This window comes from Aquila chrysaetos (genome assembly GCF_900496995.4).
Source record: "Aquila chrysaetos chrysaetos chromosome W unlocalized genomic scaffold, bAquChr1.4 W_unloc_2, whole genome shotgun sequence".
Lineage (NCBI taxonomy): Eukaryota > Metazoa > Chordata > Aves > Accipitriformes > Accipitridae > Aquila > Aquila chrysaetos.
In genome coordinates, this window is record NW_024470322.1 from 3,497,338 (window position 1) to 3,554,178 (window position 56,841).

The 56,841-nt window shown below is 46.7% G+C and overlaps 2 protein-coding genes and 1 long non-coding RNA gene across 4 annotated transcripts in view; all 3 read right to left on the reverse strand.

The window, feature by feature from the left end:
• Positions 1 to 4,489: 4,489 nt before the first annotated feature.
• LOC121232932 (histidine triad nucleotide-binding protein 1-like) lies at positions 4,490 to 21,422 on the reverse strand. Its single transcript, XM_041121429.1, is given in 5 exon segments — positions 4,490 to 4,801; positions 12,849 to 12,953; positions 14,386 to 14,415; positions 14,417 to 14,679; positions 21,419 to 21,422. Coding segments are annotated over 5 exon segments (567 nt in total). The 3' UTR covers positions 4,490 to 4,636.
• A 2,598-nt stretch (positions 21,423 to 24,020) lies between these two features.
• On the reverse strand, positions 24,021 to 45,712 carry LOC121232955 (dnaJ homolog subfamily A member 1-like). Of its 2 annotated transcripts, none has more exons than XM_041121518.1 (9): positions 45,658 to 45,712; positions 44,893 to 45,034; positions 44,275 to 44,452; positions 42,905 to 43,009; positions 42,567 to 42,794; positions 41,004 to 41,118; positions 34,783 to 34,898; positions 33,539 to 33,639; positions 24,021 to 24,770 (listed from the first exon to the last, which is right to left on the reverse strand). In XM_041121518.1, exons 2-9 carry the CDS (start codon positions 45,022 to 45,024, stop codon positions 24,552 to 24,554), a joined length of 1,194 nt encoding a protein of 397 aa, XP_040977452.1. In that variant the 5' UTR covers positions 45,025 to 45,034; positions 45,658 to 45,712; the 3' UTR covers positions 24,021 to 24,551. The 2 variants fall into 2 exon arrangements, with proteins under 2 accessions (XP_040977452.1, XP_040977451.1); XM_041121517.1 differs by lacking the exon at positions 45,658 to 45,712 and adding an exon at positions 45,133 to 45,264.
• Positions 45,713 to 54,690: 8,978 nt separating this feature from the next.
• The window catches only part of LOC121232989, a 16,567-nt gene continuing 14,416 nt past the window's right edge, over positions 54,691 to 56,841 (reverse strand). Inside the window, exon 3 of the long non-coding RNA XR_005931795.1 lies at positions 54,691 to 54,701. This is a non-coding gene — a long non-coding RNA (uncharacterized LOC121232989). The remainder of the gene's footprint in view (positions 54,702 to 56,841) is intronic.

Genomic DNA, 56,841 nt, shown 5'->3' on the forward strand with positions numbered 1-56,841 from the left:
ATGTTTTCTCCAGTAGCCCAAAGTACCTAGCAGCTGCTGTAATTCCGTTTTATTGCCCGGAGTCTGTCCCTTTTCAAAAGCTGATAAGAGTGTCGTCGGGTACCGCAACTGCTCCAGCTATCCACCATGCCCCCCAGGAATTTAATTTCTTGTCCAGGACCTTGACATTTAGAAGATGGAATGTCTAGCCCATTCTTGACTAACAGATTCCAGGTGGCCTCAGCCACTTGCCCTACCTGTTCCTTGTTATCCCCACCGACTAGGATATCATCTATATATTGATATATGTGAACACCTGATGGCACTTCCACAGCATCAAGAAGCTTGGCTAAAGCATTGTGGGCAATAGTGGGGGAATGCCTCTATCCCTGGGGAGGCCGATTAAAGGTGTATTGTGTCCCCTCCCAAGTGAAGGCAAACTGGGGTTTGTCCTCTTCCCTTAGGGGAATCATAAAAACCATATCCTTGACACCTAAAGCAGCCATCCATGGGTGGGCCGCGGCCTGTATTGCCGTTACTATTGAGGTTATGCTCGGAACAGCAGCAGTTAATGGTGGGGTATTACTGTTCAATCTCCTATAATCAATTGTTAGTCGCCACCTCCCATCCGGTTTACGGACTGGCCAAACAGGAGAATTATAAGGGGAATGTATGCGACTTGTGTCCTGGTTTCGGCTGGGATGGAGTTGATTGTCTTCCTAGTAGCTGGTGCAGTGCTATGTCTTGAGTTCAGTATGAGAAGAATGTTGATAACACTGATGTTTTCAGTTGTTGCTAAGTAGTGTTTAGGCTAAAGTCAAGGATTTTTCAGCTTCTCATGCCCAGACAGCGAGAAGGCTGGAGGGGCACAAGAAGTTGGGACGGGACACAGCCAGGGCAGCTGACCCGAAGTGGCCAACGGGGTATTCCATACCATGTGACGTCCCATCTAGTATATAAACTGGGGGGGGTGGGGGCAGGGGATCGCTGCTCAGGGATTAACTGGGCGTCGATCGGCGGGTGGTGAGCAATTGCACTGTGCTTCATTTGTATATTCCAATCCTTTTATTATTACTGCTGTCATTGTATTAGTGTTATCATTATTAGTTTCTTCTCTTCTGTTCTATTAAACCGTTCTTATCTCAACCCACGAGTTTTACTTCTTTTCCCGATTCTCTCCCCCATCCCACTGGGTGTGGGGGGGGAGTGAGTGAGCGGCCGCGTGGTGCTTAGTTGCTGGCTGGGGTTAAAGCACGACAACTTGTGCTCTGTCTCTTCTCAAGATCGGTAATTGCTTCCGAAATACCCCGCTTGGCAGCGGCTGGCAGCGGGTATTGAGAGACACGGGTTACCTTAGATTGCGGTAGTGCAGGAGCAACCTGCAACGTTTTCACGTGGGTAGCCCCTGCCCCTCTGCCCCCAAAGCTCCACACCCTGCCATTGGGTAGGTACCACTGTTTGCCCGCCAGCACATCGAATCCCAGTATATTTCCCTCATAGGGGCTCAAAGCCACTTCCACAGCAGTCATTCTCTTTTCCCCAGGTAGCCAAAGTTGAGTTCGAGCTATGGGACATTTTTCTGCTGCTCCTGTCACTCCCATTATGTTTATAGTCTTTCTCGATGGTTTAATCCCTAGCTCATTAGCTTGTCGTTTGTTTAAAACACTAATTTGGGCTCCCGTATCAATTAAAAATTCTAAACTTATCCGCCTTGGACCCACAGGAATGTGTATATAAGGCTCCTTATCAGCAGACCATTGGCAAGAATTCACCACGCGCATTGGGCGGCCTGAACCCCAGACCGCAACTTCTAGTTTTTTAGCCCTTCCAACTCCCCTCGCAGTGCCGCGAAAGGGTTCAGTTTCTCTTCCCGAGGGGGCGGGGTTGCTGGCGCTTCCCTTTGGTCTCTAGTTTTCCCCTCCAGCAACTCCACCAGCTTCCGGATGCCGTCAGCGGCCTGCCCGTGCAGCACGGCTCGGGGCGCCCCCAGTGCCAGTGCCTTCCGCCAGAGATCATTCCTTCCGGGATCGTAGTTCCGACCCGGCCGACCCCGGGAAGGAGGCTCAGGCTCCCGGGGGGGAGGCCGTTCGGGGCGGCGTTTACGACTGGCTTGCCGGACCCTCCTGTTACCCTCCGCGCCACCGCTCGGCTCCGCCCATCCCATCTCGCGCCCGTGAACTACTATGCTGTGCAGTACTTCCGCCCAGGTCATCCCGTGCGCGGGCGGGTTCTGCTGATTACGCTCAATGGCCCCCTGAATTCTTTCTCTGAGGGACTGGACGTGTATTTTTAAAGCATCCGGCAGCCCTCTAATAAGGGGTCTAAGGGGTGGCGGGGGGCCACCGGTACAGCCATCGCTATCCCTTGCTGCCCTCTGTCGTACATGGCCTGAACACAGGCCGCCTCTTGCGCTCCCTCCGTTACCTCCGACAATCCCTTTACCCGGATAGTAACAGGTTCTCCTCTCTCCTTGGGGTCCACACCCCCAGCCCAATAGGCTACTCGGGACGTTATCGACTGATCACCCGCCGGTCCGTCACTCAAAAACACTCCCGGTCCCCAGAAACCCCTCGCTTTGTCATCACTCAATAGTATCCGATCTCCCCCAGTTCAAGAAACTCTCCACAAATACTCAGTTTTGGTTTCGCCCGGCTTGTGTGAAAACTTAGCTTGTAATTCACTGAGTTTGGGTCCCGTCCACCGTCCAAGGGGTCGTGCGGACAGCGGCTCGGGGGTTCCCACCGTGCGGACCCGTGTGCCTTTCTGTTTTAATAAGGGGTCGCACGTCCCTTTCCTCCAATTCCTCTACCCCTTCAGAGCTGTTTTCATCAGAGTCTCCCCAAATGTCCCCATCCCAATCCTCAGGGTCCGTGCCCGTAATTAACTTTCAGATTTGGGTAACACTGGGGGGCTTTTTTGCTTGCGCGAGCATAATTTCAATCTTTCGTTCTAATAGACGCGTCCGCTCCTTTTCTCGTTTCAATTCCGCCTTCGAACAACCTATTTCCCGTTGCTTTTTAGAATTATCCTTTGCCAGTCTGTCAGAATCATTATTTTGGTTTTGCGCTTGAATCAAGCAGGCGCCTAGGATGGCACACATACTGCCTTCGCCTTTGCCATCTCGACTATTTCCGCGGCATCGTTCTATTCTCTCCACGACCGCTGCCGGGTCGGACCACTTCTCCTTCGCCCATTCCATACCTGGGGGAGAAGGGCTACAGCCGTGCCTCCGTAATAATTCCTCTATTAACATCATCCTGCCGACTACGCCAATTTAATGTTACGGAGGCTCACACCATCAAATCCAACAGGTGTTAAAAATCAGATCTATTCTTCAGTAAAAAAAGTTAGTTAGAACCACAGGCTCAGTGATGTAAGGGGAATTAGTACTACACAGCCGACTTAAGAATTCTTAAGGTCTAAAAATGATGACTCAAAATGCGCATATCGCTCACCTAAAAGATGAGGGCTCTCAACCTCGAGGAGTTACCTAGGGCGGCATCCCGACCCGAGGGGAGAGTCCCTGACTGCAGACCCGCCGCTCCGAGGAGGACTGACTCAAAATGTCCTCCGGCGGGGCCCCATTTATACCCTTGTCGAATCTGATCTGTGGTTGTTTTATTCCCCATTGGCCAAAAGGTCAACACTTCCACGTACTGACGCGTGTCGGATTGGTCAGTTCGGCTTTCAACCTGCGGCCTCTAGGGTTTGGGGTTTTTTTTTCCTCTCCTCCCTGTCCAGAGAAGTTTCGTTTCCTGTCGGGGTGGGCGTACCTGCCACACTGGGATGGAGGTAACTTTCCCCATAGCAGCCCTCATAGTGCTGTGCTTTGTAGTTGTAGCTAGAAGGGTGTTGATAGCACACCAATGTTTTGGCTACTGCTGAGCAGTGCTCCCACAGCACGGAGGCTGTCTCTCCAACCACCCCCACCCCCAAAGTCCAGTAAGCTGGGGGTGGGCAAGAGGTTGGGAGGGGACAGAGCCAGGACAGCTGACCCAAACTGACACAAGAGATATTCCACTGTGCTATGGAAGCACCACAGCTGCCGTTCGGACCGACTCTTTTCTCCTACCATATCCCTCCGCACCAGAAAAGGGATATCAACGGGGCCTTAGCACACAGCCATCGATAAAGCGCTCCAACAGGAGTTGGATGCTTCCACCGCATCGCACTGTGCCGAAACCACCCTTGTACGGCATGCCTGTAGCGTCACATACAGTATTTTCTAAAGTTTTAGCAGCAGCCTACGCTGGCTTTACGTACATTTGCGTACCACTTCCAAAAGCTAAGAGTTTGCTTCCTGCACGACGCACGAGACGGCTAAGCGGTTCCAGCATCACGCTTCCAATGACTGGGCAAATCATTATCTGTCTATAGAACACTGTTAACAGACTGAAACGTTCCACATACTTACACTCCGGGGAGACACCATTTTAACTTGCAGAACTATTTCCCTCAGTAAGACGCACAAGACAGAGGTGATATCCCCACGCTAAATCTTTATTGTGCAACTGCTGCTCAAAGCTTTTATTACTTTCCACAGACACACGTCACAAAAAATTAGACGTCAACAGCGGCTACTAGACTGACGGGCAACAGACGAAATCCATTCAGTGGCGATTTGTACAGGTGCAGCAACTCTTGCGGTGCAAAAATCTTAGCCAGGCGGCCAGCCCAACTGACGGCCACCCAGAATATGTAGATGTACGTGACAGACAGACTGCCCGCCCTCGGGCCCTTCATCCACAACCATCCGGAATCCATTGGTCAGGCCCAGGTGAGCAGCACGCTTCTTGCCAACAATCATGAAATGCCCAAGAAGCTGGAGAAGGAAGCACAAACCCACAAATAAATAAAATAAAAAGCCACACACAAAGAGGGGAGAGGGCAGGAAGGGAAGGACTGAGAGCAGAGAACCACCCAGAGGAACCAGGTAGCCAATTCCTAGCAATTCAACCGTTGCGCTTCAAATTACCGTCTGTCCGCCCGCCTGCAACTGACATTTTCCAAGCAAAGCTACAAAGACCGATTATGCACACTGTGTGTGTGGGGGGGGGGGGGGGGGGAGGGAAGAGCCACGCAATTTTTTTCAAGCTGGACAGTAACGGACTACAAAACGGCCACAGAAGCTAAGTTTGTCTCCGGGTTAAAGCCCCCATTATATCTTCAGGCAACATAAGCAATTCTGGTGGAAAAGAAACTTTAGGCTGCCTTTTGCGTGGGTTTACAAAGTCTTTGAACTTGACTTTCACAGCCAAGAGCGAAGCATCCAGCTTCAGCTATCCTAGTTTCAGCTGGGATAGAGTTAACTGTCTTCCTAGTAGCTGGTACGGTGCTATGTTTTGAGTTCAGTATGAGAAGAATGTTGATAACACTGATGTTTTCAGTTGCTGCTAGTAGTGTTTAGACTAATGTCAAGGATTTTTCAGCTTCTCATGCCCAGCCAGCGAGAAAGCTGGAGGGGCACAAGAAGTTGGCACAGGACACAGCCAGGGCACCTGACCCAAACTGGCCAACAGGGTATTCCATACCATATGACGTCCCATCTAGTATAGGAACTGGGAAGTGGGGGCGGGGAATCGCCGCTCGGGGACTAGCTGGGTGCCGGTCGGCGGGTGGTGAGCAATTGCACTGCGCATCATTTGTACATTCCAATCCTTTCATTATTGCTGTTGTCATTTTATTAGTGTTATCATTATCATTATCCGTTTCTTCTTTTCTGTTCTATTAAACTGTTCTTATCTCAACCCGTGGGTTTTGCTTCTTTTTCCCGATTTTCTCCCCCATCCCACTGGGTGGGGGGGGAGTGAGTGAGCGGCTGCGTGGTGCTTAGTTGCTGGCTGGGGTTAAACCACGACAGTCCATTTTGGCGCCCAACGTGGGGCCCGAAGGGTTGAGATAACGACAAACCTGACCAGAGCTCGTTAAAACAAATTTGTTATAAGCATTCATTATATTGGTCTTATAGTCGCTGGTCATTATGTTGATTTATGTGTTCTTAGAGTTGTTGCTCTGGTTTTTAAAGTTCTGTTATGTATCACCTCGCTTGCTGTATGTAGTCCCTCTTCTGCTGCTTATCATCCGTGGGAGGTGGATTAAGGTTTTTGCTTTGATGTATTGTATAACACTGGTTTATGGTATGATAAAGTCATCAGTTGTGGAATTAATCCGGTATTTGCACTCAGCATTGTCACCTTTATACTGCGGGAGCCATCTGTGGGAAACTATTAATAATTATACCATTTACCTTTCCTCCTTGGAAAACCAGTCTATGAGTGGGATACCTTTTTTCCCCTCTCCTTTCCCCTTCAGTCCAGTTACAATGGTGTTTGGGAATTTTGAAAAATTTGAATACTCTTGGGATGTTGACACCAGCACGGTCCTAGCTCTACTGCTGGGAATTAGCATGCTTCTGAATGTGGTTCAGCTCTTGTTTAAGGTTAAACAACTATTTAAGAAGATCACCCAGAGGTCTGCCCCGAGGCTGGATAATTATGAGTGGCAGGGTGTGTGGGGTAGTATGGGCAAGTACCTAGAAAAGTGGGCACCTCCAGTGTTTTGGAAATTCACCCCTGAACAAATGCAGAATCCAGAAGAACTAGTAAAATATTTGGAAAAGGTATGCTGTCACCCCGGCAGCTCCAGAGAGATACAAATCACTGCAACGTGCTGGGGCCTGGCCCATGCCTATCGAGCCCTGTTCGACACAACTCAGCACCCCCAAGGGGAAGAGAAGGTCTCTGGACCTAACAACAAAGCAATGAGCACTGCGGTCACCCAAACCCCGGCAATGGGCGCTGCGGCCCCTCCAGCCCCGGCGACGAGCATTGCGGCCACCCAGACCTTGGTGACAGGTACCGTGACCCCTCCAGCCCTGGCAATGAGAACTGTGGCTACCCAAACCTCAGCAACAGGCACTGCAGCCCCTCCAGCCGCAGCAACGAGCACAGCAGCTACCCAAACCCTGGCAACAGGCACTGCGGTCCCTCCAGCCCCAGCGACGAGCACTGCTGCTACCCAAACCTTGGCGACAGATGCTGCTACCCAAACCTTGGTGACAGACGCTGCGGATATCCAAAACCCGGCGAGTGATACTGCAACTGAACCAGCGGATCAACCTGCACCAGTATCAGTTGCCCCCGTACAGAAAAAGAAATATAAAAAATCAGCTCGCTTAGCAAAGGATGAAGGTGAACCAGGGCCATCACGGGAACAGGAGGAAGAGGCAGAACCAGAGGTAATAACCCGGTCCCTATCCTTGAGTGAGCTGCGAGATATGCGAAAAGATTTTGGCCGCCGTATAGGTGAGCATATTATCACCTGGCTTCTCCGATGCTGGGACAATGGGGCTAATAGCTTGGAATTAGAAGGTAGGGAAGCCAAGCAGCTGGGATCGCTTGCCAGGGAAGGTGGCATTGACAAGGCAATTGGAAGAGGAACACAAGCCATCAGCCTCTGGAGGCGACTCTTGTCAAGTGTGAAGGAAAGGTACCCCTTTAAGGAAGATGTTATATGTCAATCAAGCAAGTGGACCACCATGGAAAAAGGTATCCAATATCTGAGGGAATTAGCTGTGCTAGAGACGATTCATCATGACCCGGACAACCCACAATTACCCAAAGATCCAGACGAAGTCCAATGCACACGACCCATGTGGCGGAAATTTGTACGGAGCGCACCATCGTCCTATGCCAACTCACTGGCAATAATGACCTGGAAAGACGAAGAGGCACCGACAGTGGATGAAGTGGCTCGCCAACTCCGTCAATACGAAGAAAATCTCTCCTCCTCCCTACAAGCCTGCATTTCGGCTGTGGAGAAGCTGTCCGAGGATTTCCAACAATTCAAAGAGGATATGTCCTATTGCCCACCTGTAAGGACCAATGTCTCAGCTATTAGGAGTGAGCGCTCCTCTGCCCAAGAGAGAGAATATAGAAGGTACACACCGCGAGGTGCCCTGTGGTTTTACCTATGTGATCATGGAGAGGACATGAGGAAATGGGATGGAAAACCTACCTCGGTCCTAAATGCACGGGTACGTGAGCTGCGAGGAAAAACCACCACAAAAGGGGATTCTACTAGGAAAAATGCCGCTCCAGTTTCCAAACAGAGCAGAAGGGCTGATCTTATTTCTGATCCTCTTGAAGGGACTTCTGAGCCAATTTTACGAGAAGTGAATACCGGATACTCTGGCCAGAATTAGAGGGGCCCTGCCTCCAGCCAGGTGGAGGAAAGGGATAACCGGGTCTATTGGACTGTGTGGATTCGATGGCCTGGCACGTTAGACCCACAGGAGTATAAGGCTCTAGTAGACACCGGCGCACAGTGCACTCTAATGCCATCAAGTTATAAAGGGGCAGAACCCATCTGTATTTCTGGTGTGACAGGGGGATCCCAAGAGTTAACTGTATTGGAAGCTGAAGTAAGCCTAACTGGGAATGAATGGCAGAAACACCCCATTGTGACTGGTCCGGAGGCTCCGTGTATCCTTGGCATAGACTATCTCAGGAGAGGGTATTTTAAGGATCCGAAGGGGTATCGATGGGCTTTTGGTATAGCTGCCTTGGAGACGGAGGGCACTGAACAGCTGTCTACCCTGCCTGGTCTCTCTCAAGACCCTTCGATTGTGGGGTTGCTGAGGGTTGAAGAACAACAAGTGCCAATTGCTACCACGACGGTGCACCGGCGGCAATATCGCACCAACCGAGACTCTCTGATTCCCATCCACAAGTTGATTCGCCAACTGGAGAGCCAAGGAGTAATCAGCAAAACTCGCTCACCCTTTAATAGTCCCATATGGCCAGTGCGAAAGTCTAATGGGGAGTGGAGACTAACAGTTGACTATCGTGGCCTGAATGAAGTTACGCCACCGCTGAGTGCTGCCGTTCCAGATATGCTAGAACTTCAATACGAACTAGAGTCAAAGGCAGCCAAGTGGTATGCTACAATTGACATTGCTAATGCGTTTTTCTCAATCCCTCTGGCAGCAGAGTGTCGTCCACAGTTTGCCTTTACTTGGAGGGGTGTCCAGTACACTTGGAATCGATTGCCCCAGGGGTGGAAACACAGCCCCACCATTTGCCATGGACTAATCCAGACTGCACTGGAAAAAGGTGAAGCTCCGGAACACCTGCAATACATTGATGACATCATTGTATGGGGCAACACGGCAGAAGAAGTCTTTGAGAAAGGGAAGAAGATAATCCAAATCCTTCTGAAAGCCGGTTTTGCCATAAAAGAAAGTAAGGTCAAGGGACCTGCACAGGAGATCCAGTTTTTAGGAATAAAATGGCAAGATGGACGTCGTCAGATCCCAATGGATGTGATCAACAAAATAGCAGCTATGTCTCCACCGACTAATAAAAAGGAAACACAGGCTTTCTTAGGTGTTGTGGGTTTTTGGAGAATGCATATTCCAAATTACAGTCTGATTGTAAGCCCTCTCTATCAAGTGACCCGGAAGAAGAATGATTTTAAATGGGGCCCTGAGCAACAGCAAGCCTTTGAACAAATTAAACGGGAGATTGTTCATGCAGTAGCCCTTGGACCAGTCCGGGCAGGACAAGATGTTAAAAATGTGCTTTATACTGCAGCCGGGGAGAATGGCCCTACCTGGAGCCTCTGGCAGAAAGCACCCGGGGAGACCCGAGGTCGACCCCTGGGGTTTTGGAGTCGAGGATATCGAGGATCCGAGGCTCGCTATACTCCAACTGAAAAAGAGATATTGGCAGCATATGAAGGAGTTCGAGCTGCCTCAGAAGTGGTTGGTACTGAAACACAGCTCCTCTTAGCACCCCGACTGCCAGTGCTGGGCTGGATGTTCAAAGGGAGGGTCTCCTCTACACATCACGCGACTGATGCCACGTGGAGTAAGTGGATTGCACTGATCACACAACGGGCTCGCATAGGAAACCCCAGTCGCCCAGGAATTTTAGAAGTGATCACGGACTGGCCAGAAGGCAAAGATTTTGGAATGTCGCCAGAGGAGGAGGTAACGCGTGCTGAAGAAGCCCCGCTGTATAATAAACTGCCAGAAAATGAGAAGCAATATGCTCTGTTCACTGATGGGTCCTGTCGCATTGTGGGAAAGCATCGGAGGTGGAAGGCTGCTGTATGGAGTCCTACACGACAAGTCGCAGAAACTGCTGAAGGAGAAGGTGAATCGAGTCAGTTTGCAGAGGTGAAAGCCATCCAGCTAGCGTTAGACATTGCTGAAAGAGAAAAGTGGCCAGTGCTCTATCTCTATACTGACTCATGGATGGTGGCAAATGCCCTGTGGGGGTGGTTACAGCAGTGGAAGCAGAGCAACTGGCAGCGCAGAGGTAAACCCATTTGGGCTGCCGCACTGTGGCAAGATATCGCATCCCGGCTAGAGAATCTGGTTGTAAAAGTACGTCACGTAGATGCTCACGTACCCAAGAGTCGGGCCACTGAAGAACATCAAAATAACCAACAGGTGGATCAGGCTGCCAAGATTGAAGTGGCTCAGGTGGACTTGGACTGGCAACATAAGGGTGAGCTATTTATGGCTCGATGGGCCCATGATGCTTCAGGCCATCAGGGAAGAGATGCAACATATAGATGGGCTCGTGACCGAGGGGTGGACTTGAGCATGGACACTATTGCACAGGTTATCCATGAATGTGAAACATGTGCTGCAATTAAGCAAGCCAAACGGTTAAAACCCCTGTGGTATGGAGGACGATGGCTGAAATATAAATTTGGGGAAGCCTGGCAGATTGACTATATCACACTTCCACAAACTCGCCAAGGCAAGCGCTATGTGCTCACAATGGTGGAAACAACCACCGGATGGCTGGAAACATATTCTGTACCCCATGCCACTGCCCGGAACACTATCCTGGGCCTTGAAAAGCAGGTCTTGTGGCGACATGGCACCCCAGAGAGAATTGAGTCTAGACAACGGGACTCATTTCCGAAACAACCTCATAGACACCTGGGCCAAAGAGCATGGCATTGAGTGGGTGTATCACATCCCCTATCATGCACCAGCCTCTGGGAAAATTGAGCGATACAATGGACTGTTAAAGACTACATTGAGAGCAATGGGGGGTGGAACTTTCAAACATTGGGATACACATTTAGCAAAAGCCACCTGGTTAGTCAACACCAGAGGATCTGCCAATCGGGGTGGCCCTGCCCAGTCAGAATTTTTACGTACTGTAGAAGGGGATAAAGTCCCTGTAGTGCACACAAAAAATATGTTAGGGAAGACAGTCTGGGTTACTCCTGCCTCAGGCAAAGGTAAACCCATTCGTGGAATTGCTTTTGCTCAAGGGCCTGGGTGCACTTGGTGGGTGATGCGAAAAGATGGGGAAGTCCGATGTGTGCCTCAAGGGGATTTAATTTTAGGTGAGAATAGCCAGAATTAAACTGTATGATACTAGTTGCTATATAACCCTGCTACTGTATGTTATCATTACTATAATTGTTATATGCTATATCCATAGTACTATAGTAAGAATCACTTAGATCAAGCAAGAAAAACTGTGATAAAACTGAGCGAAGCGCAGTAGTGATGGAACCAGAACTGACTCCAGCATGCAACAATCCAACGGTGCACACCATCCTCCTGCTGCGTCCAATGTCAACTGCTCGTCATACTGCACTGAAGCCCAACTCTGCTCTACCGACTGAGAGGACTTTGCACCATCCCTCCTGCCCAGAAAGACTGGTATGACGGATGGAGCCCAGAGTCAGGAACTAAATGAACTCAATGAACATAACCCATAAACTAAAGGAATGATATCTCTGTGTATGTATATATATATATATATATATCATTGTTCATATGTCTCAAAGTGATAGATAAGGTGTTGATGATTGACCAGGATGTAACTAAAGGTATGGGAACTGAGCATGACGTCAATGGTATAGAATAAGGGGTGGATACTGTCCTAGTTTCAGCTGGGATAGAGTTAACTGTCTTCCTAGTAGCTGGTACGGTGCTATGTTTTGAGTTCAGTATGAGAAGAATGTTGATAACACTGATGTTTTCAGTTGCTGCTAGTAGTGTTTAGACTAATGTCAAGGATTTTTCAGCTTCTCATGCCCAGCCAGCGAGAAAGCTGGAGGGGCACAAGAAGTTGGCACAGGACACAGCCAGGGCACCTGACCCAAACTGGCCAACAGGGTATTCCATACCATATGACGTCCCATCTAGTATAGGAACTGGGAAGTGGGGGCGGGGAATCGCCGCTCGGGGACTAGCTGGGTGCCGGTCGGCGGGTGGTGAGCAATTGCACTGCGCATCATTTGTACATTCCAATCCTTTCATTATTGCTGTTGTCATTTTATTAGTGTTATCATTATCATTATCCGTTTCTTCTTTTCTGTTCTATTAAACTGTTCTTATCTCAACCCGTGGGTTTTGCTTCTTTTTCCCGATTTTCTCCCCCATCCCACTGGGTGGGGGGGGAGTGAGTGAGCGGCTGCGTGGTGCTTAGTTGCTGGCTGGGGTTAAACCACGACAACCTCTCAACCAGCTTTGCCCTTCCTCACCCCTGACCTGCCAAAAACCCCAAGCCCTCTTCTCCGTATTAGAGGAAGTACTACTACTCTTACTCTAAACCACGACGACAGGCATCAGACTGCGCTCCAAAACAACGCTGCATTTTGCACCAGAAGTACATACCCAGGGAGGAGCGTTGCTTTATATCGCTACTTTTAGTCAAAAAGCTCAACTCCGTTACAAGCTAGAGGCAAAAGATTATAGCGCCAGAAAACCCACAATAGCCTACTGCGTGTGCCCTATCAAGAGGAAAAGGGGGGATGGGAGAGAGAGTCTAGTAAATTAGGAACTAATTACAGGTACAGTTTAGCCCACAGAAAGCTTCCGCAGTACTTACAGATTCACCAGAACCTTCTGCGTCAGATAACCCGATAATTGGCTCCTCCGGCGTGACTAGGAAAAGCGTCGGAGCTTGGGGCGAAAGATCATGGAACGCGAGGCGCTGGAGGAAGAGTAAACAGTTAAAACGCAATTGGCTTCAGAGAAAGGCAATAGCTTAAGCAAATCAATACGCCCCACTGAACTCGTACAGAAGCAGATTGCCAGATACCCCAAACGCAAGCCGAAACGTTGATTTTTCTTACGCGATATTAATACTTTCTATACACAAAATACAACATATTTACAGAGCCCCCTCCAGAAGTGCACGCAAGATGATGGGGGCAAGGAGACGGGCCAGTACTTCAGATTAGCGACCTCCAGTATGTTTCAATTTGGGCTGATCGTTTCCTAAGCAGTTTTTCTATTCGATGTGGTCCACCACAGAGGCAGGAGACAAACGGCTTAACTGAACCAGCAAAGAGTTTGGTGAAGTGGAAGATCAGCGGCCATTCGTTTTCCACGCGACAGGGAGCTCAAGTATTGAACAAAAGCATAATCACAGGAAGCCTGCAAGCGCCTAGTACGAGCCTGTCTTCTGTATTGCACATAAACCCTACCTTCAAAAGCAGAAGGCATCCCTAACTGTTAATCTTCAGCATTTTAATAACAAAATTATACGGGATACTAACTTAAAGTTAACATCGTGTAGGCAACGGCTGCATTTTTTTCCCCACAGTCTAAGCAGCTCACTCTAGTTCCTAGCACGTTGTGGTGCACCAGCATCCGCGAACCTCGCAAGCATGCTGTTATCACGGTCCCACTTCACCACAGAAACAAGATCTGGGAAGCTTTTGCAGCCCGCAGGATGACCGGTTTCTAGCTTTTTGTTAAGAAAAATAAGAAAAGCTGTAATTCTTTGCTTTAATAATCCAGTTTGGGGGTTCAGAACCAAAGCCTAGCACAGCAGAGCTGTGAAATCTCTATAATGCTGTTACGAGGCACGTCGAGACCTGCATTTCTCCTATGCAGAACTAACTCATCGCGGTCGCTACTCTGGTTTCAAGACTATCATCCCACACGAGGCAGGACCACTCCCATCCCTCGGCAGCAAACTTTGCGCGACTTGCAGTGCCAAAGGGATATCAGGCGGCAGACGTCTGCGGCTGCCACCAAGTGCGTTACCGTCAGAGGCCCTCCTCTACGCACGCGCACGCGCACGCGCGCACGCACACGACGCGGTGGGGCTGGGAACCGAGGCGAGCCGGGCAACACCGGCAACCCGGTACGCGCCGCAGCAGCCGGGGGCGGGGGGGGGGTACCGAAGAAGCGCGACGTTTTAGGGATGGTGCAGTAGAGAGCGCCACAACCCAGAGAGGCCCCGTCCGTCCCCCGTCCCTCCAGCCACCCACCCACCCGCAGCAACGCCGCCACCCGCCCTGCCGCGCTCCCGGGCACCGCGCAACGGGTCCTCGGCTCAGGGTGCCTGCGAGCGCGGGGGGAGGGGGAGGGGGGGAAGGGAAGAGGAACCGCGCACAGAGCAAAGCCGCGGCTACCTCCTCGTCCTCGTAGATGACGTTGGCGGGGAAGCGCCTTGCCGGTGATCTTTCCGAAGACAGTAGTGGCGCCACCGGGCCGGGCGGCCCGCGCCCCAACAATCTCGCCAGCCACGACAGCGCCCGTTGTCGCCCCCGCGCTTCCTCCGCTCGGCCAGGCCCTCCGCGGCGCCCATTGGGCCGCCAGATCGCCGCCGGCCGATCCCGCGTCTCGATTGGCTGTCTCGTCTGTCGTTGCCGCTTGTCCCCGCCCCCTTGGCGGGTCCGCCCTCGTCGACCTGGCGCTTACCGGGGCTCAGGGAGTTTGCGTGCCCCCGGGGCGCGGAGGGATCCGACCGGGGCGCGGAGGGATCCGACCGGGGCGCGGAGGGAGACGACGTCGGGCGAGCCCGCGGAGGGATCTGTGCCGCGTAGTGCTCTGTGCCGCGTAGTGCTGCGACCCTGCGGGCGGGCAACGAGGTCTCAGAAGAGGCTGTTGTAGCTAGAAGTACTATTTCTTGTTATTTATTACCGCATCAAGTCCACCCCAAACGTGCTTGTGGCTTTTTGGTGCTGCTCCCTCCGGTCAAATGACTGCTTTTGCCGGGGCAGGGCAGGGCAGGGCAGGGCAGGGCAGGCCTTAACTTTTCAGAACATTTCGCAGAACCAACAGAAGTTGCTCTAAATTGTTCCCTGAAAGCCCCGCTCCAGTTGCAGACGTTTCTAAGCTGCACGCCTCCTGGGAGAAAATAAAATACAAAGCGTGTGTTCAGCACTGGTGGCTTGAGGGCTGGAGGGCAGATCAAGATAGGATTTGCGCTAAGCTGGGTAGGAGGCTTTTAGAAAAATAGGCAGTGCCCCCAAAGCTGCCCAAGGGTGGCCTGTGGTGCCCTGTGCCCCCGGGGATAGTGAGCAGTTTGATTGGTCGACACAACTGTATTGTAACATACATAAACCCTGCTTTCCTCTATATCGGGCTAAGGATATCCTTAGCCGCCTTTGTGGCAAGGGCACATTGTCGGCTCACGTTCAACTTGGTGTCCACCAGGAGCCCCCCACGTCCTTTTCTGCAAAGCTGCTTTCCAGCCAGTCGGCCTCCAGCGTATACCGGTGCATGGGGTTGTTCCTCCCCAGGTGCAGGACTTGTGTACGTTCAGGTTCCTCAGGTGGTCTCGAACCGGATCGTTTCCTACGATGGGAGGGACTTTGTTCCCCCAGTCCCTGCCTTGAGGTTCAGGGACTTGAGAGATGTGGGAACAGTGGTTGCCAGCGAAAAGGGAGGGAAAAAGTCGTTGAGTACCTCAGCCTTCTCCATGTCGGTTGTCACTAGATCTCCCGTCTTCTTTATCGGAGGGGGGTGGGGGTGGCGTACGTTTTCTTTACTCTTCCTTTTCTGACCAACGCACCTGTAGAAGCCCTCCTTATGATTCTTCACATCCCTTGCCAAATTCAGCTCCAGCTGTGCCTTAGCTTTCCTGATCCCATCCCTACACACCCGGGCAGCATCCCTGTATTCTTCCCAGGATGCGTGTCCCCGCTTCCACTGCCTATGCATTTCCTTCTTGCGCTTCAGCTCGACCAGAGGGTCCTTCCCCAGCCATGCTGGTCTCCTGCCTTCCTTGCCTGGTTTCTTACGCATGGGGATCGAGAGCTCTTGTGCGCTAAGAAAAACGTCCTTAAAGAGCTGCCAGCTCCCTTCTGCTCCTTCTGCACAGTGGCTTCCAACTCAAGACCCTCTTGCCCCGCTTGGTCAGGTGAATCCCATCAGCTCCCAACAGACCCGGCTTCTCACAGGTAGATCCGCGATCATAGAAGCCAAAACCTTGAGCGTGGCAGCAGCTACGCAGCCAGGCATTCACCTGTTCAATTCGTCTCCTCCTTCCTGGACCCCTTCCTCTGACTGGGAGGATAGAGGAGACCACCACCTGTGCTCCCGATCCTTTTAACATTGCTCCGAGGGACATATAGTCTCTTGGGAGGGTTCTAAGTTGCCTCGCCAGACCCTACGTGGAATAGTAGGAGCGGATGATAATCTGCAGGGTTCACTAGGCTCAGTAGCCTCTCAGTGACGCTGTCCTGGTTTCAGCTGCGATAGAGTTAACTGTCTTCCTAGTAGCTGGTACAGTGCTATGTTTTGAGTTCAGTATGTGAAAAATGTTGAAGAGGCCCCGCTGTATAATAAACTGTTAGACAATGAGAGGCAATATGCCCTGTTCACTGATGGATCCTGTCGCATTGCAGGAAAGCATCGGAGGTGGAAGGCTGCTGTATGGAGTCCTACACAACAAGTCGCAGAAACTGCTGAAGGAGAAGGTGAATTGAGTCAGTTTGCAGAGGTGAAAGCCATCCAGCTAGCGTTAGACATTGCTGAAAGAGAAAAGTGGCCAGTGCTCTATCTCTATACTGACTCATGGATGGTGGCAAATGCCCTGTGGGGGTGGTTACAGCAATGGAAGCAGAGCAACTGGCAGCGCAGAGGTAAACCCATTTGGGCTGCTGCACTGTGGCAAGATATTGCGTCCCGGCTAGACAATCTGGTTGTAAAAGTGCGTCATGTAGATGCTCACATACCCAAGAGTCAGGCCACTGAAGAACATCAAAACAACCAGCAGGTGGATCAGGCCGCTAAGATTGAAGTGGCTCAGGTGGACCTGGACTGGCAACATAAGGGTGAGCTATTTATGGCTCAGTGGGCCCATGATGCTTCAGGCCATCAGGGAAGAGATGCAACATATAGATGGGCTCGTGACCGAGGAGTGGACTTGACCATGGACACTGTCGCACAGGTTATCCATGAATGTGAAACATGTGCTGCAATTAAGCAAGCCAAGTGGTTGAAGCCCCTGTGGTATGGAGGGCGATGGCTGAAATATAAACAGTGGGAGGCCTGGCAGATTGACTATATCACACTCCCACAAACTCGCCAAGTCAAGCGCTATGTGCTTACAATGGTGGAAACAACCACCGGGTGGCTGGAAACATATTTTGTACCCCAATCCACTGCCCAGAACATTATCCTGGGCCTTGAAAAGCAGGTCTTGTGGTGACATGGCACCCCAGAGAGAATTGAGTCAGACAACGGGACTCATTTCCGAAACAACCTCATAGACACCTGGGCCAAAGAGCATGGCATTGAGTGGGTATATCACATCCCCTATCATGCACCAGCCTCTGGGAAAATTGAGCGATACAATGGACTGTTAAAGACCACATTGCGAGCAATGGGGGGTGGGACCTTCAAACATTGGGATACACATTTAGCAAAAGCCACCTGGTTAGTCAACACCAGAGGATCTGCCAATCGGGATGGCCCTGCCCAGTCAGAACTTTTACATACTGTAGAAGGGGAAAAAGTTCCTGTAGTGCACATAAAAAATATGTTAGGGAAGACAGTCTGGGTTACTCCTGTCTCAGGCAAAGGTAAACCCATTTGTCGGATTGCTTTTGCTCAAGGGCCTGGGTGCACTTGTTGGGTGATGCGAAAAGATGGGGAAGTCCGATGTGTGCCTCGAGGGGATTTGATTTTATGTGAGAATAGCCAGAATTAAAGTGTATGATATTAGTTGCTATATAACCCTGCTACTGTATGTTATCGTTACTATAATTGTTATATGCTATATCCATAGTACTATAGTAAGAATCACTTAGATCTAGCAAGAATGAACTGTGATAAAACTGAGCAAAGCGCAGTAGTGATGGAACCAGAACTGACTCCAGCATGCAACAATCCAACGGTGCACACCATCCTCCTGCCGCCTCTAATGTCACCTGCTCGTCATACCGCACTGAAGCCCAATCCTGCTCTGCCGACTGAGAGGACTTTGCAGCATCCCTCCTGCCCAGAAAGACTGGTATGACAGATGGAGCCCAGAGTCGGGAACTAAATGAACTCAACGAACATTTTATGAACATGGCCCATAAACTAAAGGAATGATATCTCTGTGTGTATACATATATACACATATATATATATATATCTCGTTGTTTATATGTCTGAAAGGGACGGAAAAGGTGATGATGATTGACTGGGATGCAACTGAAGCTATGGGAACTGAGCATGACGACGATGGTATAGAATAAGGGGTGGATACTGTCCTGGTTTCAGCTGGGATAGAGTTAATTGTCTTCCTAGTGGCTGGTGTAGTGCTATGTTTTGAGTTAGGTATGAGAAGAATGTTGATAACACTGCTGTTTTCAGCTGTTGCTGAGTAATGTTTGGTCTAGGGTTGGGGATTTTTCAGCTTCTCATGCCCAGCCAGCAAGAAAGCTGGAGGGGCACGGGAGGTTGGCGCTGGGCACAGCCAGGGCAGCTGAACCGAAGTGGCCAACGGTGTATTCCATACCATGTGACGTGACATCTAGTATATAAACTGGGGGGGAAGGGGGGCGGGGGGAATCGCCACTCAGGGACTGGTTGGGCGTCGATCGACAGATAGTGAGCGATTGCGATGTGCATCATGTTTGTGTTCCAGTCCTTTTGTTGTTGCTGCTGTCATTTTATTGGTGTTAGCAGTGTCATTGTTGGTTTCTTCTTTTCTGTTCTATTGGGCCGTTCTTATCTCAACCCGCGAGTTTTGCTTCTTTTCCCGATTTTCTCCCCCATCCTACTGGGTGGGGGGGGAGTGGGTGGGCGGCTGCGTGGTGCTTGGTTGCTGGCTGGGGTTGAACCATGACAGCCTTCACTAGTGACCTGTTTCTGCCAGCCAATGATGAAGGGGACTTGGTTGTCTGTGTTATGTGGTTTATGTGCATCCTATACGTAGGTGATGTTGAAGGCAGTGACAGGTGTCTGGCAGTTTTTGTAGGCAGCCATGTCAGCATCTGGATGTGTGTGTCTCTGGGTTACATGCTCAGCTTCACTACTGGTTGAATGTGCAAATAGGAAAGCAGCAGCCATGTTCTTCAGTCTGGGCAGAGACCCCAGGTCCCTGGGCTGGGCTCTAGCATCCAGACAGGAGGAATCCCCAGGCCCTGGAGCTCCTGGAGGTGGTGGCTGCCTATAACATCCCTGAACAGTACTAACATTTACCATAGTACCATAAAAATCTTTATCTTCTTAGCTACAGGTGTAAGTTGTAAAATTGTTGGCATTCAACACAATTACAATACTGTTTTGGAAAATGTTATTACATTTCTTATATAATCTAGGAAGAGGCTTTACCTCTGGCAAGTCTTCCATATACCATGCAGTTTTACCTGTAAGAGTTGAAGGCAGCCCAATTTAGTGCTTTAATTAACATTTAAAAGGTATTGTACACTGTTGGCCCATGTGAATTACTTTATTAATGAATTGGGCCTATTGAAAATAGCTAGCTGTTCCCTATCTACAGGCATAGGAAATGTTGTGCATGAGGGGCACCATTTAATTAAAGTCTTGTTGGTCAGTTCCAGCATTACATAGTGATTTAATCCTCCTACTTCTGCAGTACGAACTAATGAATTTCAGCCTGGCTTGTGTGTCAACAAGCTATCGATCTACACGCACAAAATGTATGTGCAAGAGCTACAGCCCCATGCAGCAAAAATTATACAATCTCAGGTTTCTGTACAGCTGTGCAAGTATGGGCTTAACTTACTTTTTTATGTTCCTAGGGAAATACCCCTGCCTAAGTAGCACATATGTGCCCATCATTATCAAGTACAATTCTGCTCTGACACCATAACCAGCTTACTACCTGCAAAGGAGAAAAATACACACAAAATAACCCCAAAACCAAGCCATCAGCCAATTTCTCTACATCCTATTAGAAACTGAGGGATGACTTGTACAGAAATCTGAGTAATTGCTTACAGAACAATTCCTTTACAAATAGCTTCTGAAGTAGATTAAGCCCTCATGAGGTCAGAAAGAAAACCTTTACTGAAGTTCAGGGACATCATGAAACAGAAAGCAGTAGAAATATGTCACTAGCTTCTTGTGACTAGTAACAATAGCATCCCACCAGTAACAAATTCCTATTGGTTCCACTTTCATTGGAAGATGTGGTGACATGCACAGATGTCACGGTTAGTGGCCTGACTGCACCATCATTGGGGTCACTGTTTTGTCCTTAGGAGGCGAGGTGGCTAATCACCAGGTTGCTGTCACTTAATTATGAGCAGATCACAGTTCAGACGTTAAAGGGGGTTTTGGAGGCCTAGGACAAAAGGTGATGCTCTTAAATATGGCTCTCATACTCTGATGCAGACCCATGTCTCATTAATTTCTCAGTATCAGGATTGGCTGAAGTCCTTAGGCCTCCAGTAGGCCAATTCATAGCCTTTCCCCTCCTGACATACTGAAGGTAGAGGATGTAGCTGTTTCTGCAGCAGCAGCTGTTGCTGGTAGACAGCTCAAGTTGTCCAAGCAGCCCTTATAGATTACAAGGCTCTTGGTGTGTCCAGGCAACCTGTGGGGTCAATGCTTTTTCCAAGCTGCAAGTAGCAAAGTTAGCACTGTTGATATAAGTCATTAGGGCAGTAGGATCAACACCTTATCTCCTGACTTGAGTATGATTCACATAGCAGTATGGGCACAGGCTAGGTACTGAGTTTTCACATTTATGGCATTTACTAAAATGAGTTTGCATATCTGGGTTAGAGGCACTTTTCCAAAGCATTTTTAGCTCAAGTCTGTAACTGTGTAGCCCTGTAATACAGTATTGCTATTGCTAGTAACAGGCCATAAGCTTTATACTGAGTTTGCAAGGCCTCAGGACAGGCATGTCAGGCCTCCTCTGAAATTTTCTTGACCTGGCTACAGCTTTGTTTTACTTAGTTTAGCTGTGACAGCCCTTTCTCTAATTGACTACATGTCTATGACCAAATTGTTTTACTGTTATCTTTGTGTGATACAACCATAGTTTTATACAGATAGCAATAAGAAGCAGTTGTTCTAGGTCAAATGAGATATTTACAACTAACACAATGATGTAGAGAAATATAGGCCTGGTATGACAGCAGAGGCCTCCAAGAAGTGGAGACAGAGGATGCGGCGTAGAGGTATACACGCATGGGATGATAAAACATGGGGCACGTGCTGGCACTGGAGATCCTACAGCTATAAACAACTCACCCATGGTCACTTAAAAAACCTGCAGACCTGGAGCTGAACAAAACTAGTTTCAGGGGTAACAAAGAGAACAAAGAAATAATATCTAACATACGTAAGTGGCAAGATATATAGTAATTTTAGATGTTAGCTGGAGCTGCAGAACAATGAAGAAGTAAGGTATAAAAACACGTTAGCAAATGTATAAAAGTGACCATGAGGGGATACTAGAGGGAGGAAGAAGAAACCATCAACATGAACATTGTATTTCTCCTGGCAAAGGACTCTAGCTGCTGACAACTCGCTATAACACCCCCCCCCTCCCACCACCAACACCAGCATCTGACCTTAGGGCTCAGAGATGCAGTGAAAAGGTGAGCATAACACCAGGAAGAGGTGTAGAAACTCTGTGTGTGTGTGTGTGTGTGTGTGTTGCACTTAATTCTATTATTACAACTTTTTCCTATATAAGTACTCTAGCTGCATTATTATTCTCTGTTTATTTTTCCTGTAATAATTAGATCTAGACTAATGATAATGGTTCAATTAGACTGTTAAGATTTCCATTATACTAAAAATAAGTTATTACATTTACATAATTTAAATAAAAATATATATTAAACATATATAAAAATAATACATAAATATATGAAAATAAAAGTTGTGCTTCCTCTTTAGCCATAAACAAGATTTTGAATGTAACAAGTCCAAGAGCTAGAAATTGCATTCTATTCCTTCCCCTGCCTGAAGAGAATTGTCCCACTGATAAGGCAAATGCTCCTATCAGTCACATGGGCATAGCTGACTATAAATTCATCAATGGTAATTTGGAAAAGGAATTTGGCTTGCAAAATTTCATTCTGACCAGGTGGAATATGCAGAGTTCTTCTGAACTCATCTATATTTTGACCTCTAATCTGTAAGAACCCAAAATAAGAATTCCACTTGAGACAAGGATCATGTAAATAGTTGCCTTCATAAAATAAAGGCCATAACACTTATGGGAAGAACTAGCCCAAGGAGCTTGCTCCAAGAGCTCCTTTCTTGATGAAACCATTTTTCCCAATTTTCAGGGTGCAGAATGATTGCTGGAGGTGACTTATTGATATGTCCCCCTCTTAAAGGAAGGTAAACCTCCAGGGTGGAATGCAGTGGATATGCAAGAAATCTGTTCCATAATAATTCCCTAAGCAACATAACCTGCAACCTTAGATGTTACCAGCACCAGGGGAGCTTGGTATGCTGACTCTGAGAAACAACACAGACGGTGGAGCGGAGTGGAAGCACCGTGGCCAGGCTCTGTGTTATCACCACAGGGATGGGGAACTGGAACTACTGGAACAAGAATGGAAGGTCCCTGCATTGAATCCACCGAAGCAAGGAGGTGAAACAATGGGGTTCAGTCAACGCTATTGTCTTACTTCTGATTTATATCATAAGTGCCCAGTTCTGGAGTAGTGACATGCTAAATCATGTTCTCTGGGTCAACTTTGACTCATTATAATCTCATTATAATACCAAAGCACACCTCCATCCCAAAAGCTACCCGCCTCCAAGGTGCAACCACCCCTCACTGAGCATGCGCTCTGAATTTCTCTAGCATATACCTTTAAAAGTAAAGTGAGGAGATTTTACACCAATCATAATAAAGGTATGTATGACTAGAGTCACTCAAGCTCCACCTAAAAATAAGAAAATAGTATAAAAGGGCTTAAGAGAGGAGGAACGCTAGGGAAGACACCATCATAGACAAGTTGGGAGGACATCGCTGACTTCTGGGATCAGTCAATGGGCTGAACCTCTCTTCCCCCCATAGGGACGCCTATTGGGTAAGATTCGAACCCTTGGTCATACCGAGCGCTTCCCCGGGAAACTTAGAAATCTCTATAGAGTTTTTCCATAATTTATTGTGCTTGTAGTCGACTGTAATATTATTTGCACGTGCTTTGCATACAGTGTATTTATCACTGGCAATCCAAAAGAACCTGTACTCCTGTCACTTTAATAAACTGTACTATTCATTAATCTAGCCATTATAGTTTGTTGAACGTGACCAAACTCCTTAAGTCTGGCCGTGATAGTTCGTTGAACGTGACTAAATTGAAAGTACAGTGCACTATTTGTCCATCCGTAATCGTGATAGTTCAATACATTGAACACGACTGGACTTGTTGAATTGGACATCACTCAGAATCTAAGCCTAGCCGCCCCCAGCCTCTCTGATATCTGAGGACAAGCTGGAATACAAGGGGGTTTATTTTCTGCCAAACTTCTTTACACTTTAACACAACACCAAGAAACTATTAATTCTTAAATAAACTTGTCACAGTAGAGACGGACACGACAAACATCAGACTGTGCAAAAACGGCAAAATGGCTACTTTATTGTTCTAACAAGCTTTTTTATACCTTTCTTCAGAGTATGCGTTCATATATGATTGGTTTAGCTAGTAACTAACAATTCATGATTGGGTAACAATTTTAGCTGCAGATTCGTTAAGACGGTTCTTCTTATCATCTTTTTTCCCAGGACTTTCCAGACTCTCAAGGATACACCACAAGCTGCTCAAGGTCACGCTGCTCACGCGCCATCAGGCATTCGGCAGATTTGCTACATTCCCCGACATAAACTAGTAAATCACACAAGTTTACTGAACATGAAAAAAATTAAACAAATGTGTCAGGTTCACATATTACATGTTTGCATTATAGAGCAAGTTCTGATTTGACTAACATCAGTGCAAATCCAAAAGCTGTAGATATATCTTCACATGAATTAGAAATACTTGTGCATCCTTCAGTAAACCGCAGCTCTACAGAGCATCAAGAATGCTACAGAACCTTAGTCTAAGAGCAAGCACTTGAACACAGATACAAGAATTGCAGATTTAGTCATGAAAAGTATTCCAGACAGCTTGTCTGACAGACAGTGTTTATGATCAACTTGATCTGCACTTGCATCCTGGAGCTTTATACAAATTGTAAAGTCAGTTTTCATACTACCACTTTAATTTCTTTATGCTTTTAAAATGAACTATAGCTGAATTTAACAGCAACAAAAAAAGATATCAGGAAGTGAGGGTGAATCACCTGTAGTCCTCCACTTGTCTACTGACACATATAAAAGTGGCATCACAGTGGTTATTAACTGGCCCTTTTAAGAAGTTTGACATTGAACACCACCTCCAAGGTGGTGCTCATCATCTTCATAGGCTTCTCCATTATAGCAATGTCTTCTGTCTTGAGCTGGATCAAAGTCCATTAAATCCACTTGTTCCATTTCCTCAGTTTCTTCTACTTCCTGCCTTGCGGGTAGCAGTTTTTCCAGCAAATACAACTTATCTGAGGAGAAGAAGCCACTACCTGGGAAGTTCACCTGAAATAAAGAGCTACAGTTACTGAATTTGGCTTTAACTGGCATCTATATCACTTACTACAGGTCAACTATCTGCCAGCATCAGCTTTAGAATTACAGAAGACTTGGAAAAAACATTGCTAAGGACATAGTTTGGTCACTTGCCAGTCTTTCACATCTGCTAAAAGTGCATTTTTACTATATTTGGCAACTTCACTGTCTTCTCTAGTTCAGTCCTTTTTTTCTGCCCCAGACTGCCATATTGAAAGAGCTAAAAAAAGATATCCTCAGCTAAAGCCAGAGTAGGGAGACGCAGCAGTTAGAGATTAGCCTGATCCCCCTCCTATCAGTACTAATGAAATTCTCTTCAGTAATTACAATTAACTAACTGTCCTGGGTTCAGCTGGGATAGAGTTAATTTTTACAGGAACCTGGGAGGTGGGGGGGCATAGCCGGGGCAGCTGACCTGAACTAGCCAAGGAGCTATTCCATACCATGTGACATCATGCCCAGTATATAAATGGGGAGTGGGCCGGGGGGAGGGCTGTCCTGCTCTCCCTCTCGGCTTTCGGTGGGGGGAAGTGGCAGAGCGTCGGGTCCCGGGTCGTGAGCAGTTGCACTGTGCATCACTCTTTTCTGTATACTCTTTCATTAGTACCGTCGTTGTTGTTGTTGTAACTTTTTTTGCGTTGTCCCAGTAAACTGCCCTTATCCCAACCCTCGAGGTTCCAGTTTTTTTTTCTTTTCTCTCCTCTGTCTCCCCCCTATCCCACCGGAGGGGGCGGGAGGAGTGAGCGAGCGGCTGCGTGGTCCTTTGTTACCGGCTGGGCTGAAACCACGACAGTCCTTTTTAGCGCCCAACGTGGGGCAGGAAGGGTTGAGATAACGACAGATCTGGCTAGAGCGTGTTGAAACAAATTTGTCATACGCATTCCTTATATTAGATAAATAGATGTTAGTCACAATGTTGATTAATTTGTTTACATGGTGGCGTTTTGTAAGTCCTTATATGCTCTATGTATTGCCTGTAGTTACGTTTCTCACCTCTGGGAGAGTGATTGGGATTATCATTTTGCTGTACTGGGCAATGTCGACTTGTGAAATGATTACATCACTGGTCATGAGGTTAAGCTGGTATCTGTATGAGGCAGTGATATCTTTTCCATACTTTGGGCACCTTCTATCGGATTTTATTGGTAATTACAGCCAATCCATGGGGAAGTTAGGGGGGGATACTTCCCCCCGTCCGTTCGCCTCCCTTCTCTCCTTCCGACTAATTACAACAGCTTTTGAGAACTTTGAATATCCTTGGGATGCACAAGCCAGTGTGCTGTTAGTGCTATGTCTCCTGAATATGTGTCAGGTCTTGTTTAGGGCTACAAAAAGGCTCTTTAAGAGTACCACCCAGAGATCTGCCCCAAAGCTGGATATTCATGAGTGGCACGGCATGTGGGAGGATATGGGCAGGTATCTAGAGAACTTCTCACCCCCAGTGGCTTGGAAGTTCACTCCTGAACAACTACAGAACCCTCATGAAGTGGTAGAATATTTGAAAGAAAAATGCTGTGGCTATTCCAGAGACGTACAACTCGCTGCACTGTGCTGGGCCCTGGCCAGTATCTACCAAACACTGCTTGATATTAGGCAGCACCCTCAGGGAGAAAAGGGGGAAAAGATGGAAAACAGGACAGCAGGCACCGTGGCTACCCCTACCCCGGCAACAGGCACCGTGGCTACCCCTACCCCGGCAACAGGCAGCGCGGCTACCCCAACCCCGGTGACAGATACTGCAGCTAAACCAGAGAACCAACCTGTGCCAGTATCAGTCGCCCCTGTACAGAAAAAGAAACACACAAAGAAATCAGTTCGCTCAGTGAGAGATGAAGATGAACCAGGGTCATCACAAAAACAGGAGGAAGAGGCAGAACCTGAAATAATCACCCGATCTCTATCCCTGAGTGAGTTGCGTGATATGCGAAAAGATTTTAGCCGCCACCCAGGTGAGCACATTGTTACCTGGCTGCTCCGATGCTGGGATAATGGGGCTAGTAGTGTGGAATTAGAGGGTAAGGAAGCCAAGCAGTTGGGATCTCTGTCTAGGGAAGGGGGCATCGACAAGGCGATTGGGAGAAAAACACAAGTCCTCAGCCTCTGGAGGCGACTTCTGTTAGGTGTGAAGGAAAGATACCCCTTCAAGGATGAAGTTACATGTCACCAAGGCAAGTGGACCACCATGGAGAGAGGTATCCAGTACCTGAGGGAATTAGCTGTGCTGGAGGTGATTTATAATGAACCAGAAAATGCGCAGTCACCCATAGACCCAGATGAAGTCCAATGCACACAACCCATGTGGCGGAAGTTTCTACGAAGTGCACCACCAACCTATGCCAACTCATTGGCAGTAATGTCCTGGAAAGAAGGCTATGGACAAACGGTGGATGAATTGGCTGTCCAACTCCGGCAATACGAAGGAAGTCTCTCTTCCTCCCTACGGGCCTGTGTCTCGGCTGTAGAGGAATTGTCCCGAGAGTTCCAGCAATTCAAAGTGGATATGTCCTCCTCCCCACCTGTACAGGCCCGCATCGCAGCTATTGGGAGTAAGCATTCCTCTGCCCAAGAGAGAGGAGAGAGAAAGTACACACGACGGGCTAACCTGTGGTTTTACCTGCGTGACCATGGAGAGGACATGAGGAAGTGGGATGGAAAACCTACCTCAGTCCTGGATGCACGGGTACGGGAGTTGCGAGAAAAAGCAACCAGAAAAGAGGATTCTTCTTGGAAAACTGCTGCTCCAGTTTCCTGTGAGGAGTCCCCCAGATGCAGTAGATGGGCTGATCACATTTCTGATCCTCTTGAAGGGACTCCTGATTCACGTGTGCAAAAAGTGAGTAACGAATATTCTAACCAGGATTAGAGGGGCCCTGCCTCCAGCCAGGTGGAGGAGAGGGACAACCGAGTCTACTGGACAGTGTGGATTCGATGGCCTGGCACATCAGACCCACAGGAATATAAGGCTCTAGTAGACACTGGTACACAATGCACCCTAATGCCATCAAGTTATAAAGGGGCTGTAAGAGTCGGTCAGAAAATCAGCATTGTCTCAACATTGTCATCAGGAACATGAACAGTACATTACCTGACAACTGCCTGTTTGGAGCGCAGCGGCCAATCCCAAGGACAGAATGTGCGGTACAAGGCTCCTGGAAGGTACCTGGCTAGAGCCGCTAGAGATAACCGCATAGCTACTGTCAAAAAGGATGGATTGCACCTGTTGCCATAACATCGATGAAGAAATCATGAACTCTAGACGAACTTTGCTTCATTATAATACCAAAACACACCTCCTGGTCGAAGGCTACCCGCCTCCAAGACTTACCACGCCTCAGACACTGACCCTGCGCCTGCGTGATAGCCTCGCTCGAGAAGGGCGGAGATATGATAATTGTATTCTGAGAAGGGCGGAGACTCCTGAGGCAGAGGTGGAGCAAGGTGTGTTACTAAGCATAAAAGATGACTTCTGAACAATGGGAATTTGAAGCTTCCCCACCAAGGACCACGACGATCGACGACGCAGCATTAGCTGGACCCGGGACCATTAGGACGTCTTGAGATCAGCGGTGGTAGCTATAACCTCTTTTCCTCCTCTTTCTAAACTTAACTTTATTTTTCTCCTTTCTCTCACCCATCTCTAACTATCGCGTGCCTCTTCACAGGCAATACAATAAAGTTTTACTGTGTGATTACTGCTATCCCCTTTGGTGTTGGTCACCTTAATTTTGCACTTTCGAGATCGTAGCAAACGAACCATCACGAGTCCACCGAGTGGACCGTGACAGGGGCAGAACCCATCTGTATCTCTGGTGTGACAGGGGGATCCCAAGAGCTAACCATATTGGAAGCTGAAATGAGTCTAACCGGGAATGAGTGGCATAAACACCCCATTGTGACTGGTCCAGAGGCCCTGTGCATCCTTGGTATAGATTATCTCAGGAGGGGGTATTTCAAGGACCCAAAAGGGTACCGTTGGGCTTTTGGTATAGCTGCATTGGAGACGGAGGAGATTGAACAGCTGTCTACCCTGCCTGGTCTCTCTCAAGACCCTTCGGTTGTGGGGTTGCTGAAGGTTGAAGAACAACAGGTGCCAATTGCTACCACGACGGTGCACCGGCGGCAATATCGCACCAGCTGAGACTCCCTGATCCCCATCCACAAGTTGATTCATCAACTGGAGAGTCAAGGAGTGATCAGCAAGACTCACTCACCCTTTAATAGTCCCATATGGCCCGTACGGAAATCTAATGGGGAATGGAGACTAACAGTAGATTATCGTGGGCTGAATGAAGTCACGCCACCGCTGAGCGCTGCTGTGCCAGATAAGTTAGAGCTTCAATATGAACTGGAATCAAAGGCAGCTAAGTGGTATGCCACAATTGACATTGCTAATGCATTTTTTTCCATTCCTTTGGCAGCGGAGTGCAGGCCACAGTTTGCCTTTACTTGGAGGGGTGTCCAGTACACCTGGAATCGACTGCCCCAGGGGTGGAAAAACAGCCCCACTATTTGCCATGGACTGATCCAGGCTGCACTGGAAAAAGGTGAAGCTCCAGAACACCTGCAATACATCGATGACATCATCGTATGGGGCAACACGGCAGAAGAAGCCTTTGAGAAAGGGAAGAAAATAATCCAAATCCTTTTGAAGGCTGGTTTTGCCATAAAAGAAAGTAAGGTCAAGGGACCTGCACAGGAGATCCAGTTCTTAGGAGTAAAATGGCAAGATGGGCGTCGTCAGATCCCTATGGATGTGATCAACAAAATAGCAGCTATGTCCCCACCAACTAATAAAAAGGAAACACAAGCTTTCTTAGGTGTTGTGGGCTTTTGGAGAATGCATATTCCAAATTACAGTCAAATTGTAAGTCCTCTCTACCAAGTTACCCGGAAGAAGAATGATTTTAAATGGGGGCCTGAGCAACGACAAGCTTTTGAACAAATTAAGCGGGAGATTGTTCATGCAGTAGCTCTTGGGCCAGTCCGGGCAGGACAACATGTTATAAATGTGCTCTATACTGCAGCCGGGGAGAATGACCCTACCTGGAGCCTCTGGCAGAAAGCACCTGGGGAGACCCGAGGTCGACCCCTGGGGTTTTGGAGTCGGGGATACAGAGGATCTGAGGCTCGCTATACTCCAACTGAAAAAGAGATATTGGCAGCATATGAAGGAGTTCGAGCTGCCTCAGAAGTGGTTGGTACTGAAACACAGCTCCTCTTAGCACCCCTACTGCCAGTGCTGGGCTGGATGTTCAAAGGGAGGGTCTCCTCTACACATCATGCAACTGATGCCACGTGGAGTAAGTGGGCCGCACTGATCACACAACGGGCTCGCATAGGAAACCCCAGTCGCCCAGGAATTGTGGAAGTGATCATGGACTGGCCAGAAGGCAAAAATTTTGGAATGTCACCAGAGGAGGAGGTGACACGGGCTGAAGAGGCCCCGCTGTATAATAAACTGCCAGAAAATGAGAGGCAATATGCCCTGTTCACTGATGGGTCCTGTCGCATTGTGGGAAAACATCGGAGGTGGAAGGCTGCTGTATGGAGTCCTACACGACTAGTCGCAGAAACTGCTGAAGGAGAAGGTGAATCGAGCCAGTTTGCAGAGGTGAAAGCCATCCAGCTAGTGTTAGACATTGCTGAAAGAGAGAAGTGGCCAGTGCTCTATCTCTATACTGACTCATGGATGGTGGCAAATGCCCTATGGGGGTGGCTACAGCAATGGAAGCAGAGCAATTGGCAGCGCAGAGGTAAACCCATCTGGGCTGCCGCACTGTGGCAAGATATTGCTGTTCGGATAGAGAAGCTAGTGGTAAAAGTACGCCACGTAGATGCTCATGTACCCAAGAGTCGGGCCACTGAAGAACATCAAAACAACCAGCAGGCAGATCAGGCCGCCAAGATTGAAGTGTCTCAGGTGGACCTGGACTGGCAATGTAGGGGTGAGCTATTTATGGCTCAGTGGGCCCATGATACCTCGGGCCATCAGGGAAGAGATGCAACATATAGATGGGCTCGTGATCGAGGGGTGGACTTGACCATGGACACTATCGCACAGGTTATCCATGAATGTGAAACATGTGCTGCAATTAAGCAAGCCAAGCGGCTAAAACCCCTGTCGTATGGAGGGCGATGGCTGAAATATAAACAGTGGGAGGCCTGGCAGATTGACTATATCACACTCCCACGAACCCGCCAAGGCAAGTGCCATGTGCTTACAATGGTGGAAGCAACCACTGGATGGCTGGAAACATATCCTGTGTCCCACGCCACTGCCCAGAACACTATCCTGGGCCTTGAAGAGAAAGTCTTATGGCAGCACGGTACCCCAGAAAGAATCGAGTCAGACAACGGGACTCACTTCCGAAACAACCTCATAGACACCTGGGCCAAAGAACATGGCATTGAGTGGGTATATCACATCCCTTATCACGCACCAGCCTCCGGAAAAATCGAACGATACAATGGACTGCTGAAAACTACATTGAGAGCAATGGGGGGTGGAACTTTCAAACATTGGGATACACATTTAACAAAAGCCACCTGGTTAGTTAATACTAGAGGATCCACCAATCGGGCGGGCCCCGCCCAACCAAGACTTCCACATACTGTAGAAGGGGATAAAGTTCCTGTAGTGCGCATGAGGAGTATGTTAGGGAAGACAGTCTGGGTTAGTCCTCCCTCAAGCAGAGACAAACCCATCCAAGGGGTGGTTTTTGCTCAGGGACCTGGGTACACGTGGTGGGTGATGCAGAAGGATGGGGAAGTTCGATGTGTACCTCAGGGAGATTTGATTTTGGGAGAGAATAGCCAGTGAACTAGGCTGTATGATATTTAACTGCTAAATAACCTGCCAATGTATGTCATTGTATCTATAGTGTCTATATGCCATATCAAGGGTATTACTGTAAGAATTACCCAAATGACTGAAGAATGGACTTTGAAACTGAGCCAAGAACAACAGTGATAGAACTTGAACTGGTGCCCAGCAATTTCCTCAAGATCAACATCTTCGACCTGCAGACCAAGGGTGTGGGTTGCATCAAATGTACCAGCCAGAAGTTCCAGAGACAGCATACAACAACCCAACACCTCACACCATCTCTCTTATCCTGAAGAAGTGTTACAATAGATGGAGCCTCAAGGTCATGGACTAAATAAAATTGATGGACACATTGGAGGGATAACCCATTGACTAAGGGAATACTATTTGTATGTGTGTGTGTGGGGGGGGGGGGGTCCATATACATATATATATATATATATAAGACAAGGAAAGTGGTAGTGGTTGATTGGAAAATGTAGGATCTCGGCATGATGTAGATGGTATAGAATAAGGGGTGGATAATGTCCTGGGTTCAGCTGGGATAGAGTTAATTTTTACAGGAACCCGGGAGGTGGGGGGCATAGCCGGGGCAGCTGACCTGAACTAGCCAAGGAGCTATTCCATACCATGTGACATCATGCTCAGTATATACATGGGGAGTGGGCCGGGGGGAGGGTCCTCCTGCTCTTGACTTTCGGTGGGGGAAGTGGCGGAGCGTCAGGTCCCGGGTGGTGAGCAGTTGCACTGTGCATCACTCTTTTCTGTATACTCTTTCATTAGTACCGTTGTTGTTGTTGTAACTTTTTTTGCGTTGTCCCAGTAAACTGCCCTTATCCCAACCCTCGAGGTTCCAGTTTTTTTTTCTTTTCTCTCCTCTGTCTCCCCCCTATCCCACCGGAGGGGGCGGGAGGAGTGAGCGAGCGGCTGCGTGGTCCTTTGTTACCGGCTGGGCTGAAACCACGACACTAACTAATCCCCTTGCTCCAATACAAGGTCAGTTATATTTCAGTTCTTCCTAAGATACATTGGAGGCCAAAAAACACATCAAACATGAAAATTCACAGGATATCCAAACAAGTTATTTCAGTACTTAGTATATTTTCAGTAAAGAGCTATTTAGAAATGTCACAGTTTAACTCCAGCCAGCAGCTAAACACCACACAGCCGCTCGCTCACTCCCCCACACTCAGAGGGATGGGGGAGAGAATTGGAAGGGTAAAAGTGAGAAAACTCGTGGGTTGAGATAAGGACAGTTTAATAGGCAAAGGAAAAGCTGCGTGCGCAAGCAAAGCAAAACAAGAAATTCATTTACTACTTCCTATCGGCAGGCAGGTGTTCAGCCATTTCCAGGAAAGCAGGGCCTCAGCACACATAACGGTTACTTGGGAACACAAACACCATAACTCTGAACATCCCCCCCCCTTCCTCCTTCTTCCCCCCAGCTTTTATTGCTGAGCATGGCATCACATAGTACGGAATATCCCTTTCATTAGTTGGGGTCAGCTGTCCTGGCCATATCCCCTCCCAAGTTCTTGGGCACCCCCCAGCCTACTTGCTAGCAGGGCAGTATACGAAGCAGAAAATGCCTTGATGCTGTGTAAGCACTGCTCAGCAATAACTAAAACATCTCTGTATTATCAACAATATTTTCAGCACAAATCCAAAACATAGCCCCATACAGGCTACTATAAAGAAAATTAACTCTATCCCAGCCAAAACCAGTACAAGAAAGAATTGGATATTTTCTGTCTATAGCCTTGTGCATTGCATTAGGTATCTGACCACACTGCAAGAAACACACTAAACAAGACACTTAATGATTAGTGTATCTTCTTGCTTAAGTTATTACTTAAGGTTGAAGTTCTGTATGTTCAGTGTTAAGCTGTACCATGGAAGTTGATTCACTTACCTTGAACTCTATGATCAGACGTCCTTTTTCATATGGCCTACGATATATTGGCATGCCTTCATTCAGCACACATTTAATATCCCCATGTTTGACAGTCTGGCCTTAAGCAAAACAAAACAAACAAAAAAAAAATCCAGGCAGGCAAAACAAGCAATTTTAGTTTCAATTCCTTTCAGGATGCATTTGTGCAGCCTTGTAAGCTCTGTTTCAACAACCATACTGATATCCAGTAGTCTAATAGGGACCTACTGCCTGACAGCTTTTGTTTAAGAGAACAGGTACACATCCATGCTATATTCTACCATTCTGTATGCTTCTCAAACAGAGCATACCTATGAATGTCAAGTATTCCATGAGTTCCAAGTCTGAAAAATTTATCTTCAGAGACCTTGAGTATCCTCAGAATATCAGCACATCCATGAAGTAAAGTTTGTTACTGTGTGTCGTGGTTTAACCCCAGCCAGCAACTAAGCACCACGCAGATGCTCACTCACTTCCCCCCCCACCCAGTGGGATGGGGGAGAGAATCGGGAAAAGAAGTAAAACTCGTGGGTTGAGATAAGAACGGTTTAATAGAACAGAAAAGAAGAAACTAATAATGATAATGATAACAACACTAATAAAATGACAACAGTAATAATAAAAGGATTGGAATATACAAATGATGCACAAGGCAATTGCTCACCACCCACCGACCAACACCCAGTTAGTCCCCGAGCGGCGATCCCCCTGCCCCCACTCCCCCCAGTTTATATACTAGATGTGACATCACATGGTATGGAATACCCCGTTGGCCACTTTGGGTCAGCTGCCCTGGCTGTGTCCCCTCCCAACTTCTTGTGCCCCTCCAGCTTTCTCGCTGGCTGGACATCAGAAGCTGAAAAAAACCTTGACTTTAGACTAAACACTACTCAGCAACAACTGAAAACATCAGTGTTATCAACAATCTTCTCATACTGAACTCAAAACATAGCACTGTACCAGCTACTAGGAAGACAATTAACTCTATCCCAGCTGAAACTAGGACACTGTGTCATATGAAGAAACATGTAGTTATTATTGCCCACTAAGCAAAACTTTTGTTTAAAGCTCTCTGCTATAAAGACTTGGGGGTGGGGGAAGGAGGGAAAAGAAGTAGTATTTTAAGGATCAATCCTTTCTGCTCCCCCTATGCTAATTGCTTGCTTTTCAGCTTACATTTGCTGAATGTACAGATTTTTAGCACAAAACAAACCAACACTTACCAGGATGAGAAGTAATAATTATAGTTCTATTATCCAGTGTTGTGATAGGTTTCTGAAAGCCACACAGTGCTTCGACCAGCTGTATATCCATGCACATAACAAGGTCCTCCCCTCGCCTGTGGTAGAACCAAGCAACAATAGTCAGGGGTGGGGTGGGGAAATAGGAAGAGTGAGAAGGACCATGCCTAACTCGGGTATTAAATTTGGTAAAGACAATAAATTTGGAATCTTAATACTAAGAAGCCTGACCAGTAAAATAGTTAATGTTCTCTATTAACTAAGCCAACTACTTCAGGGATAATACCTGTGATAAGAGCCATTTACTATTTGTCCTGGTTTTGGCTGGGATAGAGTTAGTTGTCTTCCTAGTAGCTGGTACAGTGCTATGTTTTTGAGTTAGGTATGAGAAGAATGTTGATAACACACTGATGTTTTCAGTTGTTGTTAAGTAATGTTTAGTCTGAAGTCAAGGATTTTTCAGCTTCTCATGCCCAGCCAGCGAGAAGGCTGGAGGGGCACAGGAAGCTGGGAGGGGACACAGCCAGGGCAGCTGACCCAAAGTGGCCAACAGGGTATTCCATACCATGTGACGTCCCATCTAGTATATAAACTGGGGGGAGTGGGGGCGGGGGGATCGCCGCTCGGGGACTAACTGGGTGTCAGTCGGCGGGTGGTGAGCAATTGCACTGCGCCTCATTTGTACATTCCAATCCTTTTATTATTACTGCTGTCATTTTATTAGTGTTATCATTATTAGTTTCTTCTTTTCTGTTCTATTAAACCGTTCTTATCTCAACCCACGAGTTTTACTTCTTTTCCCGATTCTCTCCCCCATCCCACTGGGTGGGGGGGAAGGGAGTGAGCGGCTGCGTGGTGCTTAGTTGCTGGCTGGGGTTAAACCACGACAGGGGGTTAGCTCTTGAATAACTGTCCTTGAGTAGTGTCGTGCTGTGTCCCCTCCCAGCTTCCTGTGCCCCTCCAGCCTCCTCGCTGGCTGGGCATGAGAAGCTGAAAAATCCTTGACTTCAGACTAAACATTACTTAACAACAACCGAAAACATCAGTGTGTTATCAACATTCTTCTCATACCTAACTCAAAAACATAGCACTGTACCAGCTACTAGGAAGACAACTAACTCTATCCCAGCCGAAACCAGGACACCCCCCCAAACCATACCACACGCAACAGCATTCAGTTTCATTTCATTATGCTTTCCCCCTTCTGGGAAAAGGTTTGTCTCAGCCTCCAAACTTCTACTGCTGGGACAATTAATCCCTTCTTTAACATTGTCCAAACTGGACAGAAATTTGCAGAATACTGTCATATATTAGCACAATCATATAAAGAAACAAGATGCAGCAACACTTTTTTAGTCAATCTGTTTTATTCTTCTCCAACATAATTTTTGGCTTTCTGATTTTGTGGGCAACACTTAGGGATCTAATATGATTTTGTACCTCCTTCTTCCTTCTACTTAGTTACATCATTAGGGGAGACCAACTTCCCTGAGATCAGGCTGCTGCCCTAATCTAGTAAAGCTGATCTTTGACTAATTTAAATATCCTCACTTCAAGAGCAGATGCCTAGGGGAGAGTACAAGAGCAAGGCAAGCACATGACACTGCCCCACAATACACTCAGCTTCCAGCCCTTATCAGGGCACCTCAAGGACTTTAACCTAGAAGCATAGTTTTATTTTTTCCCTCCCTTTCATGAAATCTATTGATGGCTATCAACCATTGACAGCATCTTATGCCAAAGATTTCCATATCCTCATACAAAATGCCACTTCCAGTTCTGAACCTCACAGAGCCACAGAACGGTTGAGGTTGGAAAGAACCTCTGGAGGTCATCTGGTCCAGCTCCCCTGCTCAAGCAGAGTCACCTAGGGCAGGCTGCCCAGGACCATATCCAGACAGCTTTTGAATATCTCCAAGGAAGGAGATTCCACAACCTCTCTGGGCAACCTGTTCCAATGCTTGGTCACCCTCACAGTGAAAAAGTGTTTCTTTATGTTCACACAGAATCTCCCGTGCTTCAGTTTGTGCCCACTGCCTCTTGTCCTGTTGGTAATAGTAACTGTAGTATCTCAAGTGATACTAAGAGACAGACAACAGTTGCTCCTACACAAATTCTCCCTCTTCCTTCCTCCCCTCTTTTCTACAAGGAAGGATCTACTTCAAAAAAATCACTCTCCACATAGAAGCTATTCTATCTTTTCCTCATTACCCTTCTTTAAGATTCTCCAGTTCTACTGTATCTTTTTGTACTGGATCTGGCTGAGATGGAGTCAACTTTCTTCATAGCAGCCCACGTGGTGCTGTGTTTTAGATTTGTGACTTACTTTCACCTATTAAACTGTCTTTATCTTGACCCACAAGTTTTCTTGCTTTTGCTCTTCCTATTCTCTCTCCCGGGATGCTGGGGGGGGAAGTAAGTAAGCAACTCTGTGGGTGCTTGGCTGCTGGCTGGGGTCAACCCACCACACTTTGCAATGTAAAATCCGCATTACATGCAGTATTCAAGGCACAGGCACACCACAGATTTTTTATATAGACAGCAATTGGTTTTGTCATCGTCCCATGTCCGTCTGCATCCGTCTGTGTCCCCCCCCCAGAATTCCTAACATTTTACTTGCTCCTTAGCATTAAGATGATCTATTCATAGATCTGTTACAACCAACATTTTGGTACTGCTGAGATCCCACTATTGTGCAAGTATTTAAGTTTATGCACTTCATTTTACATTTAACATTCAACTTAAATTGTCATGTTTGTTGCATTATATCATGCAATCATTCTGCAACTTTAAACAACTTCTGTCTTCCTTACCCTGTAAAAAGCTCTGTATCATCAAGTCACCACCTCAGAGTTTAAATGAAATTAAAGGTCCCCAGTGCAGCTCTTTTTAGGACTCATTCGGGGTCCAATCATGTTTCTTTATCAGAGGGAATTATATTCTTACCTGGTTTCCTACTTTTTAGCCAGTCATTTATCCATGTAATATTCCCTTCCACTCTTCAGTAGTTCAGTATATTCAAAAACCCTTTGCTGAAGAATTTCATTCAATGCCATTTTAGCAATTCAGTGGATCACCTGGATCTCCGTATTCTGCAGTAAACACCACTGCAAGTGTGAAAGCTTGAGCATTTTTGCTTAAAGAAATCTTAATTTGAAACTCTTCAGCCAAACAAAAAGTTAATGTTTTCTTCTATTAAAAATAATAACCTGAAGGTTACTATAGATGAAGTAGTAATTTTAGTGAGACTGAAAACAAAATGCAGAGAGCTCAGAGCTAAACTTTTATTTCAAGAGAAGTCAGAAACAACTCTTGACTTCACTAATCAATTTAAAAACAGAAATTTTAACATGGAGAAGGGAACAGCCTGAACACTTAAGAACACTCAATCCTGTGTTGTAAGTAAGGGGGCCTTTTAAATGCAGCTGGATAAATTATCAAATAATCATGGAATAGGTGAGGTTGGAAGGGACCCTTTGGAGGTCTCTAGTCCAACCCCCCTGCTCAAAGCAGGGTCAACTAGAGCAGGTTAGTCAGGGCCACGTCCAGTCGGGTTTTGAATAACTATAAGGATGGAAACCCCACAGCTTCTCCAAGCAACCCATTCCAGTGTTTGACACCACCACCCCCCAAGTAAAAAAAGTTTTTTCTTAAGTGGAATTTCCTGTATTTCATTTCATAGCCATATGTACCTTATATGCTAAACACTTTGCAATGCTTTTTTTAAATGAAGGTAGCTGTGGGACAGTATTCTCATCTGGACTACAGTAAACAAAGATATGGAGCAAGAAGTTAGTTCACCAGTTGGCCTTAAAGGCTGATGTCCAACTGGGGATTTACCAATACAAAATTCTAGGTCACACACTTGAAGACTAAAACCTTAATATATTGCAGCAAGCTCAGCTGGAGATGATTAAGTGTAAAGGTAGCAATGAAATTGCTAGGTCAACTGTTCCAGTCACAAAAATTATTTCCAGCAGAAATAGGAAAGTATTTGTGCCACTGAACAAGATGGTAGCAAAATTCCAAGTCTCATACATTTCTATTCAGCTACATTGGATGACAACTCAAGTAAAACTCCCTCCTCAACACTAGAAGAGCTTGATTTGCAAAATGGAGGGAATGCAATTGCTTATAGATACTGTAGTATAAATATTAAGGAAGACAGTTGTATACATTATTGTATACGTTGATGTACACAGGCAGGTACAAGTTAGCTGCAAGAAGTTAAGCTTGACATTTAACTTGAATATATTTAGGTATCAACATCCTCAAAGAGCCTTCCAAATGGAATCATAAGAACAAAATAGGACTTGGCTTTATGAGCAGTGTAAAGCCAGAGGCTTGAAATTGTCATAAGGTAGTAACTGGAACAGCTACTATCAACTAAACAACAAAATATATCCAGTAACAACCAGCTAGGTTTTAAGACTGGATTGAAAGAAGTCTGTAAGGGAATCGTCTCTCTCATGCCTCAGTTGCCTCCTTCAGAGTCTCCTACACTCCCTCTGAAGGTCTGGTGGTAAGGAAGTTTAGAAAGCAACTCTGAGTCACTCTGAAAGGAGCTTCTAGATGAAACCAGGATGCATCCAGTTAAGTCAGAACTGAAAATTAAAGAAATTACATTAAAGTCAGCACAAATGATGTCTGCATGTACTGGGATGTTCAGGAGTTATTTAGTTTAAGGGCACCTCAAACCTATTAAAAGGACTTGGACCTGTTAAAAAAGACAAATTTAAAGGTGTCTGGAAAGAGACTTGCCTGGAAAGTTTTAGACCCTGAAGGGACAGGAGGTACATTCCATCTGCCCCAGAAGTGGCATTACCTCAGCATAACCCTACAAAACTACTGATGTCAAGGAACATCTAAGGACATTAAAGCTGAAGCCAGTGCAGGGGGATGGACATCAATACTCCAGTGCAGTCAGAACTTCAAGTCCCAGGTAACATAATAAATGCATGGACCAGACAGACCCTTTGACACAACTGATTCAACACCTGGTTTCACTGGAAGCTGGGTAGAGAAAATTGCTCATCACTAGCCTGCCAAATACCATGCAGGTTCCAATTCTTTAGTCTGTGAGCTCAATGCTGGAAGCTGCTAACAGTAGTATTCCATCTGTCCTGCCTCAGCACAAAGTTTTGGCACCAGCTTCTGGAGTTAAGCACCATACAAGACTGCTGATCAGATTGACTACAGGCTACACTAGAGCCTTTGACCTGTCATTCCTACTTACAGGGACAAAGGGATGAGCTGGTAGACTAAGTGCCCCCATGTTAAGAGATCAATGCCTTCCCAAATTCATTGTTCCCCTCATGAATGCTCTGATCAGCAGTTAGTTGCACTTGGTGCCTACTGCTCATCTTCTAGAGGTGGCCAAAGTGCTGCTTTTTCCAGAAGAGAAGCTACTACTTGACAGACTCATTCCACAAAGTAACTTGAAACAATGGACTTTAACACAAAACAACATTGTTAGGCAACGTGAAGTACTTTACCATAGTTGACACTACCCAGTTCAGTTTCACTTCCACAAATTATCAGTCCTCTCCATTCCTTATGTTAACCAATGTGTTCAGGCAAGAAAAACACATAGGAGGCAGATCACCTTGATATTATGCATATAGGATGCATGCTTCTGACCATAAGGCAGCCATAAACAGGATCCTGAGAAATAGCACAAGCACCGAAGCTTGGCTTCAAGGCAGAAGAAACTATATAACAAGCAGTTGCCTATGCTAGATCAGAGTTTGGTATTGGAAGACTTTCACAGGAGGAGACAAGAACAAGGACTTAGTAAGACAACAACTGCTACAGATATTCACAGCTATTAAGAAACAATTATTTTCCAACATTTGTAGTCCTTAGAAGTTTGTGAATTCCCAATATCCATAACTTCCTTAGGTTTGTCTTACTTCCTCTCCCACCCCCAGAGAAAGAAAGAAGAAAAACTCACTCCAAACAATCCAAAAAATAAACTATATAACCACAAACCTTGTATGTTTAGAGCACCAAGTGCTTTGACTAGTTCTACCAGTACTTCTATAAATATGTCAATATCTGACAGCCCAAACCAACTCACAAGTGAGCTCTAGACATATAGTCCTATCTGACAATATTTCCAGTTCCTAAAAAAAGCCAGTGGTAACAGAGGAAGCTTGAAGACAAGCATCTCAGGAGCATGCATAAAGACTCATAGAGTTTACCTTGTAAGTGTAGGGTGATCTTTTTGATCTAAGACGATAATTATGTCCCCTGGCTCTAGTCCTGGCTCTTGGTCCCCTTCACCATGGAATGTTATTTTCTGACCATCCTTCATTCCTATTGCAGAGACCACATATTTCAGCTTTTTTTTGTTCTTTCCTCTCAAATGTAACAATGTGAAATTTTTTAATAGGCACTAGCTTGTACTAGGATATTACTGAACCTTGAGATTGCAACATTAGGACCTTTGCTTGAAGCAAGTATCTTACCAACTCATCTTTCCAAAACATGTTAGTACTGCCAACTTGAGCTACGTTTCATAAGCATGAAATCCCATTCTAGTAGAAATCAGTCACCTGCCAAGATAAAAATCCTTGAGGGAAATATTATCAAGATGGTTTCTATCATATGCACAACCACTACAGAAGAGGCATAGAAGAAATGCTGCACACAAAGCTTGCTTTAAGAAGTTGATAAGTCTCTTAAGTCTGTGGCAGAACTACTTGAGAAAAAAAGATCTCAATGCCTTCAGTTTAGGAAGCACTCTTCCTAGGAGTGCAACTGTCACTCAAGAAAGCAACTTCACCTACAGAAGGGTTATTGCACTATTAATTCTAGCAGCTTCATGCTACCTGGTAGAAAACCAGGATGACTACAATAGACAAAATTGTGCTCTTTTCAGTAACTTTTAAAACAGTGTTTAAAAATATCGGCGATATACTCTTGCCAAGCTTCAAGTTTAGTGTTACTATCATGTTCCTCCTCTTAAAGATAAGACATTACATAAAGCACGCTTAAGTAGAGATGTAAAACAGTTACTGATTACTGTTAGGTACAAGTCTATTGTAAGCCACATGCTTGCCAATGCATTTTATCTTTCAACTCCAACTCCTCCAAAGACTGCTCCCACCTACTTTTGAGCGGCCTGCTGCTAAATAGCCTCACATTCCCTTACCATTCTGGGGATTTAAATTCTGAATTAAGTTTTGCCAGACATAAAGGACACAGACCAGAACATCTGTACTGCGCAATGTCATCAGGGTGACATAACAAAATTAATTCTAAGCGTTATAGGCTTAGCAATGTCTTCACACTTCAGGAGACCTGGTCCTCCCCTTCACAGTAAAATGCCATAAAAGTAATCATATTCTGTAGGGCCTCCAAAATGTCAAGATAATAGTTAAACTTGCTTAATAAGCTAAGTGATGTATTCGCTTTTTATCAATCCAATTAACCAGTCGCATTTTTGTTTCTGAACCTGCTCTTATGGAGATTAGTTCACTACTTGCATTGTTACAAGCTTTGGGATTAATACTTAGTAATGTATATAGTAAGTGGGCACTAATACACAAGTAAACACCCCTGCTTAAAGGCAAGTTACCTTTAAAGAGTAGGAACAGGCTATTGTACTGAATGCATATCCAACAGTGTTACTCATTATAACAAGTGATCAATACCATGCATTTGCTGAAGCTCCTGTTTTAGTGCTAAACCCCCCCCCCCAAACCACCAACCCCAATGACAATCTATTTAAATATAATACTCCAAGTTAGTAAAACCCTTACCTTTGTCAATGTGAACTTCTAGAATCTTCTTCTCTCTAACAATTTTTCTGCCAGTGCAGCTCTTGCATCGGTCCTTGGGGCTGATACGCTCCCCATGCCCCTTACACTCAATACATACAGACTGAATCTGTTGCACCATTCCTGGACCAATCTGGTGAATTCTGATTTGCATGCCTGTGCCTCTGCAATTAGGACAGCATTCTATTGCACCCTTCCTACCACCACGACCTGATGACAGAGTGAGAATCAAACAGTTATATTTCCAGAAGAAACTAGAAGGTCAAAATACATTTGGAGCTTCAGAAATAACTAATGTCTAGTTTTAGTGTTGAAGTTACCTTCACATTTGTCACAGATCACATTCTTTTGCAAAGCCAGCTTTCTTGTTGCACCATTATACAGATCTTCTAAGCTTATCGACAACTGATGAACAACATTTTTGCCTATAAGGGAAGGGGAGGGAGGGGAGAGTATATTTATTCAAATTTGATAGCTTGAACCCAAAATTATAAGTTTCCCATGTTACTATGTTCAAATCACGTTAGAATAAGTCTTTAAAAGCTTTAACACTTCCTGTTTATCTACTTCTGCTGTTATCAATAGCTTTTTCCTATTTAAACTTACAATTATGTAATAATTATCATTGCATTCTTAGTAATCTTTTTCAGAAGAAGCCAGAAGACTCCTCCATGAAAGTATAAGCAATAATAATAAGAACAAAATACATTGAGATTTAGGTTTAAGATTTTTAACTTTGTCTAAAGGGTGAAAATAGACAGGTATGTTTGGATAACTACAGGGAAGTAGGAGATAGTTCCTACAGCCAATTAAATACTACTGCCACCCCTTCCCCCCCCCCCCTTCCCCCCAGAAGTTTCCCAAAACAGTTGGGCAATTGGAATTTTACAATCAGGAACTGTTTTTGCCAAGTAAAGTTCTAATCAAATCCATGGTAAGGCTAACAAGTTCTTGCTTACTGAAAATGTTTTGCTACATGAAGTTGTATGACATTTTGATATAAGACCTTCTTTTCTTTCATTTACCAGCACTGCATATGAACTAAGAAGTGATATAGTCAGCACTACTCTTAAACACAGTTTTTAAATTAATATTGACATCTTTGCTGATACTATTGGTCTGAACTTCAATTTGGATTGGCATTTTAGCTTTACTGCAGCTTTAACCCAATTCCACTGGACAGTACAGAAGAACAAGGAGATCTCATAAATGAAAACTGCTTTGTTCACTTTATGTTGTTACTTTTAACTAAGGTCCTTCAGCTAGAAGCAATTTAAAAACTCAGATTTTGACAGTACACTTGCAGTACCTTATTTACCAAGTAAGATACTTTACCATACCATTCCTGTTCTATTTTATTAAAAGCTAGGCTTATCCTTAGATAAAGGCTTCCCAAATGCAGAGTCTAGCTAGGTATTAAATTAACATAAGACAACTCACAGATCTAAACTACCAGTGTATAAAATGAGTACCCTTCTCATTACACAGGCACCCCTTTCCCTACTCATTTTAGGCTTTAAAGGCTAACAACAGTTCTATATGGTTTCTGGAATACAGCTATAAGATCATTTAAATAGCCTTGATGCAGTCTTGCAAGCCACACTATTCACCCGAGACAAACTTCAGCACTCGTTCACGTACAATGGTCATACTGTTAAGTCTAGGGCAGCATAAGAAGTAGGAACATTACCTTGTCTCTCCCTTTGCATCCTCCCACCACCTCCAAAGAACAAGTCAAATATGTCCATGGGTGACCCAAAACTACTACTGGAGCCACCCTCTTTGACGGCCTGCTCACCACCTTTATCATACAGATCTCTCTTCTTCTGGTCAGACAGTATCTCATAGGCTTGGGAAATCTGTTTGAACTGTGAAAGATGCACATTAAGCCTCAGACCCCAATCCTTAAGCAGCAGCTCCCCCAGGAGCCCATTCCCCCCACCCCCAACCTGACAATCCTCCCTCAAGTGCCCATTCCCCCCTCCCCCATCAGGTCCAGCCAGAACCCCTCTCTCCATCAGGGGCTCTCATTCCTACCAACCTCCCCCACAGGGTCCCTCAATTTACCATTAGACCCCCCCCCCCCTCCAACCAGGCCCCTGGCAAGAGAACACTTCCCTCCCCACAGACAATAGGGTCTCCCCAAACCAAACCTCTCCCCTCCAAAAGCAGCAACAATATCTGGAAGGGTCTTTATAATCTCCCCATCCAAGCCCCTCGCTCCAGTCAGCCCCTAGGCAAAAATCAGGAGTGACTCCCCCCAACCCCTCAGCAGCTTCGGTCCAGCTCCCACTCCCTCAACACTAACCTTCTCACCCTCATTGGGGTTCTTATCAGGGTGATATTTTAAGGCCAGCTTACGGTACGCCTTCTTCAGCTCCTCAGCAGAGGCACTGGGCTTCACCCCCAGCACATCATAATACAGGGTCTCCTTCACCATGGCGACAGACCTACAAGAACACTAAGCGATTAATCCCACCATACGGACACACCAACCCCCTCATCGAAAGAAAGAATCGAACCACACTACACAAAATCTAGAACTTACAACTCAACCTTTCTGGAAAATTCCACACTAATGTCCACATCCGGGGAATTTTGAACCGACAAAAACCCACCCCCGGAAACCCCTCCCTCTTAGTTATTCGGGGGGTGGGGAATCAAAGGGAGGAGACCCAGTAACAGGCTACGAGTCGGTCATGCTGCGATTACCTCACTAGACTACAGTTCCCGGCAAACACTGCGGTCCACCCAAAACTGCAACTCCCAAAACACACTGGCCTCAGCCGCGTCCTGGGCCGTGCGCAAAACTATGAATGGTCCCTAGGCTATTCGCGGACTATAGTTCCCAGCATGCACGGGGAGCACCCTTGTCGCAACGCTCGCTCTATTCACGTCTTAGTGACTTATTTCTAGGGCGTAGTAGCGGTTCAGTTCTGATTCCCTCTATTAAATGTCCTTTTTTGTTGGTTTGAAAATTCAGTGAATGGATACCAACACTGGGCTTTAAGCCCAGTTTTACATAAAACAAACCAGTTTTAGATATAATATCGATGGGTATGAAAAATTTCACCTGTAATGTTTGTCCAGTTGTCATCCTGCAACTTAGCTAGCTCACCAGCTTGTGCCTGTTTGGACAAAAGGGGAATTTTTTTTCTATCAGTTGATGACAGTATGACTAAAAACTCACTTTGGTATTTGTGCAAGACTAGGCAAATAGTAAACAGTTTGTGTGGGCTATAAGACAGATAGGAGTCACTCTTGATATTCCCATTCAATTGAAAACAATAATTCTTGTCTTAATGAAGGCAAGGAGAGAAGAAAGTTATATTAGCCTGTTTTAATTGACCACATGAAAGGAAGTGCACAACCATAAGTGACCAGTATAGTTGGTAAAACAAGCTAAACTTTCAAAATTCTTTCCATTCAAAAATTACATCTGTTCTTTAATTATCTCTGCTTTTCCAAAATGATCAGAGAAATATCTTTAAAAAATTAAATACATGACAGTCCTCTACAATTATATCTACTTTAAGGGTATCTGGTCAAAAAAAGCCATAAACAAGAACATACAGAGACAAACCTGACCAACAAATGACAGGTGGTGATGAAAACAAACCTGGTCAGTCACACTGGGCTATCAAGAAATGGCAGGCAAACCAGGACTTTGCAACTGATAAGAATGCAAACCTGAAGATCCAGGATGTTGGAGGGGGCAAGTGGGACTATGCCAACTGATGAGGAAATGTGCAGGGGAAGGGAATTAGGGAGGGACAAAGTGGGGATAGTCAGAAAGGAGTATAAAAGGGGCCAGTTGTCTGTAAAATGGGGCTGGTCAGTACACTTTTCTGGCTGAGCCCTGTGCCTGATCACCACAGTCTGTCCTATCTTTTTATTAAATCTTTTCTTAACTATCACCCTGCATAATCTCACTCTCTAGCCCATGTGTATATGTGCTGCAAGGACTAGGTGCCAGCTACCAGTGAGACCTCTGTGTGTGTGTGAGTAGATTTGGTGCTAGCTACTAGAATCAGACCAGGGGTGTAGGTGCCCTGGGCCTGTGATGTCAGCTACTGGAGCAGGTGGGGGTCTTGGCGGCTAGCCACTGGGGTGGAAACAGTGTGTGTCCCAAAAAGCAGTTACTGGGGGAAACCAGCATGAGTAAGGTGCTCAGCACCAGCAGCTAGAGTGGGACTACGGGTCACAGCCTGTGTGCCTGGTGCCATCTGCTGGGGAGTCCGAGTGTCTGTATCTTCCCGAAACTGGATGTACATTGGGGGTGTGCATGTCATTCACTAGCAAACTTCAAACTGGACTTAAGCAGGGGGCCTGGGATCTGGGCAGGGGTATCAGGTGGGCAGAGGGTCTGTGCTGGTATCTGGGGGAACTTGCTGCGGGGACTGGATTAACCACTCAAGCTATCTGTACAAGATTCCGTTTATTTCACAAAAGGATCAGACTTATATATGTTTCCACAAGGATCTGGAAAGAACTAAGGGCATACAGCCAATATTACTAAAACAGGAGTGCATATCTGGCTCAGCTGGGATGTTTGCCAGTCCTCAGAACAGTTAAAGATAAAAACATTCCATAGACATACTCGTGACTGTCTTCAGCCACATCTTCCCAGGCCTACACAAGGCCATCCTCCAACCTGACCTTGTAATACTAGTTCTTCAAAGGCTTGGCCAACATGCAGCACAACAAATTCTAATTCATTCTTGAAAACAAATGCCAGGTGTTCCGAGCTGCTCCCACACTTGCAAGTGTGGGGTGCCTGTGGGACGGATGTGTGAGTGCTGCGTATTTGCTAGCAAGCATCAAGCTGGACCAGCCAGCAAGTAGGGGACCTGTGAAACAGGTCAGAGGGCCTGGGATCTGGGCAGTGGTACTGGATGGACAGAGAGGCCGTGCTGGTACTCAGGTGATCCACAAATGTGTGTGTGAATCTAGAGTGTCATGTGTGTGCCTTCACTAGTGACCTCTGTCTCTGCCAGACTGTCCTAGTTTCAGCTGGGATAGAGTTAACTGTCTTCCTAGTAGCTGGTACAGTGCTATGTTTTGAGTTCAGTATGCGAAGAATGTTGATAACACTGATGTTTTCAGTTGTTGCTAAGTAGTGTTTAGACTAAAGTCAAGGATTTTTCAGCTTCTCATGCCCAGCCAGCGAGAAAGCTGGAGGGGCACAAGAAGTTGGCACAGGACACAGCCAGGGCACCTGACCCAAAGTGGCCAACAGGGTATTCCATACCATGTGATGTCCCATCTAGTATATAAACTGGGGGGAGTGGGGGCGGGGAATCGCTGCTGGGGGACTAGCTGGGTGCCGGTCAGCTGGTGGTGAGCAATTGCACTGCGCATCATTTGTACATTCCAATCCTTTCATTATTGCTGTTGTCATTTTATTAGCGTTATCATTATCATTATTCGTTTCTTCTTTTCTGTTCTATTAAACTGTTCTTATCTCAACCCGTGGGTTTTGCTTCTTTTTCCCGATTTTGTCCCCCATCCCACTGGGTGGGGGGGGGAGTGAGTGAGCGGCTGCGTGGTGCTTAGTTGCTGGCTGGGGTTAAACCACGACGCAGACAAAGAGGAGGAAGGGGATCTGGCTGTCTGTGTGCTTTATGTGAGTCCTATATGTAGGTGCTGTTGAAGGCAGTGCCTTGTCTGTGGCAGTCTTTGTAGCCAGCCATGTCAGTGTCCTGTGTGTCTGTGTGTTTCTGCTTTGCTACTGGTTGAACCTGCAAATGGGAAAGTGGCAGCCACGTCCCTCACCTTGGGCAGAGACCCCGGGTCCCCGAGTGCACCAGGCTGGGCTCCAGCATCTGGGCAGGAGGGGCCTGGACTGGACCTGCTAGAGAAAGTAGCCGCTCTCTCTCTCTTAACATCCCTTAACAGCTACAGTACTCCAGCACTCAGACTGGAGGACCTCAAAATACAAAACTGGAGGCCTTTAAGTCTCACATTTTCCTTACTCCACTCATCTCCAAACCATTCTACCTAGGAGGTGTTAAGGCTGCAGGCCACTGACTGATATTTAACTAACTGAACAGATCATGAGAAACTACCAGACATGACATGAGAAATTACTGGATGTGACAGATAACAGAGTAAGAAGCTGACAGAAGTTACAGACAGCGCTGTGAGGGATGGCTGGATTTCACAGGGAGTGATGTGAGAGATGACCAAGCTTCACAGCTAACTGAAGGGCAGTGATGGGGACCTTTTGGGGAGAAGAGTCTTCCAAGGCCAGCAGTGCCTAGGTAACTGCATCAGTATTACCATGTATGACCAAGATGACTTAGGTAATGGTATAAGAAATACCAAATTTGGGTATGGATGAAGCAAAATTGGGACCAATGGGGAAAAAAATCATTATTTGGGAAGAGACTGGAGTGGTGAAAAGGAGGGCCAAGAAATGGGAAAAGGGATAATAAGGTATGCAAATGATGTGATGGTGGTTGTTTGGAGGTCCCTGTCAGGCAGCTGTGCACTTGATCACTGCAGCTGGAGCAGAACAACAAATCAAACCTTTTGTACTGATCATACCACACAAGTCTGACCTGCTTCTGCAGTCAGTAGGCTTGGGATGGGAGTATGGTCAGGTGCTTTCCCTGGCTAACAGGGAAACACCTGGTTGGACAGTTTGAGCATCCTGGTATCACCATGTTGGTGTCCATTCCAGGTCTGACAGTATCCGCAGCTATCCACTGCTTCATAACACTTGCAGAGGACACTATTCACTTTGACACCAGTTGCTCCTTTCCCTCCACTAATGGAGGCCTTGCAGGGATACAAATGGACTCCATGTAGCCCACATGGAGGGAAAGAATAGCCCACAGTCAGCAAAGGCCTGTGTTGTGGTTTAACCCTGGCAGGCAGCTAAGCATCACAAAACCGCTGGCTCACTCCCCTACCCAGTGGGATGGGGGAGAGAATCAGATGGGTAAAAGTGAGAAAACTTGTGGGTTGAGATAAAGACAGTTTAATAGGGAAAGCAAAAGCCATGCATGCAAGCAAAGCAAAATAAGGAATTTATTCACTACTTCCCATCAGCAGGCAGGTGTTTAGCCATTTCCAGGAAAGCAGGGCTTCAGCACACATAACAGTTACTTGGGAAGACAAACGCCATAACTCCAAATGTCCCCCCCCCTTCCTCCTTCTTCCCCGCAGCTTTTATTGCTGAGCACAACATCATATGGTATGGAATATTCCTTTGGTCAGTTGGGGTCAGCTGTCCCAGCTATGTCCCCTTCCAACCCCTTGCCCACCCCCAGCCTACTCGCTGGGGAGTGGGGGGGAAGGGGAGAGAGAAAGCCTCGATACTGTGTAAGCACTGTTCAGCAATAGCTACAATGCTATTGTCTTATCAGCAATGTTTTGGTCACAAATCCAAAACATAGCACCATACATGCTACTATGAAGAAAATTAACTCCATCCTAGCCAAAACCAGTACCAACTGTTTTATAATGTATGTTTGCAGGAGTGACCAACCTCTGGTTTGGGAGGCTGTTCTCATTCCTCCAGTGTCTTTTAATATTTTTTTTGTACATGCTCCCATTTAATCTTTTACCTTGTTTTCCACCTCTGCAAAGAAAACTGAAATGTCAGGTACCACTGTGTGAAGTACAACATGTATGTATTTGCTGAAAGAGTTTTCATCTCTAGAAAGAATATTCCCTCAGCATGTAAGGGTTTTATTTGTATGTGTAGATTATATCTTAGACTAAGGATATTGAACTGTTTGTAGCTTATTATGTACCATATGTTCTGTTCTGTTTCAAGGGTGCTAGATTATACTGGGTCAGTGGAACTGACTGGAGAGAGGGCAGTAGCTTCTCTTGGGATCAGCCAAGCCTGCCGGGGCAGTGGGGGAAAAAGAAGCTTCCAGGATGAGGCAGATAGATAGACAGAGCTTAGCACAGGGTGAGCAAGCAACAGAACAGCCTGGGAGTCTGCTGAGAGGAGCAGGGAGAACCTGAATCCAGATGCAGCCAGGTCTCAGAGGCGACAGAATTTTCCTATAGATCAGGGTTGCTGGATTGAGACCAAGCCCTGAAGGAAGAACCTGTCTGCAAGATAATGCAGTGGGTGAGGAAATGTTTATTTATAAAACCCTTTTATCTATGTTCTGTCTTCACTTTGAATGTTCCTGGTTTTAAAATGAATTATTCTAGATTGTAATCTAAAAAAAAAATCTTTCAAGCCCTCAGGATGTTCACTTTAAATGAGGTTGGTCCTAGTCTATGTGACAAGCTTTCCAGTAAAGCCAGAATTGTTATACATTATTTTTTTTTCTACATTCAAAATATTTTAATTGGTAGAAGTTTAAGGCTGGGAAATAAATCCTAGACACATTCAGGTTATGGACAAAATTATTTCCTCTCAGTCTTATCTTTGTAATGTCTATATGTCTGGGCAGGTGTGGAGGGTACTCCCACAAAAGTATCTGTTTTCCAGAAAAGCACATGCTTTGCATTTTTCATGACAGGTTCATTTATGAATCTTCCATGTGGTATAAAAACTGGCAATAAGTATGCCATCACAACCAGCTTGCCACCATGTCCTTGTCATTGTGACCAGCCTTTGTTCTCACACACAAGGCTGTGGAGAGAAGGGTGGCTCTCAAAGCTCCATGTATTACTCCTGATACTACTAGGAGGAAGCAAAAGAATGCTTTTCTGATGTTAACCAAATTCTCATAATTGTTTTGTAATACATATGTATTGACTTTAATTTGTAGCCACTTCTGGCAGACTCTCATGTGACCTGTGAAGTCAGCAGTCAGGATTTATCCTGATACAAAACAGTCCCCTTGTGGTATAAGGTCCTCACTGCTCCTTAACTCCTACAACTGGATGATTTTTCTCAATGACTACACTGTTCAGACCTGCCTTTACTGGGGGGGGGGGATCCTGAGTGCAAATTGAATCCGGTGAATAATTTGGATTTGCAAAACAATAGAGAGAAATGTTGAACCTGTCAGAAGAGAAAATGGGTTTGCAATTTGTTTCAAAATGTCATTTTGTATTAAAAAAAGGCTAGTTGAAGGGACTATGGTGGGTTGACCCTGGCCAGCAACTGAGCACCCACCAGGTGCTTGCTCACTCCACCACACAGCGGAATGGGGGAGAGAATCAGAAGGGCAAAAGCGAGAAAACTCATGGGTCGAGATAAAGACAGTTTAATAAGTGAATGAAAGAAAAAAAATGAATGAAGCACTCACCACCTCCCACCGGCAGATTGATTCCCAGCCAGTCTCCAAGCAACAGCTACCTTGGAAAGACTACCCACACTTTTTATTGCTGAGCATGATGTTATATGGCATGGAATATCTCTTTGGTCAATTTGGGTCAGCTGTCCCAGCTGTGTCCCCTCCCAGCCGCTTGCCCACCCCCACACTACTTACTGGAGGGGCAGAGTGAGAAACAAAGGTGGCCTTGACTCTGTGCAAGCACTGCTCAGCAATAGCTACAACATTGGTGTCTTATCAACACTGTTTTCAGCACAAATCCATAACATAGAATCATATGGGCTTCTATGAAGAAAATTAACTCCATCCAAACCAAAACCAGTACAGGGACAAAAAAAAAAAATCCAGAAACAAATAGGGGTTTATTCTTCTTGCAAGAAATGTGTTGGGTCAAGAATAAAGTAAGAGATATTTCTGTTTTGTCCAAAAATCTTTAAAAAAATGTAAAAGATTCAGTCCACCCTGAAGAATTTCCCTTCTAAGTTTTGTTTTGGTGGCTGAACCAATTGATCCTTGCTTTCCTCAGCAGTTTCAATTTCTACTTGGGCCTTGGGCCCTTAGCAGTGTGTACTTGGCAGGGCCTAGGCAGTACCAGACTACTTTCTTATCCGTTGTATGATCAAAACTCGCTTTTCAGGGATAGCAAGAACCTGTTCTTAGCAGAGAGAGTATTCTGGATAACATTTGGGGCATTTGGAATGTACAAAGCAAAAAGAGGTGTTTCTCTTTGGAGCTGGCTCAGGTGTTGATTGAAAACATTCCATGGCTCACCTGGGATTTGATATCGTTGTTTGTTTGTTTCCAGACAGGCAAGCTTGACCCACATTATCCCAATATATGTAGGAACAAAGAGAATGTGCTGGAAATCAAGTGGAACCCATTTGATGACTTTATAATAGCTTTATGCTCAGAAGATGACACTGTAAGTTTGCTAGCTTGTCCTCTTTGTTATTACCCAGAGCAACAGGACAGGCTGGGTGCTAGCTCACTAGAAAGCACCTTTGCAGAAAAGGACCTAGGGGACAAAATGTTGAATATGAGCCAGCAAAGTGCCTTTGCAGCAAAGGCGGCCAACAGTAGCCTGGGCTGCATTAGCAAGAGTGGAGTCAGCAGATTGAAGAAAGTGATTCTTCCCCTCTATTTGGCAACTGTGAAACTACATGTGAAGTGATGTGTCCTGTTTTGGGCTCCCCAGTACAAGGAAGTTATGGACATACTGGAGTGAGTCCAGTGGAAGGCCACTGAGTTGATTATAGGGAGCTGGAGCACATGACATATAAGGAGCATATAAGGCTGAGAACTGGATTTGTGCAGAGTTAGGAGGCTGAGGGGAAATCTTTTTGCTGTCTACAACTACCTAATGAGAAGGTGCAGAAAAGATGGAGCCATTTTCTTCTCAGAGGTGCACAGGGATAGGATGAGAGACAACAGACACAAGTTGGAACATGGGAAATTCCAATTAGATATAAGAAAAAAATTACCATGAGGGTGGTCAAACACTAAACAGGGGCCCAGAGCATTTGTGAAATCTCCATCTTTGGAGATATTCAAGCCCTGACTGGACATAGTCCTGGGCAACCTGGTCTTAGCTGACCCTGCTTGAATGGGGGGTTTGGACCAGATGATCTTAAGAGGTGTCTTCCAACCTAAATGATTCTGTGATTCTGTGAAAGGTGCATTCCTCACCCACACCCTCAGTTACTCTATGAAGTCATGCTGGACCAATATGAGTGTTAAGGGATGTTAAGAGTGGCCACTGCTTCCAGCAGCTCCGGCCCAGGTCTTCCTCCTGCCTGGCTGCTGGAGCTCAGCCCAGTATGCCTGAACCTGGGGTCTCTGCCCAGGCTGAGGGAATCAGCTGCTGCTTTCCTGTTTTCAGGTTCAACCAGTAGCCAAGCTGAATGCATATCGCAGAGATACACAGACACATACACAGAGGACATACACAGGACACTGACACAGACGGTTACTACAGCCAAGGAGCTGCCTTCAACAGCACCTCACAGAGAACATAAGCACAGACAGCCAAGTCCCCTCCTCCTCTTTGACTGGTAGAGACAGAAGTTCACTAGTGAAGGCACATACACAACACTCTCTAGGTTCACAAGCATGCGCATGTTTGCAGATCCCCTGAGTAAAGGCACGGCCTCTCTGTCCATCTGATATCGCTTCCCAATCCCCAGGCCCTCTGACCCACCCCACGGGTGTCCTACTCACCAGCTGGTCCAGCCTCATGCTTGCTACAAACATGCAACACTCACACACTTGTCCCACAGGCACTCCACATTTGCAGGTTCCCCGGATACCAGCACAGACCCTCTTCCCACCTGATCCCCCTGCCCAGACCCAGGGTCTCCTACTTGCCAGCTAGTCCAGCTTGAAGTCTGCTAGCAAATGACACACCCACGCACACCCAGTTTGGGAAAGATACAGACATTTGCCCCCTCAGCAGCTAGCATCAGGCACATGGGCTGTGACCCATGGTCCTGCTCCAGCCGCTGGCACTGAGCCCCTCACTCGCCTCATTCACACCAGTCCCCCTCCCAGTAGCTGTTTTTTGGGACACACGTTGTTCCTACTCTGATGTCTGGTGTCTGAGATACCCACCCTCTCCAGTAGCTGACACTGAGACCCCACTCACTCCAGTAGTTAAGGCTGAGACCCCCACTCACTCCAGTATCTGACACCAGAGACCCAGGGCATCTACACCATTGGTCTGACTCCAGTAGCTGGCACCCAGTCTGCTCATACTGGTCTCCCCAGTAGCTGGGGCTCTGGGCACAAAGTCTGTAGGACCCATGCCAATCCAGAGAGCTCTAGCTTCTCCAACTACTGATTATAGGACCCTCACTTGCTCCAGTAGCTGACACCACAGGCCAGGGACACCCACACTTCCAGTCTGAACACAGTAACTGGCCCAAAATCCACTCATAGAGTCGCAAAATTGTAGAATGGTTGAGGTTGGAGGGCACCTCTGGAGGTCATCTTGTCCAATTCCCCTGCTAAGCAGGGCCACCTAGAGCCAGTTGCCCAGGACCACATCCAGATGGCATTTGAATATATGGAGACTCCACAACCTCCCTGGGCAACCTGTTCCAGGGCTCAGTCATCCTCACAGTAAAAGAGTGTTTCCTGGTGTTCAGAGGGAACCTCCTGTGTTTCAGTTTGTGCCCATTGCCTCTTGTCTTGTCCATGGGCTGCAGTGATCACACCCTGGTGGAATTCACAATCTTGAGGGATTTGGGCCAGGTGAAGAGTAGAGTCAGGACCCTGAATTTTAGGAGAGCAAGCTTTCAGTTCTTTAAGGAATTAGTGGATGGGACCCCCTGGGAAACTGCCCTCAGGGATAAAGGAGCAGAAGGGACCTGGCAGCTCTTTAAGGATGTTTTTCTTGGAGCACAAGAGCTCTCGATCCCCATGCATAAGAAATCAGGCAAGGAAGACAGGAGACCAGCATGTCTGGGGAAGGACCCTCTGGTCGAGCTGAAGTGCAAGAAGGAAATGCATAGGCAGTGGAAGCGGGGACACGCATCCTGGGAAGAATACAGGGATGCTGCCCGGGTGTGTAGGGATGGGATCAGGAAAGCTAAGGCACAGCTGGAGCTGAATTTGGCAAGGGATGTGAAGAATCATAAGGAGGGCTTCTACAGGTGCGTTGGTCAGAAGACTAAAGAAAACGTACCCCCACGATAAAGAAGACGGGAGATCTAGTGACAACCGACATGGAGAAGGCTGAGGTACTCAATGACTTTTTCCCTCCCTTTTCGCTGGCAACCACTGTTCCCACATCTCTCAAGTCCCTGAACCTCAAGGCAGGGACTGGGGGAACAAAGTCCCTCCCATCGTAGGAAACGATCTGGTTCGAGACCACCTGAGGAACCTGAACATACACAAGTCCATGGGACCCGATGAGATGCATCCCAGGGTCCTGAGGGAACTGGCAGATGTAGTTGCTAAGCCACTCTCCATCATATTTGAAAAGTCATAGCAGTCAAGCGAAGACCCTGGTGACTGGAGAAAAGGGAATATCACACCCATTTTTAAAAAGGTAGACCCTGGAAATGACCGACCAGTCAGCCTCACCTCTGTGCCTGGTAAAATCATGGAGCAGATCCTCCTGGAAGCTATGTCGAAGCATATGGAAGAAAGCGAGGTGATTGGAGACAGCCAACATGGCTTCACCAAGGGCAAATCATGCCTGACCAACCTAGTGGCCTTCTACAATGGAGTGACTGCATCAGTGGACAAGGGAAGAGCTACAGATGTCATCTACCTGGACTTCTGTAAGGGTGGTCCAACTCGATACTTGCTACAAGCACGCAGCACTCACACACTCATCTCACAGGCACTCCACACTCATGGATCCCCCCCCAGATACCAGCATGGACCCTCCGCCCCACCTGATACCCTTGCCTGGACCCAGGGTCTCCTACTTGCCAGCTAGTCCAGCTCCGGCCACTGTTGCTGAGCCTCTCACTTGCCTCACTCACTCCAGTCCCTCCCAGTAGCTGTTTTTGGGGACTGTGAGAGACTGAAAGAGTTAATGTCTCAAACATTGTGGTGGGGCAAGTTCTGCTTAACGACAAACAACGAACCCTGCATAGCAAGGAACCACAGGTGAAAAGAAGTGGATCAGCACAGATCGGAACAGGACATCAGCAACAGGACAGGGAGGGCATGCCGGAGGGGGCACAGCTCCATGTTCTGATATGCTGAGCAGGGCAGCTCACCATGTATGGCCAAAGATCAAACAATGGTCATGCCTGCAGGGAAGGAGAAGTTACTCCCCAAATGACCCCCCAAGCCCACTGACCCATTTCCCAAAGGTTCCGAAAGCACAAATCCCGCATGACACTTAATTAGCCTAATGAGTTTGAGTGCCCTCCTGAAGGAGGAAGAAGGAGATGATAAAAGGACACAAACTGAAGCCCCAGGTGTGTGTGGCCTCCAGGACTGGACCTTTATGCTGGCTGGACCAATGCTGGACCCAGGACTGGTGAAAT

What these genes read in the sequence shown, in the direction of transcription:
- LOC121232955 (XM_041121518.1), bottom strand. Translation starts at nt 45,024, where the DNA reads ATGGTGAAGGAGACCCTGTATTATGATGTGCTGGGGGTGAAGCCCAGT. An exon ending in GATCTGTGACAAATGTGAAG is followed by an intron (nt 42,795 to 42,904) that starts GTAACTTCAACA and finishes CTCTGTCATCAG; the next exon opens with GTCGTGGTGGTAGGAAGGGT. An exon ending in AATTATTACTTCTCATCCTG is followed by an intron (nt 33,640 to 34,782) that starts GTAAGTGTTGGT and finishes GTTTTGCTTAAG; the next exon opens with GCCAGACTGTCAAACATGGG.